The following is a 72,089-nucleotide window of genomic DNA, read 5'->3' on the forward strand; positions in this document are numbered from 1 at the left end:
CAGGCTCCAAATATTTTGAATGGAAAACATTTCAAACTGAAGGGTGAGAGTCAGGTGTTGCAGTTTAACTGAGCTCTACATTAATCAAACGCAGCCTGTTCATTTCTGCACCCTTAATGACAGATCCAAGCAAGTTTAGTTCATTCTGTGGTTATGAGTAATCTCAGGCCAGCATTCCACAGCCTGCAGTGATCATCCAACCCTTTTTTTTTTTTTCAGTCCTACCCAGATGCTCTGCCCTCTGCTGGGACTCGGCATGCAGCATCAGATGAACAGCTCTTTTGTACTGTAATCAGTACATTCCAGCATGTAGAGGAGTATCTGAGTGCCAGATTTTGTGGTTTGAAATCATCTGTATATCGAGGAATCTTTTGAGATTTTGGGGAATTTACCAGTTTGGTAAATAGGATAACAGGTTTTTTAAGTTATGCACCCTGTAAAAAAAGATTGAATAGCCACTTGTAAATGTCCTTTTCAGGGCTGTTCCCTTAGGCAATTGAATGTAGGTCCTGAGGTGATACTGAGGCCTCATTGGTCTCCTTTTAGTTAGTACTTAGTCATAATAATCATTTGGACAAATACAGTTGTGGATATATAAACATGAATGCCTATGAAGGTAATGTTACATAACATTCCAGAGACTTGTCTTGGAAAGCTAGTCAGGTTTTGTTTATATTCATCCATGTTTGAGAAAAGCTACAGGAAATGTTTGTAGACTGGAAAAAAAGATCTTCATGATCTAAAGTGTTCAGGCCACTGTTGTGGATGCTGAATAGCAGCCTGATCATAGCCTGCATGTACCTGAGCAGATAGAAGGGAGAAGACAAAATCAGAACAAAATTCAGTGGCAGAGAGATAGGACATTAAGTCAGAAATTAGGCAAGATTTTCTCTAAAGAAGACTTAATCTTTAAAGATAAATGGGCAACAGTATTTTTTTAGCACCAAACACTTGTAAATTAAGTTTTGAATGCTTTTCTAAAATATACTCAAACTCCCTCAAAAACTACTGAGGCTAATATAAAATCTCAAGTAAAAACAGTCTTGCCTGTAGTACAGTTACCTGTGTATCAGCACCAGCAATATATTGGCATCTTCTTGTTTCAAAAACCGATGAGTCTGGCCCCACATCTACTGCATAATTTGTAGTTACAGTGAAGTTTCTGGTTTACTTACCCACTTGAGTTAAAATTGACAAAAAATGAAAGTGCATTATTTTTGACCTCCCAATCAACCCCAATCTATTTCAGATTATTTTTTCTGTTAATATTTAAATATATATCATAAAGCAGTGTTTCCTCATCTGTGTAATTTTGCAGACATTTTGGTAACAAAGAGATCCCGACAGTGACCAGCTCCACAGTTGTAAGGGTGCTACTTCTCTCACTAAGCGAAGGCTGTATTCTTGATTCTTTTTTAATGGTAAATATTTTATTGTAAATGTTTTGATGCTGCTTTCAGTAGCTCCTAGAAAGTAATGCTAGTTAAACAGCTTATTTTTTTATTACTGGTTATTCAGAAGAGACCTGTAGCCTGGCTTTCCAAGTCATATCTGAAAATGATCTTGAGCCTTTTTTTTTTTTCTTTGCATGATACAATGGGTGGTATTTTAATTAATTCATTGCTGTTATAGTACTGTATGAACCTTGGTAAGTGATAATCTGGATTGGATCAACAAAAACATGGAATCTGGACTTAGCAAAAGAAGATGAAGTATGATTATTTTCATTACCATAATGCTAAGTATTTAGCCTAAAGAGTGCCCCAGTATAGACAGGGTATCTAAAAGTTCTTGCACCTTAATAATACCACATGTATATGCTGTAAGTAAGAGTAATACACAATCAGGACTCTTCCTAAATATATTTACCCTGGTAACCACTGTTCTTTTCTGTTTCTCTAGGTGTGACAGGTCCATCGTTAATAAATCAAGGCAGACAGCTCTGGACATTGCTAAATTTTGGGGGTACAAGCACATAGCTAATTTGTTGGCTAATGTGAAGGGTGGGCAGAGGCCTAATTTTCTGTCAAATGAAGTCAAAGAATATGAAAATTATTTTGGCTTGACACTTCTGGACAGAAGGAGTGATAAAAGAACAGATTCCAAGTGGCTAAGCAAAAAACAAAGCCATCCAACTACAGTATACATCCTCTTCTCAAATTTAAGTCCTTTGGTTACTTTGGGTGGGGTAATAGAGAGCTCCCAGCAGCCAGAAATAAAGCTTTGTAGGCTGTACTACAAGGATGTGGAGCAGTGCATGAACCAAACTGAAGAAAGCACCTTGATTTTTCTTGGAGTTGAACTTCAGTTCCACGTGAACTTGCCAGCTGCTTGCAATGGAAGAGTTCTGCAAGATGAAGAGGATGGGTTAGTTGCTTGGTTTGCTCTTAGCATAGATTCTGCTTCTGCTGAGAAATTTAAACAGAAGCATGAGGACTGTTACTTTCTTCACCCACCAGTGCCAGCACTACTGCAGCTACCTGAAAAAGAAGCTGGTAAGATGCATAAAATACAGCAGTTATCAAATGTGTAATCAGAAGGACATGCTTTGGGCTTCACTGAGGTCCAATGCAAGGAGAGACCACTGCAAAGGAATCAGGTATTTTCAGTGGCTTTAGAAATACTTTAATTTTAAAAGCCTGTCAGTGGTTTTGTGAAGAAATTTGTATGTAAGAACATGTGCGATTGCAAAGGGCTAACATCTACAGTGGCAAGTATTAGACTGTAAAATCTATTGGTCATCATGGGTTTATAAATGGTATTATTTAAATATTAATGCATGCAGATTAATGTTCTAAAATGAAGAAAAAAATCTGTCATTACTGAGTTTTCATTACAAGAAATGAAACTAAGTCCGTAATAAAAGTGTGTTGGGTACTCACCTGAGAAGGAAAGTCAGGATCCCAATGTGAATTAATGTCATTATGGACATGTTGTTAACAACTGCTGTTGTAACAATTTTGCTTTTCCAGAAGGATAAAGGGCAAGCTTGACATGCACCTGGAGTTTAAATGGAACAATGCATTATTATGTCAATACCTGTAGTAGCCCTAGAATGGTCATCTGGAAAAGGTGTGATATATAGTTCTGGCCCTTTGCCCAAACAAAGTAACTTTTGTGAGAAACAGGATAAATTGTTCTGGATGAATTTGTTTCTGAATGCATAAATTGGTCTGTAGCTACATAGTACTGTGTTCTATTGCATGTGCTGTGCTACAAAGGAAAAGATCTGAATAACTCATATTGCTCAGCTTCTCATGTAGCAGATTACAATGCAAGCCATAGACTTACTTTGATTTTTATGTTGAAGTTTACTACTTCCTTTTTCTATACTGTTAAAAGTTTACATTAATTACTATTTGATTTTTTTGTATTTTCAATGTATTCTTTTAAAGGAGTAGTAGCCCAGGCTAGATCTGTTCTATCATGGCACAACCGCTACAGATTCTGCCCAACATGTGGGAGTGCAACCAAGATTGAAGAAGGGGGTTACAAGAAAACTTGCTTAAAAGAAGATTGTCCCAGTCTCCAAGGTGTTCACAACACATCATATCCAAGAGTTGGTGAGAATATTATGGGTTAAACTTGGTCAAAAGTGGCTTTTTTGTACTGTTATATACATGTAAATCAGTTTCTTTTTAGTTACTTCAGCTGCTTGCTTTTGTTCCAGGTCTTACATACTTGTTTCTCCCTAGAGTATGTGTGTCTCAGCTCTATTTAGGAATAAGTAGTTCAGGCTTCTCTTTCTTGCAGTAATCTGTGACAAAGAATTGCTGTGACAATACCAATCTTTATTGCAATGGAGTAATATCAACATAAATGAGATATTAACAATACAAAGGGTCACATTTTCCTTTTTTTTTCCTGCATGTTGTTTTCTCACCTTCTGCGAGATATCTGAGCTTGAAATAGCTCTGCATCAAATTTGGCCCTGTATCGAATTTCTGATATAGTGCTCATTTTCCCATAGTGCCACTTTGACTGTATTAGCCGTCTTCACTGGCTTTCACTATTCATTGTCAGTCGCAAACTGCCAGGCCTATTTCTACTCAGAATATAAGCTTGAACAGAAAGTCTTCTATAGCTCCTTTTGTTAATGCGTTACAAAGGAAGTGTACTATGTTATTGATGGGGAAACAAGGGAGGGAAAAAAACTTACCCTTTCCCTGTATCATCTGGGGACTCTTTGATCCTTTCCGTCCCCTACTCTGTCCTCCCTTCTGCAGTTGTAGTTCTGGATGTTTTATGTGTGTTGTAATTCTGAATTTCTTGTTCTCTTACGTGCTCTAGATACACCTTTGTAGTAATCAAAGCAATTCTGCCATATTATTCTGTCTTATGGACTATAGTGAAACTTGCTAAAATACTAGTGGCTGTTTCTTTACAGTCTCTAGTACAACAAACTTACAGAAGGAATGGGATTATATAGGATAGACTGATGAACCAGTGTTTTCTACTGATGCGTTTCTCTGAAGAAAGTTTACAGACAGCAACACTGAATGTTATACGCTGTGCCATGTGGCAGATGCCTTTGAGCAGGACAACAATCTTTGAAATTATTGTTTATAGAGATATACTGGTGTTTTAGACAAAATAAAAAAACCAACATGAAAAACAATAGCAATAGAAAAAATATATAAAGGCAGAGGTAGATAGAAAAAATTAAAAACAAACCATTGAGATAAATATTGAAGAGCTAGATAACAATAAAAAAGGGAAAAATATCATAGATGAACAGTGTGCAGAAAGGCATGACCAAAAGAATGATACCAATAGGAGAAAATATTAAGCAAGAAAGAAAAAGATAGATAAAATGACCAGACATGAGAAAGTAAATCAAAGTGCGACATCAGATGAGAGATTGATAGCAGTCAACAAAGTCAAAGGTGGAAAGTTTAGTCATAGTTACATTGTAACTAGAGTATCTGCCTCTTCTTTGGTATTTCAGTCAAAAGTACTTTCTTCAGACCTGTGTGTGTAGAGGACGTGATAGTAAATTGTTTTTGCTGCAGAAATTACTGCTATCTCCAGGATGCATAGCTAGGTTAGTATTGCTGATACTCTTAACAGATTGTGTGCTTTGGTTGCAGGTAATTTATGTCCTGCATTTCAAGCCTTGGCTGGTAAAGCCATGTATGTTGCAAAACAAAATGAACGGCTATCTTGAAAGGGAAAAAAAAGGTGAAATAAAATAACAGCTTGCTCTGAGCATCTACACAATTCTGATTTCAGTCACTTAAAGGTATCTTATTTGTATTTACATGCACTGGTATTGAACAGGCTGAAATTTATTGCTGCTTTTAAGTCCCTCAAATGTTGAAATATATTCCTTTCATGTCCCTTACAGATCCTGTTGTGATAATGCAAGTCATCCATCCAGATGGGAATCACTGTCTTTTAGGCAGGGAGAAGAGATTTCCCCCAGGAATGTTCACCTGTCTTGCTGGATTTATAGAACCTGGTGAGTAATTTCATTTTCCCTTACCGAATTATTTTTCTCACATATCAGTATTGTACAGTGAAAATAATATAGAAATATGTTCAGTGTTATGTCAAATAAATGTTTTTACTTCTTGTTAGATAAGTTGTTAGAATAAATACGTCTGTTCTATACTTTCCAGCAGCTGATTTATTAAAAAGGCAAAAACCAACTTGAATAAATATAATTTAAAATAGTTTTCTGATCATGCACTCTTAAATGACATATTTAAGTGAAAAAGCATTTTGAAACACATATAAGATCCTTTCTTTGGTGATACTTAGCAAGGGATTTTAGCATAGGAAAAATAAGAGTTAAAGGATAACTTAAAGTTTACATAAAGTTACATGTATGATTACGTGTTTAGGGCCTGATTGATTATGTGGAAGATAAGCAGAAATTATATAATTTCAAAGGAAAAGTAAAGAGATATTTTGCTAGCTATGTTCAGCAATAATAGTTGGAATTACTTATAATTATTAGTAGCTGCAGAACAATTTGTAAAACATTCTTATATTGGGAATACATCTTAATCACCAGTGAAATTATATTGCATAACTATATTCAGTAACTGTGTGTAGGTGAAATACAGTGACAGCATGAATATTCAGGTATCATTTTAAAAAAGTCAGAATGTTTATTTCTTCACTCCTTTCTTCTGCTAGCCTTATTACTTTCTGATACTGAATTCAAGTGTATAAACTAAAATTTAAGAGTAGCTGAACTTATCATCAGCTTCTAATCAGCTGAACTAAAACTTCTATCTCTGATGCATGGACTGTCTGCTTTAATGAACATGTAATCAGTGGTTACAACACAGTACATGTATGTATATGTAAGTCTATGACCATCAACACTCCACATATACATCTAGCAGTTTTTTATGAATATGGACGTAAAGCTTTCCATGGCAGTTTAAGTTTGGAGAATTGTCTGTATGTGTTAAAACAATGAAGAATGAGTCAGACAAAGTGAATAATACAATGCAGAAATGTGTGGAAATCTTTTTAAGTCTCTATTTTCTTACTATTGTAATTTTAAATATTGATTTTCAAGTTGTATTACATGCTGTTACAATCATAATGAAAATCTAAAAATTAACACAGTGCTTCTTATAAATGAACAGATCAGCATTTCAAAAGTAATTAAAGGAACAATGTATTTCCTACACAATTTTTTACATTTTAGCTGTGGTAATAATACTTTGCATGTATGATAAATAATCAATTGAGGAAATAAATATTATGATGGAGAAATTATCATACTTTATTTTCAGAGTTCTGTTTTGCTTTGGTGGCTAGTTTTACCTTATTAGACTTGTGTGTCTTGTGCTTAAGGTCTGTGCCCTGATCTGTGAGCTAGATCTCTATAGATAATTGTCTTAGGCAGTTTCAAATCTTTTGAGTCAGTTTCAAGATTACAGGATGTAATCGTTGCTTGGAGTATTTATATCAGCTGCCTGTTCTTTGCCCTATTTGATTAGGTGAAACGATAGAAGATGCTGTTCGAAGAGAAGTAGAAGAGGAGGCTGGAGTCAAAGTTGGCCATGTTCAGTATGTCTCTTGTCAGCCATGGCCAATGCCCTCCTCCCTAATGATTGGCTGCTTAGCTGTTGCAGTGTCTACAGAAATCAAAGTTGACAAGAATGAAATAGAGGATGCCCGCTGGTTCACTAGAGAACAGGTAAAGTTCAATTTAATTTCCTTCTTGTATTGATTAGTTTGTGACTGTATCGGTTCTGGCATACATAGATACTTGCTTTTTTCAGCAAGTTGAATGAGCATGTATACTCTCCATTTTATCATACTAAAATTGCATTATACTGTAATTGTAGATTACACACAGTCGGAGAAAAGCAGATAGTAATTTCTGAGTCACTTGCAAGCCTATTTTATGACATTTTTGCCAGTTATCTCTTCACCTTTTCCTTTTGAGAGATATCCAAGTTATAGTTATTTTAACCCCCTTACTTAGCAAGCCTGTGCTTTTCATTTTGGCAGAAGTAGTACTTAATAGCATTCATCATCTGAGTTTCTCCAAACAAGCATGCTACCAGATTTGCTGGGAGTGGGGAGGTTTAGGTGAAAACTCTGGGAATTCATTCGTTTGAACATCTTTTTCCATGCAGTACTATTTTAATACTCTGGTATTGAATGCAGTTTACTATGCGTTAATAAGAAATTCTACACTTAGCTTTCCTGAGTATTTAAAATGTAGTCAAATAAAAGAGAGGAAAAGAGGACTTTAACAGAAAGAGAGATTTAAGTTCATGAGTGGAAAAAGGAAAGATTGCTTACACAATGTAGTCTTCACAGTTTTTTCCACATGCTACTTATGAGATAAACTTTTAATAACACTGTACTTCTGTCTAGCAGTTGCAAGTGTTTTGACTCTGTAAGTCAACTTCAAGGCAAAGTTAGTCATCTACAATCTCAGTGTATTCACAACAACCCTGAGAGCATTTTAAATGAATACAGTTAGTCACATGCGGGTTGGTCTAGAGTTGGAAATGTACTTCAGAAATGTACCAAACTAAAAGTGTGCTTCCATGTTGCTTGCAATTGCTTCAGAAAACCAGCAAAACACATTTCCTTCTGCACTACATGGGGGGGGGGAAAAAAAAAAAAAAAAAAAAACACCACCAAGAATTTATGGAACCGTGTAGAGCACCATCTGGTGGTCCTTACTGTAAAGAGGCTTCACAAAAACCTTAAATATTATATTAACAGTCAATCTCCGCAGTTGTATTAGAAAGAACGTTTCCTTTGAGGCACATTTGAGCTAAAAAATGTCAGAATTCACACAGAATCCTGTGTGGTTTTTCCTCTGCATCTGTCTTGGAGAATCTGGTAGTGGCTCTTTAATAGCTATAGTAATGGTAGATTGATAGATCATCATAGTAAGATAATTCCTGCGTTAGTACAATGTTAGATTCCATATAGTTTATAATATTACCTTCTAAAGAAAAAAATCTCTCTTTATTGCAGGTCATGGAAGTTCTCATTAAAGGAAACCAGCATTCTTTTTTTGTACCACCAAGTCAAGCTATTGCGCACCAGTTGATAAAACATTGGATTGGAATGAATGCTAATCTTTAAGTTAAATACTTGATTTCTTTAAGTTAAATTACTTCTTCTAGTGAATGTTAAATTAGGAATACATTAGAAAGAATTGTTTATCCAGTAAATGTCCAACCACGTGAATTTTTAGGCCTTTCCTTTGATTCCTGAGCTAAACTATCCAACCTCTGTAGGTTTTTTCAGATAGGAGTTAGAACTGGACAGCAACCCAGGGACTATCCCAAGCAAGCAACAAATAGGTAAAATTGGTACCTTGTTGTGCACAGGCTGCTTTTTCATTTTAGAGTCAAAATATTATGCATTTTACTATTATGCTCTTAATGTTTGATTTGGTCTTTCATGTTCCTCACTGGAAGGAGTCACAGCATTACAAAAAGGCCTGACCTTGCTTGCTGTTTGAACTTTGTATTTATATCCTCCTATTTTGTCTTAATTGTTTCTTTCTCATTTTTTCCTATCTCCATTCTTTAAATTCTGCCTGGCAGAAAAATCAACATTCAGTGCTGAAAGTCTTACCAGCAATGGTTATTTTTAAGTTAATAGCATACTTAAATGGTGAATATGTAGTACTTTGTATCTTTTATGGTATTAGCCCTCTAAGCAGAGTATGTACTCCTCCAGTCTTGATTTGGCCTGCACTTAGCCAATTGTATGTCAGCCTGAATTTAAAGGTATAACACAATACTCTGTTTATGAAAAAGGTATTGGAGAAGCATCCCCAAAGCCTAAATATTACATATTTTTATAAGATAATAATGTACTTACTGACCCTAGGCAGTGAGTTATTTCATTCTCTGGTAATTAAAAATGGAGCTGTAGAGTAATGGAGAAGAAAAGTAGATTAATTAAACAAGACATAATGTGTCAAAATATGTACAATTTTTTTTTTAATGGAAATGGAGACACTAAGTTTGTTACAGCTGTTAAGAATTTTACAGCTGAAGGAAATGTATTAACCCCAGCTGTAAGACTGGAAAAGCAATATATGAATTAAATATTTACTTACATATATTTAATGCTACAGTTCAGATTTGTGCCTTGATTTATTGTTATTGAAAAGAATGTTAACTTAGTATTATTTCAATATGGAAAGTTATAAAAGTATACTGGTATTATTATTAATGTCATTATGTAATGGTTCAGTAGTCTGTGATTATGCAGTCATTGCAGTGATATAAAAAGAAATGCAAATGACCCAAAGGAAATACAATGATAGTCGTAAATATTAACTTAATATCATATGATGATTTGCGTATTCAGAGTAATTTGAATATTTTTTAATCTGTGAATGATGTCAGATTTGTTTCAAAGTTCTCTACAAACTGGAATCAGTAAAAATGTTTTACAAATCATAATAGTTCTTTTTTTTCCATCCAGTGTCATACTATGCTCAGCAGCTGGTTTGTTGTTTTTTTTAAGTCAATGCATATCAAACTTGAAAGCAAGAAGCATTTCTGACAGGCTTTGAACAGCTGACAAATCATTACATTGCCTCATTCTCTCCCTTGTTTCAGCTATACCTACAAATGAAGAAAATCAGGTTATCTGTTCTCACCTGGAAATGAGAAGAAAGGATTACACTGCTTCCCTTAAAAATTGCTTTTACAGAGAAGGGGAAGTATGAAAAGCAGTCATAGACTACAGCTACCAGCAGGACTGCATGTTATCAATGGAATTAATCTTCCAAAAAAATTGTGGGATAGAAGAAAGCCTAGTTGCAGGTTGTTCATACAAGTAAGGGAGAACATTGGACAGTATGCAAACATTGGTGGAAGCTAAGCGATGGAAGGCATTTTTAACTATTACTATGATGATTACACATTAAGAAAGATGAACAAGGAAGGAATGAGGAGCGGATGGAAGAGGGAGGATAAAGCAAAGAGCAAATATAGGTAGCGTAAAGATAAATAATTTATCACATTGAGGTAACTAAAAATACATGTATAAGACCCTTCCTAATATTAGTTTTTCATGTAGGAAATTATTGTCAGTTGCTGTAGAGATGGGTTTCTAACTGTGAAACACAGAAGAAAGTATCCATAACCAATACTGATATTAAGAATCAGACTTTTTTTTTAACTGAGAATCTGTATAAACAGTATATATCTGCAATTACAATGCTAATAAATAATTTGAAAGATTTAATTTTGCTGCATGAAAAAGGCAGGAAAAGGGTAGTTTGAAAAAGAAAACTATTCAATAATCTCTCAGTTTGAGAGTAACTTTTTAATGATCTTTCAGTTCTAATAACATCTGGTGTTGCAACAATTTTTAATATATATATATTTTCAAAAGCTAAACTAACCATCTTTTTTAAGCTTTCTTTTCTTTTTTCCCTCCCCAACAGAAGAACCATTCACAGAGAAGATGACAAACACCCCTTTTTAAGAAAACTCATTTGATAATTTTAATCTCTTATTTAAAGTGAAACTTTCTCTGGCTTTTTACTGCCTAATTTGACCTGTTTGTAGGTCATAGGGTTGAGATTTAGTCTGAAAATACCTATGCATAGAAATTTTCTGAAGAATAGTTACTGTTTGCAATTATATATGAAATATCTAATTGAAGAACCAAATGCTGTAGATATTTAGCAAGTAGAGCAATGTAGAAAAGTGCCAAATTAAATTTAGCAAGAATTAAACAGAATGTAGTGGATCTGACTGGAATATGGTCAGGGCAAGACCTCCATAAGATTTGAGCTGTTTGCCTCATCCAAAAGACTGCAACTTTGCAAGCAGGCTGTTTCTTGCCCCTGAGTTAATGCAGTACATTAAGAAAATGGTGTTCCTTAAACCACTAAAAATAGAGAGGTTTGTGTAATAATGATCTCGCTCTCTTCTCCCTTGCTTCTACAATGCTACCAGAGCAAAAAGAGTACTCATTAGATGTAGACGTACAAGGCAGAAAACTCTGGAGACGCCTTTTCTCCCAATTGACCTGTACATTTACGAGAATTAACTCCTATTCAGTACAGAATTTGTAAATATTCTGTATTTTATCTGTTTTTTAAATTATAATAGTTTACAAATAATACAAATAGTAATTTAATAAAGTAGGAAAAAATAGATCTGTTTAAACACAAAACAAAATTGATACTACTAACCACACTGTGAGCTCATGTGATGTAACGACATCTCATGTAAGTACAACAGCGATTATGAGATTTTTACAAACTTTGCGTTGGTCCAATAAGCATACTTCTTTTATCTTATTTTTCGTATTGGATATGTGTAAACACATGGAAAACAAAATCATTCCAGTATTGATACTATAGCATGAACATTATATTTTGTGTAGGAATATTGCCAAGTTGGTAAATTATTATCTTGAATTCTACAACATGTGAAGGAAAAAGGGGAGGATGTCAACAGGCTGATTAAAGGTAGACCAGTCATGGTGCTTCATGGAATTAAATATACTAATCAGATTCTGAGCTTAGGAGACAAAAATAGAAAAAGAAGTGGAGCAAGACTGTGAACAACATTGCTCCCTCTTTTATCTTTAATTTTAACTAGGTAATCTGATTGATTAAGACTTTTCAGACAAAGCTGACATTTTGCAAAGCCCCGCTAAGTTGAGTTGTTATTTTTCTTATCTGATTTAGCTGTTAAGAGTTAAATAACTAGTGGTCATTTATTGCTTCAGTGATGGGAAAGATATGTGTATACAGCATATCATTGCTGACTGGGGCTGACAATACGGAAGTGGTTAAGTCCAAAGGAAAAAAAAATTGAACTTCTTATCCTATTAAGCCTTACCAAGACAGCCAGCCCATCCATCATGAGCTTGGAAAAGCAAACTGTTCACAGAGAGTACATAATAGCAAGCATCTGAGGAAAATGAATATTGGCTTATAGTAAGTATAAACTTCTTTTTTCTTTTTTTTTCTTTTTTTTTAAATGACACCTTGTCAGGTAGTATTCTGTAGACACTAATTGTTGTAACTCATCATAGCTTTTATAAAATACAGGATTTCTGCAGGTTTTTTACACAGTAGATACAGTTTAAAGAATTTCACTTATAGTTCAGTGTTTAGTTTTCTGAATAAATAATGATAGTTTCCTAAATAGAAGGGATTTTTCATATGGATTTTTGATTGTGAGTAAATAAGAATGTTCTCCTAAATGATAAGGATTTCTGAGATGGATTTTTAATTCCTAAGACTGTACCTGTCATCTTATTTTAGCATATAGGGACTTAAAGTTGTAGTAGTGTATAATTGTAGAAGTGAAAGCCTACCTGAATGAACTTCAGTTTGTTATTTGTATTTTCTTTCTACAACTAATATTTCAGGTATGGAATGTGAGGAATGCTACAATAAGATTACAGGATTATTAATCAAGAAGGAATGTTACATATTGTGGAGTAGAGAACCTTACAAACTCAGTTTGCAGCACTTAAATAAGCCTGGATAGTAGTTTTTTTCTCCTACCATTTTATCATCCTGCATACTAAACCACCTTTGGTAAAATACTTTCTTATTTCTCTGTAAGGAGAGAGACATTCTAACACTGGAGCTTTCCCAGTTCAGTGAAGAAACATAGGCATTTTCTCAAAACACCCGTTAAAACTAAAAAAGACCGTGTGAAATACTAAACATCCCATTTTTTGTCATTTGAAACCCAAATTACTCCTAATTTATGCATCTTCTGGAGGAAGTGACCCTGGTAACTGCATAGTCAGAAAATACGGTATCTAAGTTTCCCTATTTTAGATGCTGGAAATCAAATCATAGAAGCTGGGATACAGGGGTTTTGCCCTTATTGCATTCTATGAGAAATGAAGGGTTTTTCTCACTTAATTATAATTTATATTTTACAGTCACAGGCATTCTCAAAATAAAAGGCTACCTCATTTTCAAAGAAAATTATTATAGTGTACAACTATTGTGCAAGTTTCTTCTGATAAGCTGAGTTTCAAGTATAATCAAAGATTTGGGATTTACATTATTTCTATTACAATGGATGAACAATTCTGAAGCTCAAAAAGTTGAATAATTTGGCTTGACAAAGAATTGTACTTCATTGACAGTAACATCTTTGATTATAGAAATTATATTTCATTATTGGAAATGGTCATGTGTTACAGTGAGGTTTCTACCAATTTCATGACCAATTGCCATGTCACATGGGAAGGGTATTTCACTTACCTGCTGTCATGTTTGATACTGACAAAGCATGAATTACATGCCAAAACAGAAACAAATTACAAGTGACTAAAATGCCAGATTGCACCCTAAATATCAGAATGACAAATTTACTGACAAGAAGAGGGCTAATCTAACTAACATTCAAATTAGCAGTTTTTCCTTTGGTCTCTAAAACAGGAAGAGTGGAGGTCCAACAATGTAAACAGAAATGGCAATTCATGGGATCTTTTTTTAATATATTTTCAGAAGTTTTGCCGAAGACAAAATTATTTTATCCAGTGTAACAGATATAATGCACAATAAAGTATGTTCTCTATGCCAGTTTTTTAAAGTATTTTTTTACATACATGATAATAAATACGTGAACTGCATTAAACTGCTAACACTGGAAAAATCTGATCAGGATGTTGAAATATTTGTTATATAGTACTTGTGTTAAAATCATTACATGATCTCTGTATAGACCATTTAGAGCACAGAAGCTACCTACTGGTTCTCCATTTTGTTGTGGAAAACAGTGCATACATTTAAATGAGGGTAGAAATGAACAATGTTGATGCAGAAATGAAACACCTCCAGAATATGAGATCAATGCTTATCCTTATTAATACAGTATTTATTCTTGTTGTGGCAAAAGCTCAAAATAATTAAACAGAAAGCAAGGTTAGCTGAGTAAGTGCACAGAAGCTTTATAAGGAGATGAGTTTTATACATGGTTTTGCAGAATTTAAGAATTGAAAGCTGAACCTGTGACTTGACTTCTCCCTAAAAAGGCAGAAATCCTTGTGCATATACAGCCCATGATAGCTGAACTATTTTTTTTCAATGAATTTGCTGGCACTTGCATTCTCAGTTTTCAGTTAAGATAATCTTGAAAACATTTGACTGACTACTACTTTATTAGCCTTTTTTAAAACTAAAGTGAAGAGCACCCTCCCTGCAGGGACATAACTTTAACATAATGGCAAGAATAGCATACCCACTATTCCTTTAAAAATGATTGGTCAAAACCTCTTTAACACTTTGTCTGGTGTCACTTGTTGCTTATAAGAGTCCAAAATAATGCAAAATCTAATTACATGGGGTTTGGATTTCCTGAATATTCTCATTTCTGGCATAAGTAATGTTCTTAGTTGCTTAGACAGTAACCTTCTTTGAGAATCAGAACTGCAGAAATGTTGACTGGTGTTAGCTATCTTTTCATGATCTGAAAAAGCAAGATCCTGATTTGGTGTGCTCATTAAAAGTCCCACAGCACATTTCATGAAACAAAATGGTTCATCACTGGGTCTTAGTATGATACCTGTTGCAGATTAATTTCACTTATCCATGTTTTTCTAAGTGTTTATTTGGGTGCACTATTCTCATAGCTAATTGGATACTGCTAGATAACTACCAAGTTCCATTCAAATGGAAGATGATTCTTTGCAGCCTTATAATTCATGTTTTAGTTAATTTGTAAAATGCTTTAGGGTCCTGTTACAGCCCCTGTAAATGGCTGCCTGCTTTGTTTGTTCTAGACATTTTGCAAAGACGTTTTTAAAAATCAGTCTATTCTGGAAAATACATAGACAAAACTATATAAACAAATGAAAATAAGATGCGTACCAGCTGAGGCAGAGAGTAAGAAACACTACTAAGTCAGGCTTTTTTGATAACATCACTTTTCTTGCATGTCTTTGGCATAGAAGACATTCTTTGGCAACAGTACTGCAGAAATGAATGTTCAGAAATTATTCAAATAAGGTAATAGTGCAAGCTTGATAAAGAGATTTGGGACATCTTTGTAAAAAAGGCAAAAGGAAGGTACTTGATTAAGGCGTACTTGAATGAGGTATATAAGAGGTAAATCAATGATGAGCCCCTTTTGCCTACTTTCTGTATGGAACTACTGAGGCTTTTGTACACAACTCATTCTAATGACATTGTCTTTGTTAAGAGTAAATTATCTATGGGGCATCTGCCTCAATGCATAAAAGCTAATGCAGGTAATATGCCACAAAACAATCAGTAAGGAAAGTAAAAGGAAGAATTCACAAGGAAAAATCAATATTTAAGAATAGTTTTATAGGAGGAGGAGAGGAACTAAGCCAAGTGAGGCTGGGCCAAACATAGTTGGTAACTTCAGGAGCAAAGTCAAAGCAAAGATTAGTATGGAATAGAAGAATATTGCGAAATATGAGACACAGTGGAAGTCAATGACAACAAAATTCAGTGTAGTTAAGGTTATCTAGGGCAATGGAGACAAAAAGTAGGATTCTGTATCCGGAGGGAGGAAATGAATCAGAAGGGTGTGATGCAGTTGAAATGCAGAAGGGAAGAGCAGTAGAAGGTTCTTGTTTCAGAAAGTCTTGTTTGGACATTTTGTGATACCATTCTTCCATAGTCTGTGAAAGGTATAGAATTCAGTGGGGAAGTATTCAGCTGCCACTGAATATATTTATAGCCATGCCTTCTACAACATAAGATACTGAAATTATAAGAAAGAGACTTACCATCTAAAAGGGCAATTAATACTATCCTGAAAGAACATTAAATATTTTGCAAATATATTGTGTCACCACACCATTCCGATTCAACATTATTAAATATTTTCTCCATATTTTCCTTTCCTTCTTTTAGTTTGTCTTTTCTGCCAGACTCATCATTACTGTATACATTCACTGAACATGCTTGTTCAGAAAACTCAACACACATGTTTTCATGTAAAATCTCCATTATATAAATATATAAAAGTAAAGTAACTCGTGTGTTTTCAGTTTTACTTCCAACCAGCATTTTTTAAGGCAACTTTTCCTGCCTAACAAGATGATCTCAGAGGCATATGTCAGAAAAATATTTTGTTGCCTGTATTATCACAAAGCTTGTCATCACCTGCATTATCCTGAAAGAAATACTATTATGGATGTCGTTCACAGTGAAAATGAACACGTTCTAGACAAAGCTTTAGCTGTATTTCTGGTGGAGAGTGTTCTTTAACTCAAAATGAGGAAGTTAGTTACTATTCTAAGCTAACCCAAGCACTGCTGTCTGTAGTGAGAGTAACCTGTCACATAGAGCACTATGTCAGTGGATGTTGGCTTCCACTCAGTGAGCTGCTGAGTGCCTCTATTCTCATCTAAGCTAATTGGACTAGTGTTCATCTAGTGTCCAGCAGTGGACAGAATAGTCCCTAATGCAGGGTCTTACCCTGCAGTCCTGATGCATACAACTAATCCTTACACAAGTCAGTGGGTCTACTCATGTGACTAGGATTGAAGATTATGAGATTCCTAATTCTTTTAGCACATCTCAGCTGTAGGACCAGCAAAGCAAGAATAGACAAAGACAATGCAAGGAAAACATGCACAGAAAAGATGATTGAAACCAAAGAACTGGTGCCTCTTCTGATGTGGTAAACATTAGAGGAGAAAGCATAAATTAACATATGGAAATGTAGTAGCGACAACAAAACTATTTGCATCATAAAAGTTCTTTCCAATGTTTAGTTGAAAATTACTTTAAGATATCAACAATTTAACATACTGCATTTACGATTAAAATCAATAGTATATAAATGTGAAAATTAACATCTGAGAGATAGTAGTCTTAATCACAAATGAACAGTGCAAACAATCATTCTAAATTATAGTTTTGACCTACTTACTACCAATTACAGAAATAACTGAAAAAAACCCAAACCAAAACAAAACAGCTTAATCATCCTGTTCACCTAGGTCTTACATCTCATCTTTGACCACATAGCAAAATCTGTAATCCTACCACTATGAGCAACTTTGACCCATTGCTATCTCTACTGATAGTTTCACACTGCACACTCAGATTGTTAAGTTTCAGAAGACGGTAGATCTTTTCCCACAATCCCAGCATGCAGAGAACCACCACTATCTGCATTCAGTACTTTCAGATTTTCCCATGCCACTAAATGTTATTTGAATAGTAGTACAACAAGTGACCATCCCAGACCTAGAATTTATTCTGCAAAGTCATATGATATTTTACCATGACAAAGCCTGGCAAAAACATACATTACAACCATGAGGAGAATATGAAATGAATATGATTTTTATTTGAATTGATCCACAATACTGTCTGTCTCAATATTTCAGCATCCTTCTTGCAGTGTTTCCTCTTTTTGGTATTGTCCAATGTTCTTTTCACTTTTTCTACTTCTCTATCCATCTTAAACCATGCTAACCTTATCACCAAAGCCATCAGAATTCAAATCAATTGCTAACTGATTACAGTCATGCCTATTATTCTTCCCTAGAAAAGGTCTTAAACACTACATACTAAATATATTCCTGGCCTGTAAACATTCAGTAAAATGCAGATTTTCGCCAGATAATACAGATTTTCTTCTTTAAAGTAAAGAGTAATGTGTAGTGCATACAGCTGTACAATTAACTGTCAAATGTAAAGAGAGACTAGAGTAAAACGGGCAGCTGTTCTTGATCTGCAAATCATTTTTAAAAGCATTTTAGCAATGAAGCTTAGCAATCACATTTCCTGTATTGAGATTAACCATTTTGTTACTGACCACAGGACAGGGAAAAAAACATGGAAGTGGAATTCCTGGGGAAGGACAAAAAATAGTTTAACAAAGGAAAGTATTTTGGAAAGACAACCATGAAGGTCAAGAAGGGGAAGGGGAAGGAACAGAGTGTGTAGCATCTTCCTTAGGTTGAATTGAGAGAATTCCTAGAAGTAAAAATATTTTCTCAATTACAATTTAATGAAATATAACTGAAACCTCAAGGATCACAATCAGATTATGGAGCTCTGTTAGGCTGTTGTTCCTGTTGTCATAAATATATGCACCAATCTGCAGATCTTACATAAGACACCTCTAAGTATGATTTTTATGCTCTTAACATACTTGCATATGTAACTCTGTACAAGAATATTGATGTTTATCTGAAACTGATAGGCACTGTCTCATATCCAAAACTACAGATAAATATCAGTCCCAGCTCTTGCCTCTGTGTCCTTTAAAGCCTTGTATTTGGCTTTAAGATCATTCTTCCCACTGAAAACAGAGCTCAGCTGGCAGCTTTGGCTGTCTGTCCAGCTTTGACTAAAGACACCTGGAAAAAACAGAGGGGTATAGTTTCATCATGAAAATTGACAATGTAAACATTTCAAAGTGTCTGCTGTGAAATAAATACAAAACTTTCTCAGTCTCTCTAGAATGTCTTCTAAAAAGGCAGGGAAGAATGTCCATGAAAGTGGAATTCCTGGGGAACAACAAAAATAGTCATCTAGTGCATTTTTGCAGCCAACTAATGAATGTTGACTGGCATACTCAGTCATTTAGCCTCACACAAAATTAAAAAGTTTTCAGAAATAGAAGTCAATGGCTCTGTATTGAAATCCCAGTTGTTTGGCTAGCTACATATCACTGCATACAGTGACATGTAACATGAGTCTTACAATGTCAATACAATGATTTAAAAAGCTTTATCCTAATCCTCATTGTTATAGCAAAATCCATACATCCCCTTTACACCAGGTAAGTCTGCAGCCTCAAAAATTCACTCATGCTTTTTCCACAATGACTTATTTGATGTGCTGATGAGCTATTGTCTAAAGATATTATGACTAATAACACTTGCAGTCAGTTGATTTTTCCCAACATAACACTACTGATTTTCAAGACTATCCCAATGATGTATTAGCAGTTCAAATACTTCTAATTTCAAACAATGTGAATTATCCATTCCAAGGTCATTTAGAATACAATAGAAAATCTTTGAATTAAATAACAGAAGCAAATCCTAAGACATTGACTTATTTTGGAAAGTTGACTATTTCCATTATATTTCAATACTGTAAAAAAAAAAGTTGTAAGTTTTGGTCTATTTTCCAAGCAAATATCAATCCCAGAAAATGCTACCAATTCTATTTGGTTAAATAGCCTCTACATAGTCACCCTGCTGCATGGGATACAGACCTCTTCCATCACTATCATACCTTCAGTCAGCATTCAGCCCCATTGCACAACAGGAATGAGAGATGACTTCCAGATTTTAGCTATTCTTCTCAGATCAGTATAAATTTAAGGTCTCACTTCAGTGATCAGCTGCAAAAAAATGACTGACTAACTAAACATGGATGTAAAGCTCAGCTCCTAGTTGAGAGTCTAGGGATTCTTCATTTGTCTCAAATTATTAAAGTACACAAATAGTAGCATCCATAATGTTTCCTTAGGCTGAGCCTTCTTTGATACCATGTTTCTTAAGGCTTGTTAAATTCAGACAGTGAAATTTCCCACAGGCCTGTGGAGAAACACAGATAAACATTTTAATTTTTATTTTCTTGATTTTGTGAAAAGAATAATATTTAAAAATTAATTATGAGAGGTATTCCACTGCCATTTAACTTTGAGTGAAGTAAGTCTTCAATACTAAGCCAGCATTAACAGTTAATCTTACATTTAATAAGTTTCCCTATGAGGCAAAAAAATCGTATAAAACAATTTTCTTCTTCCCACAAACAAATGCAAGGGGCAACCCAAACTGTAAGATGCAGATTGGTCAGTTTGCTCTGTATGCAGCTCAGTTATGTACTTAGTCCTAGCTAAGGCCTTTTATTCTCTTATACTAGGTCTGAATTTTTCCTCAAGAGAAAAAACAATGATTATTAAGTATTTCATTATGTATATAAATAAGATTGAATTAAAAATTAATGCTTCAAACAAAATATTAATCTCTAAAAATCAGAATCAGATAAAATCATAGGCTGGAAAAGGTCAGCCACTGCCCAAATCTCCCACAGACTTCAAAGAGTATTGGTTCAGGCCTCACAGCTGAGATCATCAGACCTTGTTTTTAAGCTAGTATTTGGAAACCTTCGAAAATTTGGTCCCAAATAACCAAGAGAAGAAAATAGATGCATTAGTACATGCTCTAGCGCTTTTCTATTTTTTCGTTATCATCAGCCGGTTCTTACACAGGAGAAAAGCCAAGTTAGAGAGCCTGAGAGAGTTAGAGAGCAAAAGGATTCCAGAGAAACTGTCTCATTATCCAATGTTTTCCCTCCCACACAGAAGAGTGGAACCCAGATGCCCTCAGTTCTTAGAAATGAGTAGAAAAAGAAGAAAAAGCTACAAGGGCAGAAAGAGCTTTGATTCCAGAGAATGTAAGTTTACAGAAATGTTTAATTTAAAGTAAAACCATCAGAATCATAGGTGGTTATTCTCCATTTACTTATCAAGACAGAAATCCATCTTTGTGCTCAAAGCTGTTTGTCACATTGGAAATATTTACACTCAAGTGTGCGTATGTACAGGTAACATCTTGATGAGGCTAGTTGTTCTGTTTTAGTTGAGCTGCTACCCTAGCTATTTCTGGCAAAGTCTTTCCAAAGATGTTGATGTTTAATTACCTCAAATTTTCAGCATTCTTGCTGTAAATTTCCCAATGTTGTCTAAGTTTAACAGCTTGTTCTAATCCTACTTAGGTAGATGTCACTGTAAACTATTAGCCTCTAATGCACATAGCCTGTTCTAAAAAAAGTCCAAGAAGGGCAGCATGTAATTGTACGCATGCTGTGAAACCTTGCATAGTACAGCTCCTCCCAGAAAACAGTATTTTCTTCTGCTTCAAACAGCAAGCTGTGGCTCACACCTCCTGGCAATGTGCCACTGATCTGCTGTGTGATTGCAACAATATTCATTAATCCCTCTGTTTGCTCATCTGTAAAAGGATTATGAAGTCAAGATCCATGTAATCTACCCCAAACTGCAAACATGCAATGGGATATTGATTGTCCCAGTGTGTTCATAGGAATGAAGTAAATACCGAGAGGAGTAATGGAAGTAAAAAAGTAGACCTTTTTATAAGCAAATAGAATACCTTATCCCCTAACAACTGTAAAATTTTCTGAGAAAAAAGAAGTGTTAATATATTATTGTCCTCCATCCAGAGTGAGTTAACATGGCCTACCCTGTTTATCTGACTTCAAATTACTTATCAGATAATTAAGACAAAAGAAGTTACTATTGAAATGAAAAAAATAACGTTTTGGAAAATATACTACACTTTAAAGATAGTATAGGCATTTTCTATGAAAAGTGATTCAAAGATAATCATACGTTTGTGATACTGCTTACCAAATCATGGGAAAAATTATTTTTTCTTTTTTTTACCTTAACTTAGATGAACAATTGTCACCTATTTGTAAATGCCAGCAAAATGTAGGAAGCCTTGAAAATAAAGCAGATGAGGCTCTGGCTCACTTGACTGAGCCAGTGGATGTAAAGGGTACTGAAGAAGATGGAAAAAATCATGAAAACCAGAATCAGAGTAGCTTAGATGCATCTGAAGATAGAGACCTTGATAACATATCAGACAGCGAAAAAGAAGGAAAGAAGGAAAAGAACTTCCCTCCTCAGATGTTCTCTCCTCAGCAAGATGAAATCCTAGCTACAGTAACTTTCGGTGAATCAGAAGGCTCATCCACAGGAAAAATTACACTGTGGGGCAAGCCAGACTCTGCAGAGTCCATTAGCTTGGCTACTGGAAAAATTACTGCAGAAGTAAAATATGGTTCTTTTAACGTGAAAGTAGAAATTAAGAACGTTTTGCTGTTTGATTCCGGAACAAACGTTGTAGCTGAAAAAAGGAAAAGTTCAAAGAACAATAAACGTTTTCATGAAAGGCAATACCAGAAAAGCCAGTGTTCAAAATGTTCAAAGTACCAGTGTCCTTCAACTGACCATTCAGCAGAACATAATGGGAAATATAAGGGATCCTCTAAACATAAAATTCAAACTGCCATCAACAAAAATGCCTCCCTGAAAATGAACATTGAAGCAAAGGAAATTAAAGTAGAATATACCAGCAGAAAGAAAAATCTAAAGATTAACATCAAACCTGGTGAAGAGGCACAGAGCAAAACCTGCAACAGGGAACATGAAGATACGTATTGGAGTGAAACAGGTTATTCTGTAACAGGGGCACCTTGCAATACAGATTGTGAGTCATCTTTTAGATTTCATGAAAAAGTAGACTATACATTCCCAGGTGGATGTACACTTCTCCCTCCACCTAAAGAATTTGCTGACTGTGACAAAATGAATTTGGATACAATTGCAGAGGGTGTATCTTTGTACCCTGTTAATGACAGAAAGGAATCTGACAGCCTCTCTACAGCCTTGAGAATTTGGGGGGAAGAAAATTATTTTTGTAACCATAGCAAAAAGGACAATGAAGACCACACCAATGAAAAGGAAGATTTTTCAAAAGATAAAATACTTTTCTCAAAAATAAATAGTACAAATTGTCTTGTAGCTAGTAATACCTTGAATAACCCAAATGCTGGGAAAGAGCTTACCAGTAAGAACAAAGTATTAGGTCAAGAAAGAAATAACTGTGACAAATGCAGAGAAACAGGGCAAAAAACAGCAAGAAGAAAGTCTTTTCCAGATACTACCATTGTTGTACCATCACCAGTTCACCCTAGAAGAGATTCTGGCTTTTATTCATTGCCATCCTTAAAAGTATTGCCCAAGGAGACCAAAGCAGATGTCTATAACAGGAACTCACATGTTCATACAAGCTATACAGAACTTTGTAAGTGTTCTGACTTGACCTCCTCACTGAGAAGTTTGAGAGGTCTTAAGTCTTCATATCAGTATGCTTTCACATCATTCGATCATAATATTACCATTTATCCATCTGAGCCTGAAGAAAATCTAGATGACACTTGTTTACTGAATGACTATGCAGACTATGTGGGGCAAAGTGAAGAAACAGAAGAAACATTAATGGAGAGTCTTCATTCCAATGGTACTATTAATGAGAAAAAAGAAAATGGGCATGAGGAGCCTCTGAGAAACATAGCCATATGGGAGGAAGACTCTGAGTCTACCAAAGGTGCTTTAGGTGAAAGGACACCAGAGTACAACCATCCAGAAAAGCATGTTGAATTACAGAACCCTACACGTCCTAGAAGCCCTTCAGGTGAACTTATTAATGACAAGGAAAGTACTAATTATGCATCTACAGAAAGCGCTCCAAAACAACTTTCACCTTTACAGCAAAATGTTCACCTAACCCCTGCAGAGCCTGAGGTAATAAAGAAAAGGAGAGGGTCAGTAATGACTGTGATAACTGGAGAACTAGAACGAAGACTCATCCAAGGTGACACTAAGTTGATGCCTGATTCTTTCAGCTCTGGGGTAAGAAAAGAGCCTAAACTTCCCTGTAGTATACAAGAAAAATCCTTGCTGTCATCCTTGCTGTTAGATCCTGACGATCATGACATAAATAATGAATCTGAAAGCTTTTCTGAGATACAAGACATAGCTGGGAGTATCCTTGTTGAATCCAATTGCCATAATGATTCAGCACAGGCTGCCATATTATCTACCTTTTCACCATATACAGAAATGAGAGAGAATTTCACAGAACATTCAAATATCAAGGAAAGACCAGAGAACTTTTGCTGTAAACAGTCAACTGATGATAGCTTAAGGAGAGAGTCTGGAGAACATCAACTACCTCAGTTAGCCAAATCCAGCTCCGATGACATAAAGAAAAGGATTGAAATAGAAGAAGATTTTCACCAGAATGCAGATATCCCCCCATCATCAGTAAAACAGATTTGTCAGAAAGGTAGGTATTATAAGACTTTTGGAGTTAATATTACTTACACACCTTTTGCGTACATGGTTTAGTGCTTTGGTGACATCTTTTGGGGGAAGATGAAAGTATATTATAACTTTACAAAGAGATGATGTTGGTAAGCAGGGCCATTTCGTTATAATATGCAGTTATTGTGTTGAGGGTCCTAGGAGCCATCTTGTAGAGCCAGGTAACTTAAATAAAATAAAATAAAAAAGAAGAAAATTTGAATGCAACTTTGTTCAAGAAGTGAGTTTCCTACACTAAACAGTCAACTCATCCTATACATCTAGTGAGAGAAGCAAACACCAAAACAGGAAGGGTTTGTTTGCAGTTGCCATGTGGCATGAACTCAGAGCTCTAGTTGGTGTTTAAAACCACATAAATCTGTTTTTGGAATCCATGTGAGCTAAGGAAATAATGAATTCTAAGTACATCTCAGTCTTAATTCTGGCTGAGCCTTTACATGTCATGGAATAACCACAGTAGATCATTCAACCTTCTTTTCTCCTCTCTTTATGTAGTTAAGAAAACTGCATATGAAAAAGAACTATTTTTTATAGCTAACCTTTTACAAAATTTCTTGTCTTCCCTTCTGTAATCCATCTACCCATATTCATAACTGGTCATTTAAAAAGAGTGTTTTGAATCATAAAAATGTAAAGCCATACCGGGACACTGCACACTACAATGTAAGCTTTTTACATTGTGAATATGTACACACACATATGTCTGTGTGTGTTTTTGAAATATCACTCCAAATACTTTAATTTTAATTTTAATTTTTTAATATGAATCAAATTATATGCAAATATAACTCAGATCATCCTCTTCAGAAAGAATGTTTCCAGTAGGTTTGGAGGTTAGGAGTTTTATACTATTGAAAAATACATACTTTCTTACCATGGGAAAATATCTTCACAAATCATAGTAAAAAGCATCAGAAAGTTTTTAATAATCTTTCTAGCTCACAATATCTGTAGAAAATACTGGTATGTCCTCCAAGGTTGTCTTGTTTGGCATGGGTAATGGAAATTTCAAAAATACCTGAAGTCTATATAGACTATATTGATACACATATAGGTAGATATTGCTATATAGATCAATATCTAAAATACTAAAATAAATAGAGAATTAATTAAATGGAAATCTCTTTAGAACAAGGTATAGAAAGAAGACAGAGAAGGAAGCCTGTGTGCTCAAAAACCTTGAGTTCTCATACATTAGACCTCAGTGATTAAACACACAGCACAGAAGTAAGGTGTAGCTATTCCTTGCATTTTTGTTTTATTCTCTCCTCTTCCCTTTTGCCCCTTGCTAATAATTATCTATGTGTGTTCTTTCTCTTACCTATCACTTCACCTGGTCTGTAACTTTGGTCCTCTTGGTCTATGGTTGTATTTTGATTTTCCATCTGTGTTATTCTCAGCAACTCTGTTGAGGTCCTACCTTAAATGAGTAAATGTGTACATCCAGAAAGAAGTATAAGCATTTAAAGTTTTAAGACTCATTAATATGAATCAAAGTCCACTTGTAATGTGGGAATACCAACCTTCTTAGTCAAGACATTGGGCACAAGGGGCAATGGGGGACTTGCTGTGCCTGGTAATTCAGTGATGCTGGAAAGAAAATGGCATTTTTCAACAAAGAGTGAGAGCATCTAGAATAGAGGAGAAAACCAGATGCAAATGTTGTAAACAGGATGGAGGAGAGGAGTCCAGGCAAGCTAAAATTCTGCTGGTGTTGTGGGAACTTAATTATTATCAGAGGGGCAAGGACTCATGCAAAGGGCACTACAAGGGAGCTACAAGAGATCAGTTTCCTGAGTCTCAGCCATAGTCAGCTGCCCTGGAAAAGAGGCTCAGTGACACAGGTGTGTGATGGATATCTGACTGAAGTCAGAAAGAGGCTATCGAGCCAACAGAGCACTTGCACAATCTTCTAGGGAGCCTGTTGAGGCTGAGCTCACTTTCTCCCTATCTGCCCTTGCCAGTGGGTACAGTTGCATTTTCAGAATGGAATCTAATACAGTCTGTTTTCCAGTTGTTGTTTTAGCTGAAATAGTAATACAACGAATAAATTTATATTGCCTTACCTAGAAAGAAACCTAATGTAGAAAGATATATCCTCCTTTTATCTGCATGTGTGGCTTGCAAGATTTTTAATGTTTAAATAGCACTTTATATATTTACATACTGACCACTTCAAAAATGTGTGAGCACTTGTTAATAAAATCCATGCACAATTTATATGTTTCTGCATAAAAATGGTGCTATACAAATAGCTACGTAGATATTTAACTACAGATACAACTACCGCAAGGTAACCACATGTACTCATCTCTGCATGAAGACCTCAATTAATCTAAAAGATATACTTTATGAATATTTTCAGTATTATTTGGTATTTTCATTTCTGTGTTTGGTTACATTATTCTTGTATTTAGAATGTGGAAATTTTAAACACTATAATTGCTTAAGTTGCCTTACACACTCCTCACAAATAATGTCTGGTTATAATTTAGACTTGAAATCAGAAATGAATAAAACCAGAAAGCTACCTTTGATGAAAGACACCAGAGCAAGTGATAGCTCCCAAGAAGAAACAACAGACCAGTGGGCCAGGAGACGGAAACAGTTCAAAGACAGCAAAAAATGCAGTTCAACTGGAGGGAGCTCCATAAACAGCACAATCACTGAGGGATCAAGTGAGTACTTTAGTCTTATGACTATATTCTTTCTCCTTCATGTGAAAGACATTCTGACAGGGTTTTCAGCTAAGGAAATTGATCTTCAGTTCATAACCTGAGTCTCTGTCTCAGTCATTATCATGAGCAAGCATTTTTTGTTCAATTGAACTATTCCTCACTATAGGATTTAGTATTGTCTCTCCTTCATATAACCAAGCGAACAATCTAACTGAAAAAAAGTTGATTGTACCATCCTCGTCCATATGCAATTAATGTTAAGACAAACTCTAGGCACAAAAAGAACAGGTAGGTAATCACTTACTGCAGCAGCTTTGTGGGTGTAACAAAAATCATAATCCTGATGCCTACTTTGCTTATGTAAAAGCTATGGTGAGCTGGGAGTCCTTCTTGCCTCACTAAGATAACCACCCTCTCCACCTTTTATCTTCAGGTTCATTGCCTAGATTATCCTTCACTGTCCCTCCAATTCCTGAAACAGTTAGTCCCATAACTGTCTTGTTAAGAAATCTATCACCTCACCATATGCTTGGGCCTGTACCAAACTTGAGCCTGTACCAGCTCAAATCACATGGGAAGGAACTTTAAAGATGAACTGCTTAATGAATTTACATTTCATGCAGATGGAGTCCCCAGGCAAGGATTGCGTAGTCTAGGAGAGAACATATGTGGTACTTCTTACTTCACACGCCTTTGCCTCCTGTTTTGCTATTTTAGTAATGTAAGAAGTTCTTTGTACAGATGAAGAAATGTGCGCTTCCTTGTGGAAATATTTTTTGCTTTAGTGGTTACTTTTAGTGAGGGAAGTTTTATTTGTAGATGTATAACCTCCTTTTTGAAGAAGGTTAAATGCAAACCTACAGAAGACTGACAGCTGTAAGACTTCAGTGCAAGTCCAATACAAGATAAACTGTAAATATGTTCTATCCCTGCACTGAAGAGGTAAGTCCTACACCAGCAAAGCCTCAATTCCCTACCTAAACATAGGTGTCAGTTGCCAGCTGGGACACCAGTAGAGTTCTGAGGTATGTCACCTACAGGGAAACCATGCCTTTTTGAAGCAGTAACTGGACAGAAAGTGAGATACCCTAAGGAATCTAATATGGTACTAGCCACATATGTTTAGATAACTGAGTCAATCCCTAAGTTTTTAATGGCTGTTAACAAAGCAGCAGGGATGACTGACATTTCACATGGAAATGAAAAAGATGTTTATTGGTAGCATTTTCCATTCTTTGCCCCTAAGACAAATTCAAGTCCGTGGCAAGGAGAATAGAAAGTTACTGTGTCAAACTACCAGAGCTCAAAAAAACCTATATATAAACCAAGTTAAACTGTTCATTGATTCAACAGTAATGTCTCTTGAATATAAAGCTGGACCATAAATTTTACTAGATCAAGCACACGCAGGTTTCATAGAGAAAATATAAACAAACAAACAAAAAAACCCCACCAAACCAAACAAGCATACCAAAAAAAAAAAACCAAGTTGCAAGAGCTAGAATAGCTTTCCCTGAGACAAAGGTTTTGGTAGCACATGACATGAACCTCAAGTGGTCTCCAGAACAGGTGAGTGAGTAAACAATTCTGTCACAAATCCTAGTATCTAATCATTTTGGATACTATGCTACAGGCCTGAGACTTCTGTCCCTTTTGCTTTGGTAGCTACGCTGTTCCCTGGTGATTGCAGACTTGAGACATCTCTAATCAATATTTGGAAGCAGCAGCTCCTTACATGCTTACTTCCAGCATCTGAGAAGAACCTCAGTGCAGCTTGTTCCTGACACTTATAAACTGCTTAGCTTGACATCTGTGCCAAAAGCTCGAGGGAAGAGACAAAAAGACATTCAAGAAATGTATTGGCATAACTCCATAGCACCAGCGTGGCAGCAGTTATTTTTCTGGTTTTGCCTATTAGTCACATTTTAAACTCTACTACAATTATAACAATTCAGGACTAAACTGGCAAAATACTGTGCTGTACTGTATTGGTTGGTGCTAGTCTAGGTTTTCTTAATTTATAAATTCATGGTAGCAAGCTAATATGTGCTTTAAACATATCAGCCTGGTAGTATTTATTTATTTGTTTATTTCTGTTTATTTACTGGTAGCTTTTTATACAGTTAATAATGCCAGCTTTTTATACAGTTAATCTTGCCATCTCATACTTTCTGCATAATAAGGGAGAAGCCAGTGGATGTGGAGTATTTGTCTACATATACACAGTTAGGCAAACTGTCAAAGTGAAAAAAGACTGCCATTTAGATGTATTCAGGAAGTAACCTGCTTAACAAAACTAAATAAATGTTAATTTTTAACTTTCCTGTTTTGAAACTGGAAATCATTCTGCATAATTGCCACATCAAACAGGATAAACAAAGCAAAGAGATCCTTTCTCCAGCTGCATTAATCTAGCTGCATTATACCAAGCATTTTGTATTAAAAGAAACACGATTTCTTTTTTCTTCTCAGATAACTTATACTAAAGCATTTTTTCAGTCTGTCTCTTAGCACAGTCAGTGGTGGTCTATACTTTTATATACCTTTCACTACCCAGTTTTAGCTTTGAAGTTCCAGCTCCCGGTCTGCTTGGGAAGTTGTCATACTATATTGCATAGCCTGTTTCTCCACAGTCAAACTGCTGTTTATAGCCTGCTTGTCACACAGCCAGCTGCCTGCTGTCCTATCTCCTTGTGAGCCTGAACGTTACTGCTTTTTCCTTTAGCAGAGAATTAGAGCTCTCCTCTGTCTTCATATTAAACTGTGTGACATGGTTTGACCCAGCGGACTCATTGCAAGACATTGTGAATGCAAATTAATATAAAATATGAATCTGAAAATCCTCATGATAACACATATACCGTCATACAAATATTCAACAGCCTAGGACAAGCTAGAAGTTCTATATTTAAAAAACAAAACAAAACAAAACAAAACCAAAAACCAAAAAACCCCAACTATTCTTTCCTTACCTCTTTTTTAATAAAACTGAATGCACACATCTGGAAGAGCTAAGATTAAGCAAACAGCAAATATGGTCATCATTATCTGAGCCATGCCAGTTACCTTTCAACTCCTCTTTTGTCTTCCCATATGCACTGAACTCATATTAAATTTTGTCATGGTTTAACCCCAACCAGCAACTAAGCACCACGCAGCAGCTCACTCACTCCTGCCCCCCAGTGGGATGGGGAGAAAATAGGGAAAAGATGTAAAACTCATGGGTTGAGATAAGAATGGTTTAATAGAACAGAAAAGAAGACACTAATAGTGATAATGACAGCATTAATAAAATGACAACAGTAATAATAAAAGGATTGGAATATATAAATTGCTCACCACCCACTGATCAACACCCAGCTAGTCCCTGAGCGGCGATTCCCTGCCCCCACTTCCCAGTTCCTATACTAGATGGGAAGTCCCATGGTATGGAATACCCAGTTGGCTGGTCTGGGTCAGCTGCCCTGGCTGTGTCCTGTGCCAACTTCCTGTGCCCCTCCAGCTTTCTTGCTGGCTGGGCATGAGAAGCTGAAAAATCCTTGACTTTAGACTAAACACTACTGAGCAACAACTGAAAACATCAGTGTTATCAACATTCTTCACATACTGAACTCAAAACATACCACTGTACCAGCTACTAGGAAGACAATTAACTCTATCCCAGATGAAACCAGGACAAATTTCTAGAAAACTTATTTGGTTTCCTAATCAAGTGGGCCGCATAAGAAAGCTTAACAATTGGCTAAAGCCAGACTTCTCTTAAAGAGGTGCAGTTCCTGTTTTGACCATTTTCATTAAGACTTCACTTGGCATTCAAGTTCAATATGCAATAGCATCCAATATTGTGATCTTATATTTGGACATCTTTGCAGACTGCCTATTTAAGAGCAGTAAAATTGCAGAACTAAGTACAGACATTACAAACAGTTCATTAAGAAGCTTGTGGCACTTCTTCCATGCTGACTGGATGAGGTCTGTTATTCTTCATGCATTTTCCCTACTGACATTACTTTTACTTGTTTTATCCTCATGACAGTAAATTCAGAGGATGCCCGGTCAGTAGATCTGGGACTACATTCTGAAAATGAGGACAGAGGTTTTTACACAGAAAACTTTCATTCTGCTGCCTGGGTTTTCAGAGGAGATGATGTCTCTCCGGATAATAGTCCTAGATGTCTCAGCAAAAGGCCTAGACCAGTGGCAAGTAAGTTTGCTAAAGCAACAGGTAATAAATGTCATAAAACTGTATAATTTGGGGCACTCAGGATTCCAGGGGACCAATGTTTTGGAGAAGATGCTGGACACTTATGCTAAAGACAGGAAAAGAACAATCCAAGAAGATAAATGGCTATTAAAAAAATGTAAATAAGTAGTTCTTATTTAGCTACTGTCTTGCAAAATGGTGTAATTACTTGACAAAATTGATACTGGCAAAAAGTCATAATTAAACCTCATCTCTTGCTGCATGATAAGTGTAGAAGCAATGTAATTTCATAACTTCTTCAAGCACGGCAAAATCATAGAGAGCTATTTGTGGACATAAAGTATTATAATGGTCATAAGATCTGTTCTCCATCAAACTTTCAAACATTTTAGAACCAGAAAGAAATGGATCAAGTTTGCTATGGGTGTAGAGGGTTGTTCTATGTGTAGTTTAAACCCTGTCAAGCAAACAGATATAGTGAATAACTTTTGCAGAGGGATGGGAGGTTTTCCTTCACTTTTCAGATGTTAAGTTACTGTTCAGAGAACTAAGACAAACTGAAACACTCCTGTAGCTTTCTAGGAGTTCTCTTTGCTGGAGTTCATAAATCATTCACAATATGAGACAAAATGAATGTGCTCTGTAAATCTCCAGATATGAAAAATCTCCCTTAAAATATATGAGAATACTCTGGAAAGCCATTCTGATTGCCCCTTCTCCCAGGGGAGAGCTCAGAAGTTCAGCAAGATGGTTAAAGTAGATATTGAAGTATCTATGCTCTTTTGGACAGGTAACATCAATTGGTCTGCTAGTAAAGTAACCTTTAAAGTAATTTCTATCTTCCAAACAGTATACAGTTTGAAGACAAAACAGGTGTCATAAATTATTATTAAGTTGGCCTCCATTAAACAAACACAGTAAGACAGTCAAATGATCAAAAGCAGACATTCGGAGAATTCAAATTTATGCTGAAGTCCTTCATGAGTATAAGATTTACTAATGGGCCAGACCATTTGAGACAGGATAATAATACTAGACCCTGAGAAAAGGTTGGAAGTAGGCAATTAGACCCTGATCTTCCTTTTTACTGAGGGTGATCCATTTACATGTTAAATTCTGCTGACTTGAAAGACATTTCACATGGGTACAGCCACTGGTGCCAGGAGATGCCAGTGTGGTGGGGGGTTGGACTAGAGGACTGGGAGGCAGTGGGAGTGGGGACAGGGAAGGGTAGATGGAAGGAAAAGAAACAATTGGTATCCAAAAGACAGAGACCTTATAAAATATAAAAATAATTAAACTATAAGAAACAGATTTAAACTAATTTGAGAATTTAGAGTGTATTTGTATTTGCAGCTTAGAAGTCTGACACAGAAAGCATTGAGCACTTTTCTCTACCAGAAACTGGCGGTTGAGTGGAATATCTGAACAATTCTCCACCTCTTCATTGCAAAGTCCAGGCACTTAACTTAAACTGCTGATGAAAGTACACTTCATTGATGTTGTTTGTCTTTGCCCTAACATGAATGACATTCAAACAGTTGTGGCATGAGGGGGGTACACAGTGGCAGAGGAGCAGCACCAAAGAGCTGGGAGTGATACTGAAAGCCATTTGTGGAATCAGTAACTGTCAGTGCCTATAGATAATAAGTTTTAAAAACAGGCTACTGCTTGTTAAATTGAACTTGACTTGTAGAGAAAAAGGGATGTCTTTTTTCCTATTTTGCAGTTCGTGAAAGAACGGTGAAGATTGCTAAAGGAACTGGCAATTACCCTTGGGGTTTCAGGATCCAATTCTCAAAGCCTATCCTTGTGACTGAAGTTGACACAAGTAAGTTGTGTTTGTACTAGTCAATTTCTCCTATGAACATATCTAAAAATAAATATATAATATTTAGTAATATAATATGATATAATATGATCTACATAATATAAAACATCCATTTTATACTAATATGTGATATAGATGTACATAAATAATTGCCATAATTAGTGGGTGTAAGGTATTTAATAATATGTCCTTGAACTGCTCATGACAAACTATCTTAGGGCCCCGGTATGCCTGTGGGTAATCGGGACTCTACTGTTCTGTGTCCTTCCATGCCGGTTGCTACCTCATGCAAGTGTCTGCATCCAGGCTCTTTCCAGATGTAAAGTCTAGAACTTTCAGGGACTGACATCCGTTAATGACAACAGGCCTTTAAGAATGAAATGGAGGATGCAGTGATCCTCATAACAACATTTCCAAAAGTCTTATTAGCTGGGGACACTTCTGCTTGGATGGGTTTCCATTGAGCCACCTTAACAGGTGTGCTGTTAACTCCTGCAGGGTAGTCCGATGATTATGAGGAACTCCAGAAGAAACTCACAGAACTAAGTGAGTGAGCAAAAAGTGGCAGATGAGTTTCAACAAAGATGAAGTGTAACACAATGCCTCTAGACAGACATTATCTGTACCATGCCTACATGATGGAGAACATGGTATTGGCAGTTACGCTCACAAATGAGATCTTGGGAGTCACCACTGAGAGGTCTCTGAAATCATCGGCTCTGTGTGCAATGGCAGCTTAGAATTCTGGCTAAAATCTGGCTCTGTCAGTAACAGCTGTGAGAATGAGACACAGGGAGTAAGAGTCATTTTGCTGCTACCTAAAACCTTGGTTCACTCAAATCTAGAGTACTGCTTGCTGTACTGCCCTCTGCATCTCAGGATGGACAGAGTAGAATTAGAAAAGGAGCAGAAGTTATGGGAGACTGATAGATTTCTACTACCAAAGGCAGATACAATGAAAAATGTCATTCTAGACCAAGAATGCTAGTGCATGGCCTCTAGCAAGGCATCTAAGAATAGCTCTGTCACTTTACCAGCCTTATGTATTATATTTTCCAGCTTCCTGACAACACTGGGAAAGCCTGTGAATTGAGAGGCCTGTGAATCCATTAGCTGAGCCCATCATTTTAAAAACTGCCTGCTGAGCTACTAAATAGGGTCATCATTAAACTCCACTTGGGAAGGTTAGAAAAGTCAGAAATCTGAGCAAGGGAGCAACATGGAGAGGAAAAAAATCACATCTCTGAAAAGGTCAACACTTTACTAACACTTTACAACTCTAAAATTTGTATTAGAAACCCGTGCATCCCCTTAAGATAAGAACATAGTTAGATTTATGCCTCAGTTATGCTTTTTGCATGATAATGCTGTTCAGTTTTAAGTCGTTCTAACTTGTTGCCTCAGAGCAAAAGTTCTGTTTATTAAATACTAAAAAAACCCCTTCAGTCCAGAAGAGGGAATCAGGCAAAGGACATACCTATTCAAAAGAAATAAGGGGAAAAGTTGGAAGTGGTTGTTTTACTTTCTATATGGCTATGCCTATTGTTTATCAAAAGAGGTCATAATTTTTTACTGTGAACTACATGAAAATAAACATGATTTTGACACCGGATTCTAGCGATCATTCTGTATTTATACATATCAGGAATTTCCATTATCAACTGAAGCTTTGCCAATAATGTAAATCTAAAAAACCTTTGCCTGCAGAATACCATATAAAGGACTTAGTGAGATTAAACTGTGGCTGAAGTGGCTATGCAATGTTCTTCATCTTGAAACAGCTACCTACTTCTAGTCCAGAACTTTTTTTTTTTTAATAGTCCTTGAGACTACATAATGTTCACAGTATAACTTATGCGAAAAGTGATTTACGTGAATCTGAGAAAGTAATTTTGAATGAAAAAAACTTGTTCTGCTCATCTTACTAGAATGTTACTTTTGAGTACAAGGTTAAAGATCAGTATGTCTCATTGCTGAGTATTTTAAGAAGACAAAATTGCTGGACTCAGCCATCATTTGTCTAAATAGCTCAGTGGCAACAAGGTGTATGTGCTTGCACAACTAGCTGTTATCATATGGCTGGGAATTTCAGTACCTATCGATAAAAAGTTCTCTGTGTTGCAAATAAATGTTTCTTCTCTCTAGCATTAAAGTTTCAGATGATTTCCCAATTGTAAACATACAGATTCCCTTAGTGTTCTTGTATCAAAGGGCATAACCTCAGAAGAGGTCTTTCAAATTAGAATGTGGGAAAGTTTTTTACCTAAATATAAATAAATCATAGGTCATGCATACAACATTCACCCTCATAGCTACCAATTTAATCCTGTAACCTACTAATTAAGCAATCAATGTGAGTATAGCTACTGATTTATTTTGAAATGCAGTTACTTTAAAACAGCAACAACAAAAAAGAGTATTCTTTTTTTACAGGCAAACTTCTAGTAAAATTCTGTTTTCTCAAAATATGACTTATTTCATTAAAACAGACAGTAAAATTGCATTTGTATCCCTTTTTGTTGGACACTGAGACATTATTTTAATAATAAAGACCACTTATAATCATAAAGTCTTGTATGTGATCCTCAAGGTGAGGACAAACCAAAATGTGCTGGCATTTGCAAATTTGCAAGTGATTTGTAATACATGTGAGGATGACCCATGGCTTTTTTATGCCTGTTTATTATCAAGCTTTTACTAATCTCTTCCCTACAGCTTCTAAGCATCCCCAGAAATACACTGAATGATCACACTTACTGCATGATAGGGTACAAAATCTTTTAAAAAATACATTAATTAGTATGGACATAGAACAATATTTTCCAGAAACAATGTTTTCACAGTGCATTAAGAATGCTTAATTATAAATGAGAAGGAAAAATTGTGTCCAAGAAATTTGTAACTGGGATTTAAGTAACTGTGTATTGGTGCCCATGAATGTACCATATTTATCACTTTCCTAATTTGCCCCCGTTTCTGGCTGGCATGTGTCTGAGCCCTATTTTATTGGGAGTGCATATGCTTTGCAACGGTTACCAAATAAACAAAAGGTTGAAATATTAACAAATCTGATTCAGTCCCTCCTTCACTGACCCTTTGTTAACTTATGTTATTTCCTCTTAAAGACAAAACCCACAAAATACTATAGCCAAATTCTGTTAACCAACAAGAGAAACAGCAGCACGGAAAGTAGTCTTTTGGTCTTAAATTGAAAGCTTACCAGAATAATAGATGTTTTTTCTACTGACTTTACTGAACACTGTACCAGGTCTTTGTTTGCACTTCAGGCCAAAACCCTCAGATACTGAAATGCCTATTTGCGTCTTAAAGCATTTAAGTTCCAATGGCATTTTTAATGAACTTTCTCCACTGCCAGTGGTTATCTAGTGTTGAACCAGTACCTAAATCCTGAAGTTTCATTTACAGATGACTAACAGTTCACTCAGAAAAACTTGCTCCACCTCCACATTGACATCACAAAGGCCCCAAAGCATAATCCTCGACTGGTTGGACAGATACCCATTTTGCTAGAAAAACTTGATCACATAGATATGCTTGATATCCTAACTCTAAATAAAATGGTTTGGTTTGGTTTGGTTTTCCAGACAGTGGAGCTGAAGAAGCAGGGCTTCAGGTCGGGGATATTCTGATAGCAGTCAATGGAACTGATGTCACCAGCATGCCACATTCAGAAGCTGTCAATCTGGCAAGGAAAGGTAAGTTTGAGATCACAACAAATTACACAGATGGGTCAGGTTTGGTGTACAATGCTCGAAATACGTACAGACAAGTTGGGTGATGGATGCAACAGAAATCTTAATTAAAAGTTTAATGTATTAGTATTTAATACAGTAGAATTGCCTAAGTTACTTTTTTATCTAGACCTTGCTAGGAACACATAAGAAAATGGACATAGAAAATATTCCCCAAACAGTACATGTGACAGTAATGATTTTGGTGCTCCTGCCTTAACGAAAGTGACTGAGAAGGTCCTGAAAGTGACCGTGGAGGCACCAAAATCTTATTTATGCCTTATGCTTCCTCAGAGAGAGACTTCACAGCTTGGTTCAGGTCACCCAGTAGTTATTTCTGTGTCACCAGGAACTGGAGTCTAGTCAGGAGAGCAGAGAGGTTATTTCATGAGGCATCCTTTTGCAGCACCACAGAAACAAGGAGTCATCGATATTAATCATACATATTCTTCCTACAATTGTCATGACTAAATCCTAAAGATATCCATGTTTGCATGCTGAAAGTTAATCTACTGCTGTTCTTTTATTTATCCCAGATAAGATTTTGACAAGGGCTCATGGGAAATTCAGTAAATTAAAATGCTTTTACAAGACAGTGACAAATTTAACTTGACACATACCAAGTTCTTTAATTATAGAGATGCTATTCACACTGTTATATTTAAGAGTATGTCGAGTCTTTTAGTAGATAAATCTCTGATTACTAGGTATTTTTAACACCCTAGAGAACACCCCCTGGCCTAAATCTTGGCACACAGACAGCATTCCTGAAGTCAAATGTCCCCAAAAGAGAAATCCAGCAAATGTTTTGCAAATGAAAATGTGTAATAGTCACGTTTCTCAATCCTCTTTAAGGCATTGCCATCTGCTCTGAAGCAGTATCTGATATAATCAGAATTTCAGGCATTTAGGTTCAAAGCCATAGATGTATTGATAGCATCAGCGAATATTATGAAATTGTACCTCATTGTTGATAACAATAACATATTTTTAGACAATCTTGCAACCTAACATCTCCTTTGAGCACTTACATTTTGAAAATGATAAGTAGATACTTTAGCACAGGTTAGCCTCCAACAGCAAGCCCCCGCAGTGAGGGGCACAGATAGCAGGAAATGTTAGTAGACTCCAAGACATGGAAAAGAAAGAATTCTCAAGAGCGTGTGTAAGATAGCAGAGGCTGAAGGTGCCTCTGAGAACAATCTCAACAATTTTTGTATAAACCCCAATTTATGCATACCCATTTGAGCAATGAAATCCAACTACTTCTCTAAAATGATAAAATATGCAAGTACCTAAGATGCTGCTTGCAAAGGTAAGTCACAAAAACTGTTTTAAGAGGTCTCTTCAGATAGCTGTCTCCATTACTAGTCCTCAACACAAAATCAGTTTCATTCCTGAATTTCTGTTAAAAGGTCAAATATTGCTTGATTTAATTCATTGTTTCCTAGGCTGCTTTGCTTCTTGCTGCTTCTAGAAGCTACCCTGGGAGGAGAAGGGCATGGGATAGAATACTGCCTTCCTGCTCCATACCCTGTAGGGGTATTCAAAAATGTTGACAGACTGGATTATAGTTTTGACCTATGTTTTCACATTCTTCATGTAATATTCTAGGTCCTGATATCCTGACTATGGTGGTGGGATCAGACATCAGCCGTTACCCTAACACCCCCAGACCTACCTGCCGAGGATATTTGCATAAACGAACACAATCAGCAATATTGAAGGGCTGGAGGAAGAGATGGTTTGTGCTGAAACATAATGGCTACCTACACTATTACAAACACAAGAAGGTAAGGAGAGAGGCTGGTGAGGAAGCAAGCTGTGTCCTGAGCTACAAAGTGCAGCAGTATTGTACTCAAATTTACAGATCATTTTCTTTACTTGTAGTATTTACAGAATAACACCAGCAGCAAAGACATTTTTGTATGTGGTATATAGAGGAGGCTTGCTGAGTAGTTCTGCCTTCCTATATCCTAGTCACAGACATAGACACTGTCAGGATTTTATGGATCCACATTTGATCTCTTAGTTCTGATCATCAAGAAATCTATGAATTGAATAGACTCTAGGAGGCTTTGGATGGGATGAAGTAGTTTCAGATGTGCAAGAGTTCTGTATTCCATCTACCATTATACGTATTTTCTTAAACAGGCATGACCATGGGATTTTTTTTGTGTGCAAATAAGCTATAGACATGTATGGAGAGGTATTAGGAAGGCTCAGTTTCTTCAGAGTATCATTGCTCAGCACTTCGTTCTCTGTGATGTGAGCAGGGACGTGTATAGTACTAAGTATTTCTAAGTAGTATATAAGACTTTAACTTCATCTAATAGGAGATATGCAAAAAAAGGAGTAAAACAGGGTCCTTCATGAAGAGGAAAATTTTACTTGGCTTTATCCCGAGGGTCCATTTCAATATGGCATAATTTACAATCCTCTAGTTGTATAGTGAGTCTTAGTGGCCCTAAATCAGTGGATTCATGGTTATCTCAGCTACAAACATGTGAGTATTCTACACAGCTATTCGCTACTGAATAAATGAATAAAGACATTGCGCTTAATAAGAGAAAAAAAAGAAAACAGAGTTTTCCCTTGAAGCGGTTAGCTGTGAGGGTTGGGGATTTGGGCAGTGGGCAGCAGGCAGTGGGCACGGCTCATGGCTCTGACCACAACGGAGCCAGTGAACCCACCTGCCCTACAGTAGCATTTTACTGTAGTCAGTGAGCAGTTCAGTGGGTGTTGCATGTAATTACAAGTTACTAATCCCTTCCCATGTGTAGCTTCCCAATGAGTTTATTCATTGAGAAAGTTACATCTATAAAATCAAACAGATTGATTTCAAAGACTGTGGTCTGTTCAGGGCTTTTTGTGGTAAAACATTTTACAGCTTGTAAAAAAGATTCAAGGTCACCCTCTTAGGATTCATTTTAACCTGATTTCAGGAAAACTTAGTGAAGCTGAGAAAATTTGCCTTGGTGAGGGATTTATCAGTAAATTAAGCCCATGTAGCTTCTAAGGAATCTCCTAGCTAACCTAGGAAGGGCATCAGCAGAAGTATCAGCTGGTTAGAAACAGGTAGAAACGGGTTTGTCTCCAACACACAATTTGAACACATACCAGTGAAATACAGCCATATCCACCCTTAATCAACAACTATGTGAGAACCTGAGCATTGCACCAAGTCCTTGACCTGTAAATAGTTTTTATCTTCGCTAACATGGTCACACACCTTTTGGTCAACTCAGCATGTGAAGGATGTAGACGTACATGTACACATATACATATGCAGACATACCACCAGCACAATTTTGCAATAAACATGAATATAATCTAGACAACAAGATGGTGTTAAGGAAGTTCAAGCAACAGAAGGCAATAGGAAAGCTAATACGACAGGCTTCACTCCTGATCATGAATCTACCTTTATATTGTGGGGTTTTTTCCTACTGTGTTGTCTCTCTCTATTTCATACATCAATCTCCCATCTATATATTTCTTTTTTTTAATCATATATATTAACCTGTTTGGTCATTTTTACATGAATAGTAGAGCCATTCCAGTAAAATTCTCACCTGAATTTTTTTCCTTTCTAGTAAAAATTAGAAACCAAATTATTTTCACTTGAAAGATGCATATGCAATGCTTCCCAAGGATTGTACTTAGATAACTGCATGGGTTAGTCTTTCTCTATAGTTCAAGATCTCTGATAGACCCCACAATGCATTCTGGTCCCTCCTCCTGGTAATCCTAAGCATAGTTTTTCTCAGACAATTCTGTTAAGATGAAGAAAAGAATTCACATGAAGCACTGCCGTTTCATATCCAAACTGAAATTAATCAAGCTTTCAAGATTCAAGTTCCTTGATGAAAACCAAACCCTCTGTGGGAAAAAGACATATTGTGAAAAGTAATTAAAAATTATAGAAGGAGCTTGCTCTTCTACAATACTCTACCAACCTGACATTTCCAGCAGAAAACCTAGTAGGCTTATTTCTCTGCATATGCCATGATACACACACTAGCCATCTAATCAGGGTTATGCTGCAGAACCACTGGGTATACAACAAAGCAGTCTGGCTTTCCATTGTCATTATTTCAACACTACCTATTCTGGTCTCAAAACAAAAAAACAAATAAACAAATAAATCACACACTCAAAAGGATACAAACATATAAGAACATTTGTTTGGAGAGAAGTTTTTATTTTATCCTAGTCAGGTCCTTCATCAAACTCCTGAAATGTAAAAAAAAAATCTAGTTATGCCTTTTAAACACTCTCCACTTTCTGATCAATTAAGTACCTCTGAAGACAAAGAGTGTTAAATAAATTGGATTGAGGATTAGAAGGTACCCCATAATCTTACATTCATTAATATTTAATTAAATCTTATTTTACTTCTTTCAGCTAGCAGATTTCTTTTTAAGCCTATCTTTTCTTCCCCAGCTAGCTTTGTCTTATTTGCTGCACTGAAAAAAGTAACTATTTCAATCATACCAATGTTATGTTTCGATAGCAGGCTTTTTAGCCACTGAAAGCCTGCATTTGCTTTTGCTTAAAAAGAATAAATAAATTCAAAGCACTGCATAAACATTTTACAGTAACTACTGCTTGTTTTCTTGCATTATCCAAGACTAGTGACATTTAACCACTTTTTAAATTATTTCATACCATTTTTTTGCCAGCTGCTCGCTTTCTGTCTCTGGACTCCAAAGAACACACTGAAATATTGCAGTACTATTTTAGCAACTGAAAGTACAAGGACCTTCTTCACTGCCTCATGTGCTTACAAAGTACTCTGAAGAGTCATTTAGTAAGACAGAAAGAAAGATACTTAAATAAAAATGTATTTCTTCACTACTGAAAGATCCAGTGCCCAAATTAAGTAAGAGGCAGCTCAGCTGGACTCGGTACTTCTTTCTTTTGGTTTGATTTCTATCAGGGCACAAGAAGAACAACAATGCGTACAGATGGTGCTCATCCCGCTTTCTTTTCTAAAGGAATTACAAATAATGTTCTGAGTTTAACACAGCATTTATGTAACATGTCAGCTCTATGATTAAGTTGGAAACATTATGTTCCAGACCTTGCCTTACTCAGGAGGAAAAATTTTTCCACTTAGTGGATATAAGGTGTTCTTTGAAACAGTTCATTGAAAGCAAGAATAATTCAGGGAGACAAAAATAGTTCAGGATAATCTGCATGTCAGTATCCAACAAACTAACCAGAGTCATCAATTTTCAGGTCTTGATTTTGATGTTAAGAACAACAACTTACATTAGTGTAATTCCAGTGACTCCAGCAAGGTCGTGCCTGATTTCCACCTATGTAAGACAACCAGGCCTTTTACTTATGCCTGAAGGGGTGCATACAACGTTTTGTCATGGAGAAAGGAAAAGGTGTTTCATCTCCTGCTTTAGTCCATATCAACAAACACAGAGAGCTGTATTTCCTCATCATTGCTATTTACAGGCAGAAATTATCCATCCTGAGCTTTCCTTTTCCCACCTACATTAAAAAAGAGATTGATAGTTCTAGAGCTTTTTGCATATTGACTCACCCATGTAAGTGCTGCTGTTTCAGACTCATCTCTATCCAATCCCATATTGATGAAGTGATAGCTGTTGCAACAGATTCAGTCACTTTACATAGAAGGTCATTTTGTTTTCCCGCAAACAGATGCTGCCACTCACCTTGATTCTACAATCTATATAAGTAACTAAACCACATTTTTCACTTCAGTGGACATAGCTATGTTTGCCACCTCATAGCAGAAATATTGGGCACATTGGGTTAGAACCTTGTTTTGTGTAAATTACTGAGATCAGTGAAGATATGAGGATTTATAATATTTTTGCCTACATGTAGCAACAGTGGAGTTCCACTATACACTCTACAGTTCTGCTCCCCCATTGTCCAGACCACTGCATCTTCTCAAATGTATTATTTCCTTCTTTGCCAATAAGCCTAGTTTTTCTCCTAAAGGAAAGATATCTGGACATTGTGAGGGGATAGACAGTGATGTACACTTAAGTCCTACCCTGAGGCAAGTAAAAGGAATCAAGTTACTTGTGCTTGAACTTACACATTTTTTCGAGGAAAGCTGCAAGCACATCAGCATAATCAAGCATTGATCCTTTCTCTACAGATAGCAGAGTATGCTCCTCTAAAACTAGCATTTGCCACTCAGCACAGTAAAGTGACTACAAAGTCATCACAAAATGTCTACAGTGAAGACTTCAGTGTAGGACAGAGAAACCTTAATCAGCTTTACATGAGACCAGTGAGATAACAAAAGCAATCTAGCCACAGCAGTAGAGGATCACCTCAACAGGTTAAATGAGTTCAAACAGATCTCTGAGCTGCCATCACCAAGTCGCTTTTAGAACCTGACAGCTAACTTGAAAACTTTACAATATACTGCAGCCTTCAGGGTAAAAAAATACTGGTCTTGCAAACCCATTAAAATGAAGGAATATAATTCCTGGGATCCAGGAACAAGTGGGCCAATAAGGGGTTTAAAGGCTGTGGAGCATGCATTGCTCTATCATGAGGACACACCTGCTAGACAGCTAAGAGTGTTCTACGCTCAACAGGAAAGCACAAGAATAAAGAAAGCGTTATAGCCAAAAACGTGTTTCCCAAAATTCCACATTATAAATATCCATCATGTAAGGACCTCAGCTAATTAAATGCTGGGATTTACAAATCCACTAAAAATGCCAGCCAAAGCCAGAATTTCCTAGTTTCAATTCATTATTGCTTTCCTGCTATGTAAGACTTATTAAAAAAACAGGTATAACCAGTGGTTTTTGTGGGTCAAAAAAGAGGGGAAAAAAAAAGGTAAGGTTGCTAAACTTAAAATAATTAACAAAAGATCATGTTTGTAACAATTCCTTAACCTCTCTCTGTTTTGTATCTTGCTATGTTCCTAGGAATTATTTCCTGTCCCTTTGCCATAAATAGACCCTGGGAAAGAGGATAGTGAGACAGATAACCAATCTAGTAGCTGAAAAGGAAAATATAAAGTAAATATCATTGAGGTTGTGGCCTAGAAGAAGTTATAAAGCTGACTGGCTCTGAACAGAAAAGTCTTATCAATGTATGCCCGTTGCAGACTTCCTTTCCAGAAATTAGAGACTGGTGTATTCTAGTCAAATCAGCTCTCTGTCAGGTCCTTATGTTACATTTGTCATTTATTCCATTTTTCTCTCCAATTCCCTCAGCTAAGAATGATGTAGAATGATAGTAATTAGGAATAAATGTCTGAAGAGTATGAGTTTACTGCCAGCATTTTGTATGGACTCAAAGTAGGAAAGTCACAATAAGGAACAGTAATAGGAAGCAATTAGTAACAGTTAAGTTGGAAGGGGTAGTTAAGCTGGAAATCGCTGTCCTGACAGTAGAAAAGACCATGCTTTAGAGATTCAATGAGAGACTGAACTCTGAATAAAGAGCAAATTCACCTTCACTTGTAGCTCAAGCTGCAGAGAAATGGCCTTTATGATAGTTTATGGTTGTAATGCTCTGAAACATGCTGTAAGAAAACTGCAAGACATACTCTTGAGAAACTCTCACTGAACACAGTGGCAGCAGTGAAGGGGAGGCATGTGCTTTTTGTCAGTCTTCATTGCGATTATATATAATAATGTCAGTTTAAAAAAGAATTATGATTTGTATTCATAGGCTTACAAGTTTAATGCCTCCAGGAAGCCCTCAGGCATAGTGTGAGTGACTAAGGCAAAGTTTCTCAAAGCTGAGATGAGGGCAGTGGGAACAAAGATGAGCATTTCTTAACATGCGAAAGCAATTAGGTCCCAGCCTGGTAAACAGCTATTACATAACCTCAATGATCAGATGTTAGGTCATATTCTTGTTTCCATTACAAGGCCAGTCCACTTCAATAGTTCAACAGAATCTTGTCTTCTCTGTTTATTGCACTTTAAGACAGCCAGCACACTGGCAATTAAGTATTGCTCAGATAACTATACAGTGCTATTTACATTCAAAGGGGTCCATAACCTTCACTTTTTCTTAACAGCAGAATGCCTTCCTCATTGAATATTCTTTAATCAGTTGTGTCTCTGTGAAGGAAATTGCTGTTCCTTAGTTGTCTCTATTAGGTTATGTTTGTGTTTGTAAATCATTCCAGTTTTACCCTCTGCCTTATTCAGAAGACCTGGAAACTGTATTACAGTTTGCTATTTCTTTTTATTCCAAATAAGATTAAAGAGCAACATTTAAACACCTTGTATAACCAGCCGGATACCAGTCTTCCCTTTATTCACATCAAGACACATCACTTTGCACCCAGGCCTCACACAAGTGATAGCCCTCCCTACACACAGCGAGGAAATTTAAATGCAGACTTAAATGTTCCTTTTTCTTTCTAGAGTTTTCTTCTCTGTCTCTTCACTTTACAGGAAGGGTATTTACAAAAATTTTGTAATTCAAACACTACAGTAAATGCTTCTGGTTGCTTGTGTGCACCCTTAAGACTGTTCCCAATAGAATAGAATAGAAAGAAAAAAAAATGTTTTTAAATTATTTTAGTTTTTGTGGTATATACAGAGTCCAATTATTATACCAAGAAATAAATCCCCTGCCTACCATGTGTGGACCAATCACATCATTTCAATCTATGAGAAACATTCAGTCCTTTCTTCTTTTGAGCAAGCCTGTGTGTTTATCGCTAAGCCTAAGCACTTTATATAAAAGGCTTAGCTATAAATAGATTTAGGTCTGAGCCATTGCTTATAAAAATACCACTTCTGTTTGTTTGTTCTTCATTCTTGCTTGGAGCTTTATCATCATAGTATGGAAGCTGGCACATTATTTGGAGTTGGTATACAATCTGATTTCTTCTCTACATTTTCCATGACTCCCATGGCTCCAGGATATATTTTTCAATTTACATTTAAGGAGCTGCTGAATCCAAGGTTTCCAATACTTCCACTGTATTATTGCTATTAATAAATGAGAATTAACCCTGGCTGATATGATACGCAAGTTAATTTTGGCCTTCTAACAGATTGCATACCCTGACCCAGAGAATGAGTCTTAATCAGATACATTATTTGACCTGATTCAAGTTGTTAAAAATTTTAACCCAATCAATAGTTCTTCCTGTGAGGCTTGGCCCTGCAAACTGTTCATTACCTTTTGTGCAGTTAATTTCAGTGAATTACTCAACCTCAACAAAAGAACGAACTGGAACATGAAGATTAACGACATCACAAGACCACCTGATTGTACTTCATCTGACAGCCAACACAGTTAGAAGTAGGATAACTAGGTTCTTCAAATCAGAGGAGCTTTTACATCTTCTTCCTCTGCTGTCTTGCTCTTCAGTATGTTTCCACTCTCTCTAGTTTAGATGTAAATTGTTTAAAGCAAAACAAAATTAAAAACTAAGTAAAATCAGCTCTACTGGTGAAAAATGCCATGCAAACAGTTGTGGAGTCTAAAGGTCTCTGTTCACTGACATATGCAAGTCTTTTCCTCAAGGGGAAAAGAAAAAGTTTTAGGGGAAAAAGACATAAAAGCCTTAGTCTCTCTTCTACACCAATGCACCCAGATCAAAGAAGAAATGCAAACAAGCTCTACTTATAATTTCCTAAATATCCAAACAATGAGCCTACCACAAAGCACAGCGATAAAAGAAAGAGATAGGGAGAGGAAGATTTTACATACTACTAAGCAAGCAGTACCAGACCTCAGGGAGAAGCTGGTCAAAGAAAACCAGAAAATAACAGATGATGAAAATGCTGCAAGCCTGAGTTCCAGCGACAGTTGTGGCCACATCAGCTGAGATGGAGAAAGTTAGGCAAATGAGAAATAAGAGGCAAAAAGAAAAAAAGAGTTCATTTTCCTATCTCATTTAAGAGATGTCTAGTTTAAGAGCACAGGGGCACATCCAGGAAGACATTTTTGAAAGACAGTCAAAAATTTGGTCATACCACTACTGACCTGAAAACAATATGAACCAGTGACCTAGGGGTGACTGCCTTATACTTTCACTGCCAGTCTCCTGAACTAGCCAGTCTTTTGCTTCTGCCTTCTAGCACTGCTCAGTTTTCATATTGTGTTTTAGATTTTTTCTATTATTTCTTCTAGGATTTGATCTTGTTTTCTGTAAAGTTACTTTCATTCCATTTTCCTAGTACTTGCAGTCTCTTGTGTAGCTTAATTTTAATCTCTTTTCATAGTTATTCCTCTTGTTAATTTGATTTCTTTCACTGCAAAGAGCATGAAAAGTTCATGTATCTTTTTAGCTCCTCCTTTCTAATAGACAAAGAAGCTTAACTAGAATAGCAAACATAACTGCTCAGACAAAATTCTTTAAACACAGTGAATCATTCAGGAAATGCTATGAATGTCATTTATTTTCTGGGATTATTTACACCAAATTAAACAGGGCTGATTTGTGAAACCCCCAGGCTACACACACTACCTTAATGACCATTTCATACAATAGAGGAAGGAGACACCTACTTTTCTATTCTTATTTCTCCCTTATATCAGTCTCTCATAGTTATACTTTTTTTTTTAATATTTTCTTTTTATTTTGCAGAAACATTTCCCCTAAAACTCAGGCCATCTTAAGAAAAATAGCAGCAAGGGAACGGTTACTTCAGATGTTTCTATTATTCTTAGAATACCATTTACTAACACAGCATATGCTTTTTGCCTTCTACCCAGAGGAGTCCATCCATGTCAGATACTGCAGACTGTCAAGCATCCATAAAATAGCTGATAGTGACCCTGAGAGAACAAAAAATCTTTTTTACTTTAGTGCAGAATGGAACAGTAGTAGCTAAAATCTGAGTTAGTTCATTTAAAATCTGTATGATACATATTATCAACTCAAGCAGCATCACTTAGTTATATTAGGTTCCATAGTGGCAGTTTCATCAGTGGGTTACTCTCCAGTCACAGGCATAAGAAATGACTTTTATAATTATTTTTGCAGCAATATACCTTTGGCACTTTTTGTAACGAAGGGATATTTGCCAAAGGAATGCTCTCAAGATATTATGCATAAAAGCCACATGAGTGAAAAGAAATGCCCCTCACATCTGGCTTATCAGAATTAGGGAAGCATGCCTGCCTATTAGTCAATGAAGGACATTTGGTCTCACTTTGAATGCCTCAAATCCATCTTATTCATCTTATTCCTTTCCTAGATGTATTCATTTGAAACAGAGTGGGCATAAATCATTCTTGATGCCACAGAGTTCTATCTGCATTCATTCCATGAATAAGCACAGAGAGTGTTTAGAAAAGGAGTTTATAGGGATGTGCACCAACAGTAGTCACACAGCCATTTCAGTATCTGCAGTGTCTGTTGCCTTCAGGCTAGGACAGTCAGCAGAATCCAGACCGTGGACAGGATCCTGCTGAATAACACTTCATCAACCTACCACTTACTATTCTTTTCACTAGGAATGAGATTTGGAGCCTGAATACATATTTTGGTTATGCTGTCTTTGCAATGTAGTTTTTTGTCTGAAGGCATTATAAGTAAAGTAGGTCACACAGCACTGATGACTTTCAGGATTGCCTTCATCTTCTGTACTGACTTAAGTTTTGCATTTAAAAAAAAAAAAAGAAGAAAGCAAAAGAGTCTAGGAAATGCATTCATGAATGTTTGTTAACACATTAGGTGTTATTTTGTTCCTACAGAAAGTTCATGTATAACAAAGGTATAATTACATGTGCCAATGAGCATACAAGCAAGTATTTAACTATCTAATGCCCACAGGTGCATACTTTGTTTGTGGAAGGAGAAGTATGTTTATTTTTAGGCTAATAAAAAGATTACATGTGGCATTTACAATTCAGCTCCTACTGACATTTAATTAACTCCTATTAATCAACTGATTTTATTCTATGAGACTCCACCATCTGTGTATTTTGCAAACGGCACTAATGCTCTTCATACGTCTCAGCATTAACTCATGTTTTCCATTTTATTGCTGCCAAACTTGATCATTGTTAGAGCTCCAGTCTTGGCTTTTCAAAGCAAGGAAGCAAGAATATTGTTTAAAGCACAGCTAGAGTTCACAGTCCATATGTATGCACCTTTGTTTTGAGTTAAGACATGTAGTTGAGGGGAGCTGCGCTGGGAAAGTGGGGGAAGGAACTGCTTCACCTATCTACTTCCATTAAGGAGCTTAGTGGCTTCTTATAACTAACTACACAGAAAGACACTGACAATATCCTTCAGTCTCAAAGAGCTTTAACTCAATCAGGAACCATACAGTACAAACAGTTTTGAAATGCTTTCCACTAAAAGTTGTGTGAAATGAATGGGAAGGGTTATGAACACAATGATATTTAGGGCAACTTTGCAAAGGAACTGAAATCCAGCCTTTTAAATTATGCTCACTATTTTCTGTATGTAAGCCTTTGTTCCATCTATCTGCACATATAAGGTGAGGTTCTCAGCATAAACCTGGAAAAGCAGAAATGCAAATTTAGAGGGTGTTTGACTAGTTTATCTTTTTTGACTGCACTGCATTTTCTGAGGCTGCTGATCCCTAAACCATATGATGGTTCAAAAACGTTAGAGCTTATCACCAAATTCTACACCTTTGAATATTCTCTGAGTTTATCCCCATCTCACAGGGATCGGTTTCATGTTAGTTCTGAACTTTGGCGCTCTTTCTCTCTAATTATAGGATGAAGGGAAGTGCAGACCCCTGGAAGTAACAAAGCTGGAAGGAGCCGAAGTTGGTGTTGACACCAGTCTGGGTAAACCATTTGTTTTTAAATGCATACCTCAAAGTGGAAACAGGATTTTCTACTTCTGTGCAACTTCCAACCAAGAAATGAAGAGGCAAGTGACCTTTCATTTTATGGGGTCAGGTTTTTATTCTTGTTTGGGGAGAGGGAGTCTGAATTTTTGGAGGATGTTCACAATACCTGTCTTGATCAGTAGGGAAAAAAAAAACCAACAATGTCAGCTACTTATGGAAGATGGTGTTTCTAATTTTAATTTGCAGAAGTTTCAAAAATTATTTTTCAGCTTCATAGTTTTTTTATAAGAATTTTTTTTTCATTAAGTCTTTAATATCTGTGCTTTGCATAGGATCCCCCTGAATTCTTGATGTATCTCCAGAAAAAAATCTTCACCCATATTCTTATACCTTCTCCCCTACTGTTACATCAAATGGAAGTGTAAATCTTCCTGTGGATGTAAACTTGCTTATTGGTCATTTCACGTGAAAGATCTCTCTTCTGCCCAACAAGGACAGTGCTAGTAATAAATACAATCCCATCTTCCATTTCCTTTTCTGTCATTCTGTCATATTATCATCATTTGAGTATTTTAAAATGCAAGTATGCCACAAAAGCATATTTTTTCTGATAAAAGGCAATAAGTTTAGGTTTGACTCAGAATTAAAAAATATTCTTTTTGTATTTCCCAAAAGCTATAGCTGACAAAGCTAAAATCAACCAAAACACAAGTAAGAACTTTTTGGGCTTTAATTTCAAAGTGTGCTAAAATCTAATCTTCTTTTCCTCTTTGTTTTATTGTGAATTATCAAAATATAAAGCTATGAAGTAGGAAGACACTTGGTATTCATCCACCCATCTTTTCATAACAACTTACTACTTAACATAGCACCCACCATTGTAATATCAGAGTATTTTCCACTTCCAATTTCTATACCATCCATAGTGCAAAAATAATAACTTTGCCAGCAAATAGCTTGCTTTATCCTGTAGTCTCCCATTTCAGGATTCTTTATGTTTCCCACAAATTCCTTATCTATATTATAACAAAGACACAAGAAGAGTGATCATTTAGCCTGACATGTTGAATTATATTCAAAATATATAGATTCCCTTGTCTGCAATATTGCCTTAATTTGTTACAATGTGTTACACAGCAAGCTTTGAGACATTTTTCTGAGAGTTAGCAATGTGTAGTTAGATTTAATCCACTACTTTTCTGTCTTGAAGCCTTGAACTTTTCCTGAAAATCACACGTCCCTTCAGATGCTGTCTATGTCAGCACGAGTTAAAAGAGGCAGTGAAGCACATTTATTCTGCTCTACCAAACTAAGGTGTTCTCATTTTTTGTCATATTATAGGTGGCTGGAGGCTATGGATAAAGCAGTGCATCCTGTCCACCAGGTAAGGCTTTATTTATATGAGAAGCATCAGACTGTGCATAAGACTGACAGACAGTAGATTTATTTGTACATGGTCAGGCGCAGACAGCAACATGGTAGCTGCATACTTCCGTTCTGGGCTGCTGGGAGATGAATTAGCTCCAATCTAAAAGCCATATACAGACATTATTGTGACTCAGCAAATACACTTTGCTGCCATATGGTGGAAAGAATCATACCAGCAGCCTTAATCTGGTTCAGAAACACAACCTAAAATGAGGGTAGTGGGAAGGGAGGAAGGGGAGAGACAACTCTTGACAACCACATGTTCTGCCCTAGGTAATACTATTTGGAGTAAACGGAGAGAAGGGCTGTATCTTCTTAAGTATTCCATGCAAGTCTGCCTTGGTTGCCAGCTACCTGCTTTTTCTGACAGCATATTAGAAGCAGGGGGGTGGCGTGGGGTGGGAAGGGGTGTGCTGAGTTCTTATTTTCTGTATTTTCAGAGATGAAGAAAGGTAAGTTAGCTGATAAACTTTGACTTACCTCTGTATCTTTTTATACAGCTATACTCTCTGCTGGGCCCTACGGCTGGAAGAAACATAACCATAATTGATCTTGAGCTGCTACAGAGAGACATTGCTCAGCCCAACATAATTTAGTTGCTCAGCCCAACATAATTTAGTTCCTCAGCCCAACATAATTTAGTATGAAAAGTCCCTGGCTGAGCCCTGAAATGGGAACTGCAAAGCTAATTTTAGTACTTCCAGGGTTGGAAGCATAGGGGTCAAAGCCACTCTAGCCTGTCCTTTCCTGGCCCTATGATTCTTATTCTTTCCTCCTATAGGCAGACCATATTTATAAAAATATGTTCAAATGCAGAGTAAGTATCAAAGTCTACCTTTTTTGCAGATGAAATAAAATCATCAATTAAAAAATAAGAAAACTGCAAGGTACAAATTATTACCTGCATTAATGCAATGAAAAAAAAAATTTACTTTCTTCCTCTTAACTTGGGGCACATGAGTGACTCCTTCAGCAGTGTGCTTTAGTGATGGGTTTCCAAACAGTGAAAGGAGGTGTTTATTGTTACTTTAATTCCTTCTATGCTGAAATAAAATTAATCAAACATATATTTCTTTTGGCTTCACCTTTCAGATAAGATTGTAAGGGCAAAACCAAATTTGTTTCCAAGTATATTCTACCTGGCAGTGTTTCTTAAAAGAATAGAAAGAAATCCACATATATGAAAACAGCAAAAATCAAACAAACAATTTAAAGTGTATACCCTAACCAAAAGAAACAAAAAATAGCCTGAGCCAAAAAGGAGGATAAAGGCACACATACACAAAAGAAAACACATCAAAAGAGTCATTTTTTAGTGTAACATGCAAAAATAACTTGTTGGGTAGAAAGTTCCAACATTATATATGCAGAAAGATCTCTCACGCATTCACCCATTAACAACACAGTAAGTTGGCCTCTTTCTGTGCTATTGCATCTTATTTTTGATTGCTTTATCTTTTTTAGTTTTGGCTTTGAGCAAACAATATCCTTTTCTGAAAGAAATGTTTGATTTAATATGTTGCTTTCATTGCCTAGCCTCTGTTCTTAATGAACACTACACCTGTTCCTTCCTTCTGACAGGACTTTCCATTCAGTTGAATAGAAAAAGCTTATATTTTCCTTCTTTTTTGTTTGCTATACTGTTTGTTACTGACTTTTTGCAGTAGCTAATGTGTTACAGTAGGTCTCACAACACAAGGATTTAACAGACCAATATACTGACACTATGCCATCTTAATGAATCTACAAGGGTAACTATTTTATGAATATACCTAGTATTACTGAAGTCCTCTTCTGCACTTTGCTGCAATAAGTCTCAGCAGGTTTCCCATTCATAACAAACAATACAGCTAGATATATTGTGCCAGGTCTTTTTCCATCATTGCCTTGTCAAGGTTACCTAAGAAATATCATAAATTAATGCAAAAGAAAACCCCTGCAGAAACAAAGAGGATGCTATTGATATTGCACACATTCTCCCCATGGATTTCAAATGACAATGACACTGGTTGATGTAGAATTCGAAATGTGTATTGCAGATACACTCACTAGGAGAGTCTGAATTCCTGACACCTCTCAGATTTAAAGGAGAAGAAATGCTTTAGTCTCACATTAAATAACTTGGCCTTATTAAACAAAGTTTATTTTTTCCTGATTTTCTTTTCAGATTCTCTTATCATACAAATAGCCTATACAATGAAATTTTTTCATGGGTTGAGCTTTTTCTTCACCTGTAAGTGACAATAGGATAATTTTAGTAATGAAAAAGACTCTGCTTTCCAGAAAGGCATGGGAAGGCATCTGTAAACATTTAGTACGTGGTAGTGCTTCCATCCAAGTCTGAGTGCTGTATTATGGCCTCAGATACCACCACGTTTTCTGTGGAACCCAGAGGGTAGATGGTAAAGCTTGTCTTGCCAGATTACACACAGTAAAGAATGCTGAAGTCAAGCAATCAGCAAGGCAATTTTTTTAAAAAAGCAGCTTCATACAGCTTTGAAATAATCCTGTTTCTACCAGCAAAACTTGTACTGAAAAAGAAAATAAATGCAGAAAAGACAAGTTTATTATTGTAAGAAGAAAGTAGAAGTTGGTCACTATTTGCCATCAAGTATAGGTTTCTCTAATTGCATTTTTGGCATTGACTTTTCAAATTATTTTCACAACAAAAGCTAATTTCCTAGCAGGGGACTAGAGCTTGTGTCTTTTCATACTGGCAGGTGCTCCTTAATTTCCCACCAAAACTTCTCATTACATGCTTACTTTGCAGAACCATGTGTGGGTAGATGTCACACTGCATAACACTACACTTCCACCCTTGGCTATCAAAAACCCAGAGTGCCTGGGGCTTCTCCACCAGCTGGACAGAAGCAAAGATGTCTGGATTCAGCACTACTGCATTCTGAAGGATGGCTGTTTGTATTTTTATGCCACTCTCCGGTCTACACCTGCCCAAGGTAGGAATGGCTGCTGGATTTTGATTGTTAGAGCAGAAATGTTTCACTATAGTTTCCAAATAGAACTTTTACTATTAATGAGAGTTTCTTATCAACAAACTCACTCTGTTCTGTAAAGGTGAGTGAAGGAAGAACAGACTCATTCTCTTTTCATGAAATAGTCACCTCTGTCTTCTTTTCTTTTCCTCCCACGGTCTGAATTTTTCTTTCTGGAATGGAGCTAGTCAGGATCTGTGCACATCACCTCAGAAGCAAGTATCAGCAACAAGATCCACGCTTCCAAATCACTTTACAGTGGCTTGAGCCAGTCCCACTCATGGCTGTCTGCTGAAAACTGTTGAGTCCTGCATGTTAGGTAGCATCCTCAGAGGGAGGGACATCATAAGCTCAGACTGGTTTCTCTGCCACTCCCAGGTTTTCACATGGTCTTGGCAAACCTAGGCCACCCATCGACAGACAGAACTTCCCTACTCCAGCTGAAGTTGGTGCTCCAGGGTGCGGCCATGGCCATTTGCAGCTAAAGCTGCCATGTAGCAGCTCTACATACCAGAAGAGAGTGTCTGGCCACCCTCTGAAAGCAGCAACGTGAGGCTACCGATGTCAATTGCAAGTAGAGGAGCTGATTTTCAGCCACTGAGGAAAGCCTGCAAGCACAACTCTATAAAAGTCAGTTAGACTCTGAAAAAGAAGAGGTGCCCCAGGGAGGTGGGATAGGTCAGGAACTGCAAATGTGCTCTCCCTGTGCTGAGGAAGCTGGCAGTCAGAAGAATCAGAAAGAAAATATTGTTGTACTTTTTCTTACTAGCCAGCTTTCAGATCAAAAGGGAAACCTGTTTTTGTAGGGTTTATGCTATTTGCCACATGATCAGGCAAAAGGTGTTCCACTTTATACCATTTACATAACACTTTTCATCTGCCAAAGGCCATACATATGAAATGACCAGTAATTTCCTCTTTACATGGAACTGAAGGTAAGACTTCCTAGAGCTAAGCAATGAATTAGCAGAAAGGCAAAAATTATTATGTGTTTATGACACCCAAGCCTATGCTCCTACTGCTAAATATGCCACTTTGGTGTTTAAATATCCTACTACATATAAATTCTTGCATACAGTAATGTTTTCTCTCTTGTTATTGCAACTATTATTTTTTTCCAATTTTACTATAGATTCCCACTCCCCCATATCATTCTCAATGCTATAGCATTAATTTGATGCTCTTGTCACTAATCGTGAGACCCCCCCAAAAATACAGACCCTGAAGACAGTAACAGGAACAGTCAGCTGCAGTTAATGAGCTCCACAGGTCTTTTTGGCTATTCACAATGTATGTATAAAGTGAACATACACATTGTTGCAGTGAAGTGAGGTCTGGGGGAAAAAAACCCAACCAAACAAAAAATGCCAACAAAACAAAACAAACAAACAAAAACCCAAAACAGCTAAAATGAAAATGTCCCGAGGACCAAATTCTGTCTAGTGCCTTTCCTTCACAGCTGGCTAGTGTGGCCTGCAATGATGTTCCAATTACTAATGGCAGCAAGGGGAACAAATGCTGACTCAGGATTTTTTTTAATGTTGAAATTCATGTCCCTTCAGTTTTTAAAGGAAAGAAAAAGAACATCAAAAGCTAGAAAAAATATTTTGCCACTTCTTATTTAATGAAAAGCTAAATAAAATTATACTGCTGATCATCTGCTGGGCAAGAAGCATGTTTTAAGCTATTTTCACATCAATTTTCAGGGAAAAAACCGTGAACTTTCACATTTTAAAATATTTTACCTGTAAATTCTGTACAACCCTGTCAAAACACCCAACACAAGGCATCTGAAAATCTAGCTTGCAAGAATTGTTGGTGTGCTTGTAATTGGCAGTAATTTCATAAATGGTATCTGCAATATACATGATGCATGCTATTTTATTCTGTCCAGGTGGCCTTTACCTACAGGGTTATATTGTGAGTGAACAGTCTCTGGGCTCCAAGAGATCTGTAATTGAACTCAAACCTCCATCTGAAGAATTTAAAACTTTCTACTTATGTGCAGAGAATGTAAATGAAAACAAAAGGTAAACCAAATTTTCTTTTTTTCAATTTTATTCGCTAGACTTTAGGAGAGCAGGAACACTGTAGCTTGTGAAGATTTAGTGACAACTTTTCATTCTGTTTTCACTTGTTCTCCCAGATTTCCCTTTAATTGTAGCTTTAGTCAAACTGCAGCACAACGTGCTGGCACATGTGGGTCATCAGTTCTGCTATTGTCAATGCTGGAACTACAGCAAGGCTGGCTTGCAGAGGTTCAGAAAGAAATCTGGATAAGGTGCCTTTCACAGTGATATGTGGGTGATCACACTAAACAGAAAAGCTATGGTACCTTTCATTAGAGATAATGGGAAGTATATCCTCCTCATTTTGAAGAATTATTTCCTTCCAACAATGACCATTAGAATAAAAAGGAAAACTGGCCTATGAAATCATGTTCTGAAGGTGAATTCCCTCATCATAATCCAGCCAAATTCCATGGCTGTCCATGGGAATTCTTCTTGTCTAAAGCCTACTAATTACATGATTTGGATTTTAATTTAATGAACAAAAGACAAAGCTTTTCAGTACGTTGAAGATTGATGTTAAGATATGTTGTTATAATCAACTTTATCTCCTGCCCATCTTCAATCCACTTACTATCAGCATACATAGTAACACAGCTGCACAAACACCATTTATAAAAGGTGTGTTTCAAAGAATATAAAAATGCATGCATAACACTTGATCAGGGACAGTTGTTGGTCTTTCATTTCCTCTAGGTGGATTACAGCTTTGAAAGCTTCAATTAATAAATGGTTACCCCTACACCAGGCAATCCAAGACTTCATGAACAGGCCACTGGAGGAGACAAGGATGTGAGAAGAAAGCTCACTTTTTTCCTTCAATTTCTGTTTTCCGTTAAAAGTTCCATGGTATGTCTTATGATTCATCTCAAAAGATGCTCTAGCAGCAGCTAATCTTTAGCATTGCTATACATTCACAACTTTTGTAATCATTAGTAAAGAAACGTAAAGCAATGTTACCTTCTTTGTGGCTGTCTTTATTCTGTGTTTCTACTTCAACTCAGACCATGCCTAAGTCTGCTTTACAGCAGTGAACTGACATCAACATTTATCTGATGCAGACAAAAGAGAAAACACTGTATTTCAACATATATTTTGTATTCTCTGATATCTGCACCCTTTTGTTTTTGTTTTTGGTTTTTTTGGTGCAAATGCACCCTTTACAAAGACTTATACTTTTCTATCCAGAAGTTTCATAGGTGGATTTGCCTTTAAGTTTCTAGATGGTGAGGGGCTTAAGGTTGGGACAGGCTGAGCTGACTGAAAGGTTAGCAGCTACATACTATTACAGCATGCCTGGGGGGAATGGAATAAATTTGTATGATTTGGATGAATACTTTTGTTCTTGTACGTTCTATCTTAACATAGATTTTAATTTTACAGTGGTCTTGATTTGGCCATGTGCCATCACAGCACAGCACATTTGTGGAGAGAAATTTAAGAATCAAAGACACTGTTTGCTCCAAAGTTAGCAGTAAGAGACAACACCATAAATCTACATCAGGGATATCAGGGTTAGACATCTGTGGTGATTACAGCCGGTCATATACATAGTGTTTGACATTATTCTCTAACATTAAAATAATTCCACCCATGAATAAATCTGGGTATTCAGTTTCCAAGCTTCTCAAAATACTAATTCAAATAAAATAACAAAAGTTAGTTCCATTAATTTATTGAAGCCATGTGCTAACTAAATATGTCATCCTAAGAAATTTACAATTTAATGCTACAGCAAAGTACAGAAAGGAAAAGAATATGCACCCAATACAGACAAAAAAATTGCCAGTTTGTGAGATTTTATTACAAAGCCTGTGCTACTTGGTCTTCTTATCATGATCCTTAGACCTTGAGATTGTTTGAACATGCCAGAACCTCAACTACTTGCTTGCTCTTATTATTAGCCTGGAAAATATCAATTGCAATGCCATAAAAAGCTAAAAAGCAAGTGGCACTCCCCCAACCACCACAAATGTATTTTTTTAGGATACCGGTTCATTAGCTTTAGATGCTTGAAGCAATAGTACTTCAAAGAAAGCTTTAAACATTTCAAACAGTTTGCTAAAGTGATTTGAGTGATTAATTAAAAAATAAGAATGGCTAGTTAAACAGTGTAAGCAATTTTCTGAAAACAAGACACCAACCCCAAATACGTTAACATGTTTGCTTTGTATAAATCTGAGCTCTGAGGTAAAATGTATAACCATATTTGAAGACAAGCAGTCATCACAGTCTTATTCTACATTTGCTGCTAGGATTCTGAAATTTTTGTGTTCAGATATGAAATTCACATTTCCACTACAACTCTGAAAATAAGTAATGAAGTAGGTATAAATCACTTCTTTTTCTTATTCTTTTCCACTTTGGAGAAAATAACGTATGGGTCAAGTGCAAATGCTGTTGACTTGAGGCTAATAACATTTCTTAAGGAACAGTTATCCAATTCAGAGTGACAGTTCAGAGCTAGGAAACAGAAAAACAAGCAATAGGTAAAACAAATGCAAACAAAATGAAACACAACAAATGTGCTTATCTGCTTCCCATTAAAAAAAAAAAACTAAAAACTGAAATGAGCAGCGTAGGGTCCGTGAGAGGTCTGGTCACCCCATGGGACCCAGTTGTTCCTTCAATTGTTACTAGCTTACTCATCACATTTTTCCCTTTAACAAGGGCCACTTGCAGCCATTCTCAGAGAGAGTCACATGATCACCAAATACCTTGTTTTTACAAAGTGTAGTGGGTTTGTGTGGTGGGGTTTTGGTAGTGCGTCAGGGGCCACAGGGGTGGCTCCCATGAGAAGCTGCCAGAAGCTTCCCCAGCTCCAAGGCGGACCTGCCTCTGGCCAAGGCCGAGTCCATCAGCGACGGTGGTATTGCCTCTGGGATAACAGATTTAAGAAGGGGAAACCTGCAGTGAGTAGGGGGATTGGAATGTGAGAGAAACCCCTGTGCAGACACTGAGGTCAGTGAAGAAGGAGGGGGAAGAGGTGTGCCAGAGGAGGTGATGCCCCTGCAGCCCATGGTGAGATGGCAGGCTGTCCCCCTGCAACCCATGGAGGGGAGCGGGGGAGCAGATGCCCACCTGCAGCCCGGGGAGGACCCCACGCCGGAGCAGGGGAATGCTCCCAAAGATAGCCATGAGTCCATGGGAAAGCCCCTGCTGGAGCAGTCTGTGACTGAAGGACTGCAGCCCGTGGAAGAGACCCACACTGGAGCAGTTCATGAAGAACTGCAGCCTGTGGGAAGGACCCACGCTGGAGAAGTTCATGGAGGACTGTCTCCGGTGGGAGGGACCCCACGCTGGAGCAGGGGATGAGTGAGGAGTCCTCCCCCTGAGGAGGAAGGAGCGGCAGAGACAGTGTGTGATGAACTGACCCCAACCCCCATTCCCCATCCCCCTGCACAACTGTGGGGGGAGGAGGTAGAGAAAATCGGGAGTGGAGTTGAGCCTGGGAAGCGGGGAGAGGTGGGGTAAGGTGTTTTAAGGTTTGGTTTGACTTCTCAGTATCCTTGTTTTGATTTGATTTCTAGTAAATTAAATTGATTTTGTTGTTTCCCTGAATTTGTTACTGATTTGTTATTGATTTGTTATTAGTTAGAATTAATCATATTCAATTTTAATAGGAATATAGAATTATAAGAAATATTTTAGCAAAAATTATATATCTATTGCATTTTACACATTTAACCAACAACCAACAGCTGCTGTGAAATCCTCTGTATAGCCCTGTACCAGGGCCGGAGGAATTGGTTAAAATCATCTAGTAGGAACATTTAGAACTTAGATAAGAAGCTTAAGATAATTTGGATATAGTGTTTATTTGTAGGAGTATATTATAACCTAGAAGAATGCATAAGATGTCAGAATTTCAGATTAATGGGAACTGAGAAGAGTCAAATGAAGCAACTTGTAGTTATCTGCCAAGAAACGGTTAGTTACCTGCCAAGGGCCAAACTGCGCAGAATCACCTAAGAAGGTCAAGAAGCGGACAAGTGAGGAAGACTATGAAAGACCACCAGAGGACTCTAGAAGACCACCAGAGACCTTCAATGCGCCTGCGTAAAGGACATTTACATATGCTAATAACTTCCCAGAAATCTAATGAATATTCATAACATTTCTCGGAAATCTAATGAATATGTATGAATAAGTTCAATATAAGGTGTATGATTTTGGTGTTCAGGTGTGCGTGGTTTGTGAGAGGACTCAGCCACGCACCCGGCCATCAATAAAGAAGTGTCTGCTTATCTACACTAAATTGGTGTTGATAAGTTCTTTATTCCGAGTTTTTCAGCAACAAATTGAGTCTGGGTTTTACCCATGACCATAAGTGGTGAGTGATCCCTCCCTGTCCTTGTCTTGACCCAGGAGTTTTCCTTTATATTTTCTCCTCCTCATCCCACTAGGGAGGAGGAGTAAGCGAACGGCCTCTTGGTACTTTATTGCCAGCTGGGCTTAAACCACAACATAAACCTTTGAAGACACATATGATAATATATGTGGCACAAAGAACTGACAGCAATGAAAGACTCAGTAACTTCAACAGCAAGGTGCAAAAAGAAATGAGCTGTTCAATGTGAGTAAAGGTTACAGGATAGAGTCTTACTGTCTCACGAAATTTTCATCATTATAAAGTGCTTTATAAATTAGAGTGATTTTCCCCCGTAACTGCAATAATTTCCAAAGTATATTAGTGTTACAGTAGCAATTTGTGTTTTATTCAGTGTTGTAAGCAACAAACATGAAAACTTAAAAATTTATGTACTTCCTCCCATTTGATGCAACTCAAAAATGTATCAAAAATGCCTCAAGTGTACACCTGTACAAAATAGAATAAAATCTTGTTTCTGTTGTAAACCTGTGTATTTATACAGCAGACTTCTTGGGGCTCTTTACTTAACTTGGTAGTATATTAGCAGATTTTATTGAAATATTTCTCTTTCATGGAGTTGATGGTTTCTCTTTCTTTTCTATGATTTTATACCTCCAAAATCAAATAAAATACTAAGGTGTAGTAAACTTACCATTTCTCAAGTGACCAAAACCTTTGAAAAATTACAAAAAATATAAATTCTGAAAAAAAAAACCTATCAGGCTTCGGAATTACCTAGTTTTTAACCCAGGAAAATTGAGGAGGAGCCAAAGGCAAGCTTGCTACATTTCTCTGAGCCAAGGCTGGTTCCTTTCTATATATCTGAGAAGATATCAGAGTAGCCTATGGGCTGTTCTTATTTTCCTGTGAAGTAGCTATGGATCCCAAGAAGGTAGGCAGCCATGCAGTCACTTTTGTAACACACTTCATCTCTTCACGTTACTATCAGGACCAAAAGCACTTTGAAAAATATACTAAGGTTTTTCCTCTGTATGTATCAATAGCATGAAAATTGTCAGCAGAGGATTTAGCAAGATCTCAATGCTAGTTACAGTAGCTTATTTTACTGTTATTCTTAATAGGTATTCACACCACTTCTTGGACAATACTTCTAATATGAGATATAGTTCACTTAGCTTGGCATACGTATGACTACAGGACAAATGTTAGTCATGGTCAAAGCCAGCCATGCCTTTTAAAAAAAAAAATTGAAGTGAGATTGTTAACTCTATATCCTTTCCATAACACAGCCAGATGGTATTTGTTATAATGAAACACTAATGAGTCTCTTGTCTCTAGTGAATCACCATTTCTTTAGTCATGAAGATTGTCTCCTGAAGGTAGGAGAGTGACAAAAGGATACCCACATTGCTCACTTCACCCTTCAGTATCCTGAACAGCTAATCCAAATACTTTTTTACTAGAAGAAATGTTATTACCATGCACCAAGTGCAGAGAGAAGCATTGAAGATGTTTTGGGTAAGGCTTTTGTGGAGGAAAGTAAAAAAAACTGGATCTCTTGGGCAGGGAAAGGGTAAGGCAATGGATAAGGTGATTTGATGGAGAAACTGCAGATGTTCAACAGCAAAAAAAAACCCCTTTCACTTGTCACAAGGCTAACCTGGCACCTATAACATGCTAAAGTTACTAGATGGCAGGTGTGGTTAAATGTGGAAGTAAATTCTGATTCTTTTAACAGATAGGAATTTTATTACACGAGTAATCTTACAACATGCACTATTTCAGTACTATGCAATTTATGTTTACTTATATGTGATCTTTAACCAGGAATGTTTTAAGGCCAAATAAATAAACAAAATGCCTTTCTTGACAAGGGAGGGTAAAGCCACAAGCAGAATTGCCACATCCTTGCTCTTCCTGGGTGTGGTGGTGTTATCTAAGCAAGTAGAGGGTTAAAAATTTATGAAGTTAATGAAGTTAGGTGTTGCACATACTAAGAAAACCAAATACGTACACAATCTCTATGATGAGGATGACCACCTGTGAAGTTATCAGAAGCGGTGAGTCAGAGAACTACTAATCAGTAGCTGGCTATCCTTGAAGGAGAAACATCCTGGAAACTATGTCAGCTATATGTATTCTAATTATCATGTTTATACTTGACTATGATAGTTAGCTAAACTACATCCTCTAGTGAACTCCCCTCATTATAATACTAAAAATCACACCCACTGGGCAGGACACCCCAGCCCAAGCGGAGACCCATCTTCATAGAGCATGCACAGTAGAATAGAAGAACACTGTACCTTTAATTTGAAGCAGAGAAAACCTTAGCCCAATAGAAATGGTGATAGATAAGTGACTACCAATAATGATTTTGGGGAAGAATTTTGGAAACTAAATGGGTGAATCTAAACCCATATAAACTGCTTGCTTGTTTAACTGCGGGGTGTACTAGCTTTGTGGAATTACCACATAGCACCCATCTTCGCCCAAATGTGAAATAAATAATGTTTCTCCTAAGTGTGTGATTATTGGCTCGTTGCACACCGGGGGACAAATCCACTTTTTGGACAACAGTGGTGCATTTCTTCCCACTCTCTGGCTGATCTACAAACTTGGGGAGACTCACTAGGCCTTTGCATAAGTGTAATGAGTTGGACAACAATTAGTGAAATTCCTAATACATACAGAAATGCAAATATCAATTTTAACACAACAAGATGCTGAAAGGCTGGGTGTACAACCCAGACAACAAACAGTTAAAATCACTGGAGTAAACAGAACAAGTATTCTGTAGCAAACTGCAAAAGTAAATTTATGGCTCCCAGGGAAGAAACATATGTCATCTACTTGCTTTGCTATTAAGAATCACAATGAAAATATTTGGGGTTTTGATGTTTTGAACAAGTGAACCTGGTGCTCGCTGGATGGTAGTGTATGGTCCTTCGGTTCAAACCCTAATCCTGACAAAAAATAGGAGGCTGCAGCACGTGTACTCCATGCAGCCCCTGCACTTCCTGATTCAAAGATGACTAATGTGCCATAATACTCAATTTCTGCTGTGGCATGACATTTCAGGGGTAATAGCAGATTTGGAGAAAAGACAAGTTATCTCTAGAACTCATTCCCTATATAATTCACCCTGTCTGGCCAGTCCATGAACAGGATGGCAGGTGGCACTTAGAAATTGATTATTGACACTTGAACGCCAATACAGCCCTGCTAACAGCTGCTGTACCACACATTGCAAACTTAACAGCTACTTTGCAAGCAGCTGCACACCCATGGATGGCGACAGTAGATGTGAAAGATATGTTCTTCATGGTCCCCTTACAAGAAAAAGATAAAGAGAAATTTACTTTCAGCTAGGAAGGCGTACAATACACCTCTAACAGACTCCCACAGGGACATAAACATTCTCCCACAATTGCCTACGCCACACTTGCCGAACTTTTACAAACAGTCTCATTCCCCCAGCATGTGAAACTATACCACTATAGAGATGATATTCTGACTGGGAGCACTTCCCCTGAGATGGTGGGGAAAGCAGGACCAGCTGTGCAACATGCACTACACAGAGCAGAATTTGAGATTCTACCTGAGAAATGTCAAGAATCAGAAGTAAAATTTTTGGGTACTTGGTGGATTGCAGGTAGTGCAGCAATTCCACCGGACACCCTAAGTAAAATAGAACAGTTACAAATGCCTCAATCTAGGAAAGAACTAGGTCATGGGTACTTTAGGGTACTATGGAAAACAAGTATCTGGATTTTCTATCATTGCTCACCCACTGTACTCACCTTTATGACAGGGGAAAAACATGGAAATGGGACTCAGAACATGAAGAGGTAGTTAGAACCTTAATACAGAAGTTAAAAACTTACCAATCACTGGGACCAATTCACTCCCACGACTCTATTATAGCAGAAAGCGCTTTGGCAGAACATGGTACTTAATCTGTTTCAAACTGTCCGTAAAGGACCAAAGAGACCTTTACTGTTTGGCTCAACTGCATTCAAAGAAACAGAGCAGAGATAATCCAAGTGGGAAAAGGGACTTCTGTCTCTAATCCAAGCAGTTAAACAAATTGAGAAAATACACCAGGGACAACCTGTTCAGACTAGAGGGCTATGTCATCTGCTGGATGTGGTCCTAAAAGGAACTGCTCCCCTGGAAAGACTTGCACAAAAAGCTACCATTAGGAAATGGTATGCATACCTGGTGGAAGTAGCACATGAAATGCAATCGACTGAAGACATATGAAAATTTCCAAACTACGAATGTCTAGAAACACTGACCCACTAGCACTAAAACAACCATTTAAACCTTCACCAATTCTAGATGCACATCCCCTCACTGAGGAAACACCAGCTGAGGGCATTTGGTTTACCAATGCCACAGCAAAGAGAATAAATGGTAAATGGCACTACAAGGCTGCTGCATTAGAAATTAACACTGGCAAATGAGTGATAAAAGAAGGTGAAGGTAGTGCACAGGTAGAGAAACTAAAGACAGTTCTTCTAGCAGCACAAAATAGAGCAGAAGTTATCTACGTCAACTCCTATGCCTTATGGGCAGGAGCCACACAATGGCTTTGTCAATGGGAAGCCCTAGATTGGGACATAAATAATTACCTAGTCTGGAGAACAGAGTCTTGGCAACTAGTTTTTGAATACCTGTATTTGTAATTTTACCAAAATTGGGAGATATATGATTTTAACTATTCAGCTCCTGTCAAAACTTACCAATTGCTACAATCAAACTACACATCATACCATGACTTACTACCTACCCACATTGGAATGAATCTTACATTGGAGAGAGGACTGTTGCAACATGATGACCTGAATCAATTGCTAAAATGAATTTGGAACAATTGAGAAAACCCCCTCATTACTATCCATCATGATGCAGAAAATATACACCATATCCTAGAAAGAGTGAAGAAAGATGGAGAACATCACTGAAGGGATACCTTATTTGGATGGTCACTGACAGCAACAGGAACTTTAAATTGAATGTTACATCCCATAATAAATATGTTAATTTCTGTTATATTATGCTTGTTGTTAAATATTGTTCTATATATTAGAATGTGGAGGATAGCGAGACAAATATCACTGTTACAAAAACCTCCTCGCATATATAATACTGCTTAATTATATCTATCAAACATTAAGAATTAAGCAAACCTACAAAAAAATTCCCTCAAATTACAATTGGAATATCGATCAATTTATAGGCACAGAGGCAAGGGGCGACCACACTGCCACTCTGAGAGAGAGAGAAAGATTAATTTTAGTCATGGGGTGGATTGTGGTGGTGTATTTCTTCCCCCACTCTGGGCTGATCTATGAACTTGGGAAGTCTCTCTAGCCCTTAGCATAAGTGTAATGAGTTGGGCTGTTAAGCGTCCCTTCCCCGTACCAGGAACTCTTGCATGGCTAAGACAGGGAGCTGCACTGACCCTACCAAGGATTCCTGTTGCCTGGTGAAGGCTGGGGGCGGGAGTAGGGGTAATTAGTCATTTCCTGACAACCTTGGGACATATCTATCTCAGTCCTCTCCTGACAGTCTTGGAGCATTCCATATCTGAATTTGAAGTCATTCTCTGACAGCCTTGGAGCCTTCCTTATCTGAATTGTAACGCATGTGGAACAGTACCAGTGCTACCGGCATCCTAGTAATTTGCTGATGACTAAAGCCAATCATCTCATGAATGTATAAACAGTGGTACTAAGTGAGACCCTTTGGGCTCTCCTGGACTGCAGCGGGCTGTGACCAGCATTTGCCTCTGAGTGGGATGCCTCTCAGAGCTCACAAACTCTTCACTTTGTGAAGATCAGAGGTCTGTCACCAAAAGCCGACAAGACCTGGGCTGATACTCTTCACTCCTTGAGGCTCAACCTCTTGCCCGTTGAGAAAGATACCAAACCATTTGATATGAATATTTTCACTGAACTTGAGGGAAATTTTTAACAGGTATATGTCTTTTACTTGCTTATATGTATATCTCTTAGTGTCTTTGTGCATGTGTGTGTGTACTAACCTGAATATTCTACAACAAGTATATTACAAATACTGCTTTTCAAATCAATACCTAAGTGACTGTCATGAGCTTTATTCAACCGTGAATGAATCTCAGGCTGCCATTATAATCCCTTTAGATATGAACCATTGCCCAAGTCTGGGACTAGGAATTGATCCAGCCACACCTAAGCTCTGACAGGAGTTTAGAAAGCAAGGGGATCTTCTCTGAATCTCATGACTCAACGGAGGGTTTCCCCTACCTTTTACATTCCCAGTCTCTGCACCAATCACGATAAATCAATTCTAACCTTGTGACAGCCTGACAAATTATAGTCAATGTCTCAAACATTTGTTAAAGAACTGTCATAGAGAAGACAGCCTCTGTAAAAATGCTGGAGTTTTGTGAACAGGACAATGTGGCCAGAGGAGTGGGCCCCACAGAGGGTAGGACCGCGCTTCTCCAAAGCCACAATTCCTTATCTTAAGTGACCAGGAGAAGGAGCACAGCATATGCACCTGGAGGAGGAAGCCCCATGGAGGATGGGACTGTGCTTCTACCTATCTTAAGTGGTCATGCCAGCAGGGAGAGAGAGGCAACTCCCCACTGAACTCCCCCAAAGCTCACCGACTGATTCCAGAGAACCCCGGGAACGTAAACTGCACATGTTGAGACCACCAACTAACACACTATAAAAGAAGGGGGAACAAGTTCTCGAAGCACGCCCTCCAGAACTGGATCTCTACGCTGGCTGGACCAACAGTGGACACAGGACTGGTGAAACCCTTTTCTTCTCTCTTTCTTTCTTTCTTTCTCTCTCTCTTCCTCTTTTTCTTCTCTCTTTTCCACAGTCCCTATAGCTCATCCTTTTAAACATAAGCCATTGACCAAGTCTGAGACTAGGAGTCGATCTAGCCGCACCTGGGCTCCTCTTTGAGAAGGAGTCCAGAAAGCAAGGGGGTCTGCTCTGAACCTCGTGACTCAATGGGAGGGCTCTTCTTCTGACACAGTTCCATGTTCCTTTTTCCACACTTCCCTTCTCTTTTCAAGCAGCGGCTTAATGACATGATGCAAGGCTCATATTGGTAAGCTCACTTGTGCTTGGGCAAGGTTAGCTAGGTTGATAAATGTTGATTGTTGTTTGAACTCCCCTCGTGTCATTTCACCTTAATTCTGACAAAGGAAATCCACGAACCTGAGTTGCTCCAACTTTGGGATGCGACAAACATGATTTTCATTTGTATAGTTTCTCTCTTAACCTTTTGTGTCATTGGTCTCTGTATATATAATTTTAGTTTAATTCTAACTTGATTTTTCTTTGTACATTTCATCTGTGTATTAAGTAATAGAGTGAACCTTGCCATTGAATACTGTGAAGTTGTGCTTTTATATAAATTCCTATTAAATAATTTTTGTTAATACACTTGAATGTGATTCTTCAAGCGATCCAGACCACTCCATTTCACGACAAGAGGTATCTTGTTTTGTCCCCTAAATTTTACAACATAGATATGGCATGTAATTTGAAATTTCTGTGGCGCAAAATTCAGACACAGTCTCTGACAAGTCCTTATTGTTTATATGTCTGGAGACTTATACATTAAATTTCATCTTTTAAAAAAGTATATGATCAGGAGATGTTTAATTCTCTATTAAAGTTATAAACAACAGTATCAGAAGAAAACTGATCTCTTTGATGCTTTTGAAGAAATAAAGTGATTCATTCTTTCTATTTGGAAAAGTTCCCATTTTCATAGTTTTGAAGATGTGTCTAAGAGCCTCCAAATGTATGATGACAAGAAATTGTGTTTAACCTTCAGTAAGGTGCTACTGTAAATATTAGCTTAAGATGTCAACAAGTTTCTTCTTACAAAAAGTAAGAAGGATTAAATTCTCAATTTACAGACCTGAATTGTAGCTATATTTTAAGAAAAAAAAAATCCTAAATTGCTCAGCTGATTCAGCTAGCCTGCAGAGCTCTCAGTTTAGCTCTCAGTAGTCCAAGGAGTTCTTTTCTTAAAGAATTCTTCTTTTCTTTTCTTCTTGTTGCATGTCTATCCACCTTGTCCACCCTCTTGATTTTTTTTTATTTTTTTTTTTTATTAAGTGGAATGAGGATTCTGGATTAAACTAGCATTCTTCCCTATTGAATACTTAAAATTAAAATGCAAATGGAGGATAGATATCTCTTCCCTGGGAGTTGATTTCTTCTCTCTCTCTGGACTCTTTCCTTTTCTATGTTCCTTGGCAATTTAGAGTTATTTGCCTGTTACTCTTGCTGTTAGTGTGGGATGACTTGCCATTAAATAAGAAATTATTGTTCATTTAGCTCTAACAGTTTTATACATTGTTTCACTGTAGAATTTACCCTAAATCTAGTTGTAACAAACATAGAGTTAATTATTGACATTTGTAAAGATTTTTTTATTTCTGTAGCTGAGAACTTATTTGCAGATATAGCTTCTCCTAGAGAACTGAGTACAGCAGTTGTGGGTTTTATCTTAGAATATTCTCCATAATACTTAAAAATGTATTACCCAACACAGAGTGTTTACTAAAATACTCATAGTATTCTCCCTCTATTTGGGAACATAGCATGAGATGCTTGGTTGCCAATTTTAATGGGAAAGCCATAAATCATCAGATATATAAGACACAAGAATTGGGTCATGGCAAATATTTTGTGTTCTGAAAAGTGTGTTTCTAAAAGATGGATATTAAAATTACAAAATATTTTGCTTAATTTTTCTATAACAGAAAATGTTCAGACCAGTGAGATAAAGGACTTAGAAGAAAAGCACTGTTCATCAGGAAAAAGTCACATTCTCTGGCTGAAACTCTTACACTGGTATGCAGTCTTTGTGTTAGTATGCTCTAGCACTCTGTGTTGCCAAAGTAAAGGGGTAGAGGAATTGTCTTTGTTTCTCTTTGTGGATTGCCAGGCATACTATGATCTCTGCAGTCAGTGTTTTGGCAACATAAAGACTCTGGGCCCCATTCCTCATTTGCTGACCAATACAGCTGAGCAGAAACTAGTTTAGTTTGTTACTAGAATAGGCCAGCAACATGCTATGATAACCGCTTTCTTCACCCACCTTCAAGAAAGGTGATGCTGCATTTCAGAACACCTTATCCTGAAGAGACTAGTTCTTTGGGGTCAGGATTGTTCAGCCTGTCTTTTCATGCATCATTCCATAAACACCATCAAGAGCAGCCATGAAGGAGAAGAACAACATTTGTGAAAAACTGTTTTAACTTCACTTTGATCTCAGAAGAGCTAGCAATAGTGAAGGATTTGGCAAAGGTCACTGTCTATCTAGGTCTAATACACAACAGTAGCCTGCATGGAAAAGACACCTACAACCTGTCCAGTCTCCTGAGTTGCATGTTTTCATGAAGTACTTGAGAACTAAATGTGAACACATGGTGAGTGGTCTATTTTAAATGCATTATGCAAATAATAGCTACAAAGCCTGGAGATATATCTACAAGAAACGTTGATTTCCTCAGAACATAATCCCTTCACCCCCCCAATTTAATTCCTATCTGTTCCGCTAGTGCTCATCAGCTCTGCCTACAGCTATTCAAGCAATTAATTTGATAGATTTCACACAGACATATGCTCTTGCACTTACCAGGGATTTTCTTCCTGCAATCATAATAATGACTGGAAAAAGAAGAACAAACAGAAGTTCTGCAGACAGGATTGGAAGGCTTTATCTGACCTACCATACATAAGTCTGGTCTCAAAGTACCTGACAGGTAGGTAAGTGTCAGCTGCTACTAGGTGCAGAATTGTGGTCCTCATAACTGAAGTCTTTTCTCTGTTGGTCAAAAATGGAAGGAAGATTTACCATTGCATTTAATACCTTGTTCCACCTTCAGACTCTTGACTTCAATTCTGCTGTTCATTGTCTTGATTCAAAGAAATTGACTCAATAGTTTGATTAACTATTAAGTAGGTATTCTTTATTGGCAGCGCTGGATGCACGGGGGATCGCTCCACCTATCGTGCACACCGTCAGGTCTAATTGTGCAGGTTAAATTCATGTTCTATATACATATTCACTAGATTTCCGAGAAATGTTATACATATTCATTAGTTTTCCGGGGAAACTATTAGCATATGCAAATGTCCTTTACGCAGGCGCATTGAAGGTCTCTGGTGGTCTTCAGGAGTCCTCCAGTGGTCTTCCATAGTCTTCCTCACTCATCCGCTATTTGACCCTTCTCAGGTGATTCTGCGCAGTATGGTCTTTTACATGTTTTAATACATCACTGCTCGTTAGTGTTCTTATTATCTAAGTTCTCAGTAGTGGTGTAAAAACCATATGGTTAGTTTAAGCTAAATTATCTACAAGGACAAGAACAAAGGCAGGAGTTCTTATCTTTTCTGGCCCTATCTATTCAAGCAAGGCCTCTACTTGAGCCTTCTCGACAAGATGGTAAATTTATCAAACATTTAATTAAGTTTTGTGATTGTTCATGGTTCCTTCTTGCTCATCACTCCCAAGTACCAGTCTCTGACAGGCTTAATCCTTGACGAGCACTAGTCTTTGGTATGTAAAGTTACAGAGAGACAATCATTAAGCAGTTAGCAGTTCGTTCTCTGTATCAGTCTGCTCAGGCAGCTGACACCCATCTAGTGCACCAAGGCTTGGCAATGTTTGTGAGAAACTCAAATTGCATTTTAATATCTCTGATTCCTCAGTCATGAGTGAGGCAGCATTTGAATTAATATGTTCATTACATTTTTACTGGTATGTCTCCATAGAAAGTGACATTTCACAGTTGCAAATGCTCTGACTAACAGGCTATACTGACTAACAGTAGCGTATCTCAGTCACTATTCAGAATTTGTACCTACAGGGACAAGCTCTGTATTCTGAAAACAGATGGTTTAGCTTTGGTCAGGGTCTATGTTTAGCTCCTTATCAGTTTCATATATTCCCTGAGAATAAATAAAGCTTTAGGTATATAATAATTAAGCTTTTCATGAGGCATATTTACACTCCAGCAAGGGTTGCTAACATTTATGGTTCTTTTTCATGATCTTGTGTATATATTCAATAGATACATAAACATACTACATTCATATATGTTCTCTATGTTAACTGCAGTAAATTCAGCTTTTTAGAAAACAGATATGTTATGCCAAGACTGAAAATAACACATGATAATAAAAGGTCACTGACAATGCAGGTAGAAATTGTGACCTACTTTAGCTTGTTATAATAGCACAGTGAGAAAATCTACTGAAATTTATAGCTCTGCTTTTTAGAGAGGCCAAATGCTAGCAGGTCTTGTTGATTCCTGGTGGGGTGGATATTCAGCACTCCTGAAAACCTGGCTCTAAGTGTCTGCCACAGTATCTTTAAAACAGCCATTTCTTGTTTGGCAAGAACGTGAACATGAGGAAAGCATTGGCCATCAGCAGTAGATCCCAGAAAAAAACAATCTGTTATGTATTGTCCTCCTATGACTCTGCAGAAATTGTTAATGAACAAACACTACTCCTTCTAGACCTCTGCTGTTATCACTTATGATGCTGTTGCACAAATATATCTTGATGTGATAAGGAGCTGTGTAACATGAAGATCTTTTTTTAAACGAGGTGTTTGTTTCCTCCCAATCTCAATGTTTT

At 37.0% G+C, this 72,089-nt stretch overlaps 2 protein-coding genes across 2 annotated transcripts in view; both read left to right on the forward strand.

Moving 5' to 3' along the window:
* NUDT12 (nudix (nucleoside diphosphate linked moiety X)-type motif 12) overlaps positions 1 to 8,679 on the forward strand; it is a 9,604-nt gene extending 925 nt beyond the window's left edge. Inside the window, exons 2-6 of the mRNA XM_010565039.1 lie at positions 1,903 to 2,495; positions 3,396 to 3,563; positions 5,348 to 5,461; positions 6,963 to 7,162; positions 8,467 to 8,679. Of these exons, the coding sequence (XP_010563341.1) occupies positions 1,903 to 2,495; positions 3,396 to 3,563; positions 5,348 to 5,461; positions 6,963 to 7,162; positions 8,467 to 8,577 (1,186 nt within the window). The 3' untranslated portion in view covers positions 8,578 to 8,679. The remainder of the gene's footprint in view (positions 1 to 1,902; positions 2,496 to 3,395; positions 3,564 to 5,347; positions 5,462 to 6,962; positions 7,163 to 8,466) is intronic.
* Positions 8,680 to 20,790: 12,111 nt separating this feature from the next.
* On the forward strand, positions 20,791 to 51,615 carry LOC104830261. The gene is made up of 11 exons (XM_010565057.1): positions 20,791 to 20,848; positions 21,868 to 22,686; positions 23,212 to 24,327; positions 26,861 to 27,043; positions 31,080 to 31,247; positions 32,977 to 33,078; positions 36,684 to 36,794; positions 38,445 to 38,623; positions 49,514 to 49,671; positions 50,933 to 50,975; positions 51,520 to 51,615. The coding sequence occupies exons 1-11, from the start codon at positions 20,791 to 20,793 to the stop codon at positions 51,613 to 51,615; spliced, it is 3,033 nt and encodes a 1,010-aa protein (XP_010563359.1).
* Positions 51,616 to 72,089: the final 20,474 nt, after the last annotated feature.

The sequence above is a fragment of the Haliaeetus leucocephalus genome, unplaced genomic scaffold, assembly GCF_000737465.1.
Source record: "Haliaeetus leucocephalus isolate CR32 unplaced genomic scaffold, Haliaeetus_leucocephalus-4.0 Scaffold185, whole genome shotgun sequence".
In the NCBI taxonomy this organism is placed as follows: domain Eukaryota; kingdom Metazoa; phylum Chordata; class Aves; order Accipitriformes; family Accipitridae; genus Haliaeetus; species Haliaeetus leucocephalus.

Coding starts and splice junctions, on each gene's coding strand:
- LOC104830261 (XM_010565057.1), top strand. CDS start 20,791: ATGAGTAGAAAAAGAAGAAAAAGCTACAAGGGCAGAAAGAGCTTTGAT. Junction 31,248..32,976: donor AAGGCCTAGACCAGTGGCAA/GTAAGTTTGCTA, acceptor CCTATTTTGCAG/TTCGTGAAAGAACGGTGAAG. Junction 50,976..51,519: donor CAGTGCATCCTGTCCACCAG/GTAAGGCTTTAT, acceptor CTTTTTATACAG/CTATACTCTCTGCTGGGCCC.